Source organism: Pinus tabuliformis, chromosome Q, assembly GCF_031772625.1.
Source record: "Pinus tabuliformis cultivar Carrire ecotype Pingquan chromosome Q, CPIR1, whole genome shotgun sequence".
Lineage (NCBI taxonomy): Eukaryota > Viridiplantae > Streptophyta > Pinopsida > Pinales > Pinaceae > Pinus > Pinus tabuliformis.
The window spans coordinates 758,056,754-758,128,842 of record NC_142296.1 but is presented as its reverse complement, the minus strand read 5'-3'; the positions used below and the strand labels follow the sequence as shown (position 1 = coordinate 758,128,842).

Sequence of the window (72,089 nt, the reverse complement as noted above, 5' to 3'; positions counted from 1 at the left end):
TTACCAGCTTACATGCACATCTACTCAGTCGTAAATGCAAACAGCTTGAGACTGTTTGAACCTTCATTAATTAAGGATCCTAAAGAGCAAAGTCAATTTCCTTCTATTGATGATCTGTTACCTGAATATCTTAATGAATTGCAGGAAGGCACAGCTCTGGATAGGAAGGTGAGAATGATGCACAGGGAATATGTTGAGTACCTCAGAGTTGGGCTTAAGGGTTCAAAGCCAAGCAGTCAAAATGGATAGAGATTGGACAAGTGATAAAATTGTATCTTCACTCAGTTGATGCTTGAAAACCAACTTTTGGTGGTCCAAAAGCTTTTTCAGTGGGAAGGCTGTGATCCGAATTGGATCCATGAAAAATTATCAGAGTTTGATGATTGTTTCAAATCATGACAGACTTCAAAAAACTTGTGAACAAGAGCTATTAGGAAGGACCTCTATGTTATTGGGAAAACTAGTGTCCATTCAGAGCTGCTAGTCCCACTAAGACGGGTAGCTATCTTAGAAACAAACAAACTAAAGTTACTTGTGTTTTCCTTTATGAGAGATAGATGAGAGAAAAGCAGAGAGTACCAACCTCAGTCTTTCACTAGTCTCCTTGCTTGTTTCCTCTCTCCCTTGATAGAGCTTTAGCCACTCCTTTCTCACTTGTCCCGCTTCAAAGAACACCTGTAGAGTCAAAGCAGAAAAATACCATCAAATCATAGAGATCTATAACCATAAACAATGTAGGATCAGATGTACATTAACCATACAAATGTATATACAAATACAAGATTTAGAGATACACAAGTATATGGAGGAAAACTCAAATAGCTTTATTGATAGAAGTAGTAGAAGAGAGGATTACAACCAAGCTGTCTGATCCAACGTCATCCTCCCAGCGTGAAAGCCCTCTTCACCTCATAAAAAGCAAGATCACCCAACAATACAATGTCTTCAAAGAGAAACCAACAACACTTCCTTACAAATTAGAAAATTCCAGCCCCCTGGATCTCTAGGATGAGGGATCCATATATAGATGTTTGCAGGAGAGTGAGTCAACTTCTGGGATTTTGATTAGTGTCATTTCATTGATAGTTCTTAGTGCCACTTGGAGATTTCATGATCTCTTACTCATCCCTAGGCGAATTCAAAGAGGCAAGTGTCATATGAGCAGTTTCTAAAAGCTTCTTTGAGTTTCCACCTAGAAAATTGCTTCTGTCATTTGTCTTCTCTCGCTCATCGCACCCTACAGAAGGGTTTTCAAGTATGCATCGCACACCCCATGTGTAACAGGTGAGATGCATCGCACCCTCAGCATGGAGCAGTCTGTATGGTAAAGTTTTGACCAGTTCTAAGCAGTTTTTCAGGGAGAACTTTTGGGAAATGATGTAATCAGCTGACCTTGATCCTTTAGGGTATGAAAAAAACTTTTAGGGGTTTGAGAGCCCTTGGTTTATGGACATATGTGATTGGGGTTGCAGTGCCCAAGTATGTCTATAACAGTTGCCCCCTAAAGCATGAGGTCGTAAATCTTCTGATGTCGGGTGAAATGCTTTATCATGAGGATCCGAGGTTTTTCAAACTGGAAGGTGACCTGTAAAAAGATACAATACAATACATTATCTTCATAATATTTTCGTGATCTAGCTAAGGCGAGCATTCCCATGCTCAGCTTTATAAATTCATTTTCATGTACATAGGACAGACAACCGTCTGTGTGGCAGAATGATGATTCTGGTAGAGCCATCATCCCTTAACTTGGATGATTATCTGTGAACCAATGATGTACATTTGATGTCTTTATTTTCCTGAATATATCGCAACCCGGATGGATGAAACTAGATTCGGGGTCTTCAAACTCGTTCAATCTTTGCCCAAAGTACAAGTCGATCCATGTGAAAAGATGTTCTGATGTCGAAAATGGAAATACATCACCTTATTACCAGCCAATGATGTAAGCTGTTAACAGGCGTGAGAGGAATCAACGATAATGATGATGACCCTCAAGGTACTACAATACAATTCACGTGGTGTGAATACATGAGTCGATGTCAAACACCACGCAAAATCTTTCAGTCGAAGGCCATTGATGTAAACCTGTTGCCGAAAGTGAGAAACTTGCCATTGAGACATGCAATATTCAAAGTGCTGAAAGGGTTGTTCCTAAGTCAACTTCTTGGATATTGAGCTGATGTCGACAAGAAGTGACCCATCGTAGGAGGGCTTTAATGAATCCCACATCTATGACACGGAACGGACCAAATGATTTTGTGGAGGTGAAAACAATCTGATGATACAAGGTTCAGGGTGGCGGTCATGAAAGAATGGAGCGTTAAGGTATTGCAGCGGATGAGGCGTTAGCTAGGTTGGTGAATTCTCTGAGCGACTTCTATTGAACATATCAGCGACACTGAAATGGATTGGTAGCGTTAACCCCAAGATGGATGGTATGGAGGACCAATGGTGATATGACCGGCGAATGGAATAACCCAACCCGACTCAATCATGGTGATGGAGTGAAAGTGTCATGTTCAAGAGTGACCTGCTACCAATGAAGTTATTCAAGTTTTCTTCCCCTTTTTCCCTAATCATTGCTGACCAGTACCTCTTTATTTTTGTCAAGCTTGAGGAGGATAACATATGCTTGTTCTATAATTTTCCCTTCGGGAAAACTTGTCGCTATGTTTTAATGAGCCTAGTGACAGTGAAACTCGTTCTTGTCTGCATGGACAAGTTTGTCGCTATTGTTCTAATGAGTTTAATGACAAAGATAACTTGGTCCTTTTCAATTTTAGAGAGTCTAAAAAGAGACGGAAAGGCAACTCCAGTAGTCCTTTTTTGTAATATAATTCCTTAAGCCCGAAAAAGTATAAAATAATATGAAAGGGATGACTTTTCGATAGTTTTAACGAGCCGAACAATACAAGCACTCGATCTTTTTGTGTAATGATCTCTCAAGTCCAAAAAGATTAAAATATAGAGGAGGGATGACACTTCCAATGAGTTTAATGAGCTAGAGAGGCCAATTTCTCGGCAATCTTTTCATATTTTACAAGTCAAATGAAAAGAGCTTAAAGGAGACTCGTTTTTGAGGAATGAATGATGTTTTTAGATAGAAGCTAGTTTCAGGTAAGGTTTGGAACTTTAGCAATCATGGCAGTGTAAGGAAAGTGGCTAATAGAATCACTCGTCGCAGTTGTTCCTCAAAAGGGGTAAAAAATCAAATGGAGGCATATGATCTGCTAAAAAAGAGTGGAGGTGATGGTAAGAACACGACCAAGGTTCAAAAGCTGATAATTATGCGATTGCAATGGTTATTTACCAAAGGTGGGTTCATTTTTTAATGAGCTTAAACTCTGGGGGAACATGTGCTCATTGTTAGGTTTATTTTTTAATGAGCTTGAACTTCGCGTAAACCTGCTTATGATAATAGTCAGAGATGTTGATTTCACCATTAACACTATGCTCTTTTGATGGTCGTATTGCCTGTTCAATTACTCCATCAAATTGATTAGAAATGTAAATGCATGCTTGAAAAATGAGTTAAACACCAACATTTTACTTGAATTACATGAACAGTAACATAAAAGTAGTGTTTACCTATCATTTTTACCATTTCATTCAAATTTGGGATTTTTGGAGCTCTAGAGGTGTTTCCCCCCTCGATTTTCATAAGTTGATTTCAGGAGATTCTATGGAATATTTTCGGTGATGTCTGGACCAGGTAGGAGCTAACCTTGAGCTCTTCACTTGCATTCTTTCCTTTTCTGATTCTGAGCATGTTTCATGTTTTTCTGAGCCTCTGGGGTTTGAATAATTCGTTCTCTCCCCATCGCACCTAGTATACATCGAAAGGTGTGATGCATACTGAGCTGGCCATTGGCCAGTCAGTATGCATCCCTCCTATTACACAACTGGGGTGCGATGGGCGCAAAGAGGAAAGCCTATGCACTATTTTTTCATGGAAATTTTCCCTGTTTTTGCCTGAATCAGGATCCTAATCCTTCTCTTGTTTTTTTTACAGAGATTCATCAGATCAAGATGGTCATTACATGGTGTGAACGCGAGCATGAAGAAGAGGATATAGTTTCGTTACATGATCCAGGTACGGTGACTCCATTGCGGAACTTTGGCTTGCTCAAATTCTTTCGCATAAACAACATGAGGCAACAAATCAATTTGTTGAAATATTTTCTTGATTCATGGGATCCTACCAACCAAGTGTTCCAGATTCAATGTAAATCCATCCCTTTGACAGTTGAGGATATCTAATTCTTGACTGGTTTATCGAGGCGTGGTGCACCTCTCTCACTATCAGAATCCGCCCGTGGGGGTGAATCCGTGAGGGATTATATTCGACGACTCTATAGAGATGGATCTCAGCCGAGCAGGGATGGCAGGATCAATATTCGAGATGTCACTGACCGGTCCTTGAGGACTATCTTATTCACCTTTGCTAGATTGGCTGGTAGTGCGGCTCTTCATTTGGCCAACATGTCTTATATGCAGTATGCTCTGGAATGCCTTGAACTAAAGGTATTCAACTGGTGTGATGCAGTACTTCCAGTTATAAAAGAACAACTTACCAAGGTGAAGAATGGAAGATCCAAGAACTTTGGTTATGGTTCTATTCTGACCGCTTTCACCTTGGAGAAAATCCCATTGATGCAGCCACAATACATTTCACTTGGAGTGCCAGCGCTGACAGAACCACGGATGCAGAGATGGGTTGATCTTATGGCCAGACATGCTGGTCAGTCGCAGATTTCATTCTCTGATGCCTTCTTTGAGTGGTTCGACCATCAGGAGATGTTCTTTGCTGAGTATCCATATGTTGGGATGGATTTCCGAGGTGACATATATTTGGTGCTGCCGGCTGGCGAGCAGTGGGGTGTTATAGGTAAAAGATCTGACCATATCTCTATTTATTGTTTTTATAATGTTCTTGTGTTTTTTTAAATGTTATCAAGACTAATCGAACCCACATGTTTGTGCAGATATTGGACCATTGCGGCCAGCAGTGCGCCCGAGGGTAGCAGCTGCCGTTCCGGCAGGAGAGGCTGTAGGGAGGGCTGTCCTTCGCGATCTAGATGTAGCCGAGACCCTTGCATTATTGCAGGATCAGATCGAGGGTCTCACCCTTGGTATCCAATATGTGAGGACCGACGAGTTACCTCTGAGATTACAGCGCCATACTACTGGTGTGCCGAGTCGATGGACTAGGCTCTTACGTATGATTGCACAGGCGGTGACTTGTTATCACTAGCACCATTAATCTAGGGTGTTTTTCCTGAATTTTTGTGTTTTTGGGTCATGTGACCGATTTTGTCTTGGACATAGAACATTTTGACAAACTATTAACAGTTATATATATTTTTGATTTTCAGATCTTTATTTTGGTTAAGTTATATGATCTTGATGAAAATGTTGATTGAAATGCTTTCTTTTATAAATGCTGTAAATGGCTATCTAACACATAATTTGCTAATGAAACAGTTAATGTGTTTAAGTTTCTGGAAATGTGTTGATATTGAATAGAATCAAACTGCCTGTCCAAAATCCTGACCCTTAGGAACATATGATAGATAGCTGGATTCCGAACGGAATATATGCCAATGAGCTTTAGGATGAAAAGTTGTGAGTCTAGCCTGACAATAAGTCGGTGTATGCCACATGCAATGGCATCAGAGAGAAGTTCTATCAATGTGCTATACTTAGTGATGTTTTTCGTTGACTGACCTATACATACCCCTCTAAAACTCACTAATTCACCGCTTGGATGAAAAATGGCCCAGGCTGTAGAAGATAGGTTCTGTGTACTACGACTAGCTCTGTTGGCATATCCAACAAATGATTCCAATAGGTTTTACATCTACAACAAATGCAAAGGTGGATTACTTAACCAAAACGATCACTCTTGATGAAAACAAAAACGTAACAAAAGCATATAAAGAGATTACTACACTTAGTCAAGCATAGTAACGCTTAAGGTACAACTCGTTTCAGGGTTGCGCCAGTGGAATCCCATCGTAATCTACTAGCTCGTAGGCTCCTTTTTATAACACTCATTTAACAATGTAGGGACCCATCCACAAATATTGGAACATTCCTGCTCCCAATTTATTGGATTCCTGATCGTAAAGTAAGACCAGGTCACCTTCTGAGAAGACACGGGGTTTGACATTTTTGTCAAATTGCGCCTTTACTCATTTCTTATGAGTTTCATTAGCCAAGGCGGCGTCATGACAGGTTTCATCCAATTGGATTAGTTCCAAGAAATGAGCCTCTTCTTCTGAAGTTCCAGGGAGAAGGTCAACTGCGAGCTTGAGAGATAAAATCTCACACTAAATTTGTAATACAACTTCCAGACCATACACCAGCTGAAAGGGTGTAAATCCGGTCACATTTCTTACTGAGGTTTTGTATGCCCATAGAGCTGAGTATAGGATTAAATGCCAATCCCGTTTGTGGGCTCCAATCATTCTCTGCAACATACGCTTGAGGACTTTGTTGATCGCTTCAAATTTTCCATTAGCCTGCAGATAATATGGAGTAGAACTATCGTGGGAAAGTCCTAATTTGGCAGTTAATTCAACCATCATGTGATTGTGAAAATGCGATCCATGATCTGTGACTATAGCCTGTGGAACACCGAGCCTAGAGACTACATGATTAAAAAATAAAAGAGCAGCCGTTTCGCCGCTGTTGTTTAATGTAGGCATCGCCTCGGCCCATTTTGTAAAATGGTGAACTGCGACTATGACATACCCATGCCCCCCGGCCGAGGTGGGGTTATATGTCATGAAATCTATGCCCCATTTGGCGAATGGCCCAATAAAAACTACTGGATGCAGAGGTGCGGGTGGTATTCTGGTTTTGCAGTCAAAGATTTGACAAGCATGGCAACTTTTGATTGCGGTTATGCAATCTTTGAATATTGTTGGCCAGAAGTAACCTGCTCATAAAATCTTTTATGTCGTAGCGTAACCAAATTGATGCCCCCCACACGCACCTGAATGACAATCATTTAGTACTTTTTCGGCCTCCTCATGGGTGAGGCACCTTTGCAGAGAGGTATTAGGCCTGTATGTTTAGGTTTGGAGATAGATGATTATATCTCCGTACCATGGATCGCTTGACGATATCAGAAACAAAGATTCATCCACAATTGATGCTTTGGATGTTGAATCGTTGGACGACGATGGGAAGTCACATAGTAACTCCGCGAAAACTAGAGATTTCTTTGATTTTGATTTTATGAATTCCAGATCAAACTCTTGCAAAATAGCTATCCATTTCAAATATTTGCCCCCAAGTAATTGAGGTGACATAATGTAAGTCATAGGGTTGCAATCTGACAAAATGGTAGTTTTGCGAAAGAGGATATAGTGTCGAAATCTCTGTACTGCTTGAATAACTGCAAGAGCCAACTTTTCAACATAGGAGTACTTGCTTTCTGTATCATTTAGGTTTCAACTTAAATAATAGACATGATGTTCGATTCCATTGTCTTCTTGAACTAAAACCATTGCGATGGTTGTATCTACTGCAGCTAGATATAGGTTAAAGTCTTTTTGATAGTCAGGAGAGTAGATTAATGATGCTTTTATTAGGGATTCCTTTAGAGCATCAAAGGAAGCTTGCACGACCTAATCCTAATTGAAGGGAACTTTTTTTTTCAAAAGACGTGTATAACCTTTAGCAAGTTCAGCGTAATTTGGAATGAACCTCCTCAGAAAGTTTGCTTTCCCTTGGAGTTTCTGAATTTGAAGCAAATTTGAAGGTGGATGCATATCGATGATTTCCTGAACCTTACATGGGTCGAGTTGAATTCTGTCCTTAGAAACCATGAAGCCAAGTAAACGACCAGAATTGACACAAAACACACACTTGTGTGGATTGAGTCGTATTTCGTAGTGTCGGCAACATAGAAATATAGCTCTCAAATGCTGCGGATGATCAGTCCACTTTCGTGAATGACCCGGTAGATCGTCGAGATATGGTTGAATGATGTTCTTAATGTCATGGAAGGCATAATTCATAACCCTCTGAAAAGTTTCCCCTACATTCTTTAAACCGAAAGGTAGCTTGCGGTACATGAATGTGCCCCATGGACATAAAAATGTAGTCTTCGACTGGTCTTGTGGGCAAATATTTATTTGATTATACCTAGAAAATCCATCGATAAATGAAAAGATTTCGCATCTGGCGTATTCATCAATTATTTGATCGATGAAGGGTGTATGGTAGTTTTCCTTTGGACAAGCTTGATTTACATCCCTGTAATCAATGCACACTCTAATAATTCCTTGATTTTCATCACAAGAACAATATTCGATACCCAATCAGTTAGAGGAACCGGGAATATGAGACTAACATGTAAAAATTTTTCAACTTCTGCCTTAATGGCAGCGGCTTTCTTCGGGTGCACCTACTGAAGCTGTTGTCGTAACAGTTTGACATCTGGATACATCTTGATTTCGTGTTCAACTATGCTCGAGTCAATGCCTGGAATTTCTTAATATGACCATGCAAAGACATCTCTGAATTCGCGAAAGAGAGCGCAATATATTTCTAGTTCTAAAGAAGAACAAGATTTTCTGACATGAATATTCTCTACGACATCAGGATTGTTTGAGATATTTATGGCGAAAGTTTCTTCAATATTGGACAGATTTCACTCACAATCCACCGTATTTATAGTATTTGATAGAAAATAAAAAACTAAAGGATGATCAAGGTCGCTGGAATAATCTTCGTTGTAATCCGGAAGATGGGAATGATGGTGGTCATCTTCCCATGGTGCCTCTCCTATCATCATCGACTGAATAATTCCTTCATCTGTAGAATGTACATGTGACCAAGGATCTAAAGAGGTGCCATATTCCTTTGACCTATCTATCCAAACACTCTATGAGTGTTGATTTGGGTTTGCCACCCAAGCCAAAAAAATTGATTACTACAAAATTTCTATTGGGCTTGGAGGCAATACCAGTTGATGATCCATGCTAACAAAATGTTCGGAGATCTTCTGAATGGAAGATATCATATTACAGGTTCCTACTATGGCCACTTCCGCCAGATTACTCGGAGGCGGTAGGGCAAAAGTACCCATTAAGGCAGGGTCTTTTAGTAGGCCTACTCCAACATTTTGAAGTGATTGAGAGCTTCCATGGATCATTGGAATGCTTCATGTAACTTGTGAACTGTTGGGGAGAAAAGCTTGTTGATCAACGATTGTAATTCCTCCTTGAAAGGGAAATACAATAATTCTAAAGAAAGTTGATACAACATCAGCCATAACATAAATCCAGGGCCTTCCCAATAGGATATTGTAATCGAGGTTTCCATTGATAACTTCGACGTCAATTTCTATTGTCTTGCCCCCAGTTCAACTTGTAAGTTACTTAAAATCCCGTACAGGGTGTATGTTCATCCATTGAATGCTTTTAATGTCGTTGATGATTTTGACAAGGGTGGTGAGCCTAAAGTTTTCCAGCGACTCATTGACATAATGCAAGTAGATGCCCCCTCTTCAATAATTGTTCGATGAACAGTTTGTTGAGGGATTTCACTTGGATGAGGAAAGCGAGTTGTGTTGGTAACTGAGGTTCTTATCCTTTATGATTAAAGGCCACAAGATTGGAATTTGTTGGGTCAATCCCACCTATTGCTGATAATAAAGCCTACTTTTGGGAGGGGCAATTTTGCAGTACTTCAAGCGTCGACATAGCGGATGGTGATTGGGCCAGATCCTCTACTGTATTATAATTCTCTGCTGCTCGGGCACAAGGATTAAATGTCGATTTGTGTACTACTCCCTTTGGCGGCTTTATTGTTAGCTCAGGAGTGATGGGTGGCACAACTTCGGTTGAAGTTGTTGTTGAACTACTAGGTTGGTCTGCAGCCTTGTTGTTGGACAGCTGTGGATTCCCATAATCTTTATTCCTTGTCGATATCAAAGCATCATTTTGTTGCTTCAAAATGGACAATATAAGCACTTGGGAAGGGGAAGCATTGTCGCTAGCAACCAGGTTGGTTTCTGGGTTTGGAAACGGATCGGTCAATACTACTAAGGTTTTTGAACTCTTAAAGGATTTCTTAATCTCATCTTTATATGGACAATCCCTCATCCAATGGTCTTCATCACTTATGTGACATGACGAAGGAGGTTTCTTTTGCCCAGAAGGGTTTGTAGAAGATTTTTCAGGAGATGAATCATCCTGTTTCTTCTTTTTGCTTTTCCCTTTCTTCTTGTCCCTTGGTTGCTTCGATTCTTTGCCTTTGTCGGTCGACATGGCATTAACCTACGAGGCAAGAAGTTCTTCATTTTCATTTTGACTAGAAACTGTACGGGCTTTCTTAGATGTAGCCTTTGCAGTTTTTGTGCTTGTCGTACCTATCACGCCATCATCGGCATGAGAGTCTTTGTTTGATATAGGAGGAGGAGGAACGGAAAACTCTGGTCTAGGAGCATCAGGAATTTTGTCATAGAGCGTGCCAGACTGTGTATAGATCAAGTCTAGATACTGCGCACGAGCAATGACTTGCTCTTCAGTGATAACGCCCCCCTTAGCCACATCTTCTGTAATAGAAGGTAACAATGACTTAATAAACCATTTGGCTAGTAGTTGATCATGAACATACGTTTTTACCATTCGATGATGACGTTGCCACTCATGAATATGATCAGATATGTGAGTGGTTGTCGTCTACTTAAAATTGGTAAGAAGCTCCGTTCCTGTTTCGTACCTTATTGGTAACTAAAAATGGGTTAAAAAGGTGGTGGCAAGGGCACTGAATTTATCGAATGAAGCTCTAGGCAATTCGATGTACCACTTCGTTGCCGAACCAGTTAGAATTCACTGAAAAAGGCGAAGCCTAATCGAATCATCATTGAGAGTGTTGGACGAACACCACAGATGAAAGGTCATCACATGATTCGACTGATCTTCACCCAGATTTCCATTTAATTTAGGAATATCTGATGGAAGTTTATGAGGAATCGCCAGCCACCAAGGGGCATAAGCAATTGGATCATTTGTTAGTCAATTTAGATCTGGTAATTCCAACATTGCGATGAAAGGCAACTGTTGATTCAGGTTTGGTGAAGCATACCCAGGATAAGATTGGATCACTTGAGAAGTGGGTCTTTGCATACTAGCATGATGTATTTGATGTTGATAACTTTGATAAGGTTGATGGGTGTAACAATTATGATATGATTGATGGTAACCGTTTTGAATATACAGTTTCCCATTACCCGCAAATTTTTGTTGTTCAGGTCCTTGGTAAGCTTGATGGAATTTCGGTTGTTGATATTGCACTAGCCATGGTTGTGAAGCCATTTTCTTTTGTCCAATACTGGATGTTTGACCAAGATGAGGGGTGATAGTACCCATTTGAGCCTGAGTCACTTCAGTTAAGGAGCCACTAATCGGCGATTGTGGTTGAGTCACAGAGAGAAGAGGCTGTTGTATTATGACCTGAGAGACTTGAGGTTGACATACAACAAGCAGCACTTGTACTTGCAACACCATCACAATAGCTGGTGTAGTGGGAATATTCGACATAGGTTGATTTGGTTGTATTGAATATACAACTCTTGGCTATTGAGGTAGTATTGGCTCCCAACTACAGGATGCAATTCCAGCTTGACCTGAATTCTGTTGTGAACTCTCATATGGTTGTTCTCCCGGAGGGAACAATGAAAAGGCATACTGCCCTCCATATGGCAGAAATTCAGTGTTCAACGAGAAAATTGGTCTTTGTAGACTGGACTGCCCAAATTGATACTGTTGTGAAGGATCAATTTGCTGAGACTCAACATAAGAAATTCCAAATAATATTCCGGACGAACAAACAGGAACAGGCCATACTGTCAAAACAGTCCCTGGGTGGACTTCATCTAGCAGTTGAGAGCTAGTTGGCACAGATGGTATCCCAGCGAACATTGTTGGAGCAGTGGTAGGAGGTTCCGTTGTTGCTGTATTAGAGGACATAGTCCTAGACGTCGATGGTTGTTCAGACATATTGAGTCTATCCAAAAGACTTCCTAGCGATTCTACAGGAACTTGCGATGAAGGGTGGCTAACTTCTAAATTAGAAGGATATAGGTGGATCCCAGTTCCATAATGCAATGGGGTACTGGATGGAAGATCCTCCACAATCTCTTCTATAGCAATCAATCCAGGTGGAAGAGGTAGACCGTCAGGTTCGTAAAATATTTTTGGTGCCGAAGAAGGTACACACTCTTTAGATGTTGGAGGGGTGACACCTTCCGAATCAGTCCTAAATGGAGCTGGTTCAGGAATAGATGTGTTTACCACTACACTAGGATAAGTTCTAATGTCCTCTTGTAACTTGAAACTTCTTCTGTAGAGGCAGGGATACCAAAAATAGTTGGAGTAATTGGAGTCTCTGAGGATGTTGAAACACAAGTTTCAAATAAACCAGGAGACTTTGACCCAGTTAAACGAGATCTCTTGGCCTGGAATGGTTTCGTTTCCAGAGTTAAAGACGGTTGACTCATTAGTCTCCATGAACGACAGGGTTTTGATTGACTTTCTTCCACGATTGCGAATTATTGATCAACTTGAAAATAAAAAGGGGAAAAAATTATTCCGAATTAAATGAATTTTATGACGCTTTGACACAACTTTCTTTTTCAATTTTTAAGAGTCGAGAAAAAGCTAAAGATGACTCTAGTCGCCTTCGATTTTTAATGAGCCTGAAGTGACAAGTGCTCAGATGGACCTTTTCTTTTAAGGAGTCTAAAAAGGAACGAAAGTGACTTCTCTGGAAATCTAGACAGAGGGATTACCAAACCAATCGAAAAACTGCAGAATACTTGTTACGGTATTACAGTCAATCTTCCCAAATGCTGTGTTGAGTGCATCGCAATCGATAGGGTAGCAGACATGGCTTCCTAAGGATAAAGGATATAGCCTATTGCGGTCTCCCAATATATACTCGACGGTACGTGGAAGCACAAGTCTGTATTGGCACTTGTTGTATCAAAGAGGAGGAATCACCTGGAACCTACAATGAAAACGATAGTTACCTGGCTTTACGACGCTGGTATACGTCTCTAGCCTAGACTTCTAGATGTTGTGCGTTAGGTTCCAAAGCGTTTTTATGTTCATTGAGGTTTATTTTACAGTTGATCTTTCTTAAGAAGTTTGCCTTTAAGGTTCACCGCGTGATGTAGATATACAATTCCTAAATGTGCAATCTAAGATGATAAACAATTGTTTACTTTCTTTTAGCAATGAAAATCCTAGCAACTAGGGAAAGAGAAATGAAATTCTTTCAACATAGAGCATAGAGCACACACTAGATGCACTTTTCCTAAATCAATTTCAGCATGCAGTCTAAATGCAAATGCACATGCATGGATTTGTTTTTTAGTTTCCTTAATGTGAGAATGACAAAAAGAAAACTAAGTACGGATCTGAACTATCTTCTTTCAAAGTGACAGTACTAACAATTTTCTCTTCAAAAAACAAAAGGAAGGCTAAGATGACACTTTTTGATTTTGAATTAAAAACTGCTTTCGACACTTGAAATACTAACAATTTCAAATCAAGTACAATGGAAAAAGTGTAATCGACTATCTAAAAGAGGAAGACTTTACGACACTCTTTTTGTTGACCGAAAACGATAGTTGTTACACTATAAAATCAAAAGACGACAGTTCGATTAAGCTACTTTTTGCAAAGGAGAACTGTAAATGGTGAAAAATACAAAGGAAGATGGTTTCAACAGTGATATACTGATCATAGCTAGCAAAACTACTGAATAAAGCTCAAGATAATGAAGAAAAAACCAAAATTTGGAGGCAGAAACAGTCTCACTCAATCATCACACCTGTAACATAGGGAAACAGGGATGTATCTCACCTGCAACACACGGGAGGTGTGATGCATCCAAGTTGCTAATGAGAGACAGTGCGATGGACCAGGGACGAGACTGAGCTTGTTTTTCACTCACAGTTTGCAGCTAAGTTCAGGGATTTAGGCTGAGCTAATGATTGTCAGTAAATTCAAAGTATAGGGGCTAATCTAATGAGGTTATTTGAGCTACCACCAAGCCACTTAGGATGTTTGCAAGTCAGATGTTCAGTTCATAAACTAACCTGGAGATTGACTGAAGCAACGTTGATCTACTTTGCAGTTGCATAGAAAAAGCAGTTCGAAGGCTAGCTGGCTTAACTTCAAGCTTCGTCTGTAGTTTATAAAGCAAACAACAGTAACAAACAAACAAACTATTCGATCCCCAGTGGAGTCTCCATTTTGTTATCGGGAAAACTAGTGTCCATTCAGAGCTACTAGTCCCACTAAGACGGGTAGCTATCTTAGAAACAAACAAACTAAAGTTACTTGTGTTTTCCTTTATGAGAGATGGATGAGAGAGAAGCAGAGAGTACCAACCTCAGTCTTTCACTAGTCTCCTTGCTTGTTTCCTCTCTCCCTTGATAGAGCTTTAGCCACTCCTTTCTCACTTGTCCCACTTCAAAGAACACTTGTAGAGTCAAAGAAGCAAAATACCATCAAAGCATAGAGATCTATAACCATAAACAATGTAGGATCAGATGTACATTAACCATACAAATGCCTATACAAATACAAGATTTAGAGATACACAAGTATATGGATGAAAACTCAAATAGCTTTATTGGTAGAAGTAGTAGAAGAGAGGATTACAACCAAGCTGTTTGATCCAACGTCATCCTCCCAGCATGAAAGCCCTCTTCACCTCATAAAAAGCAAGGTCACCCAACAATACAATGTCTTCAAAGAGAAACCAACAACATTTCCTTACAAATTACAAAATTCTAGCCCCCTGGATCTCTAGGATGAGGGATCCATATATAGATGTTTGTAGGAGAGTGAGTCAGCTTCTGGGATTTTGATTAGTGTCATTTCATTGATATTTCTTGGTTCCACTTGGAGATTTCATGATCTCTTACTCATCCCTGGGCAAATTCAAAGAGGCAAGTGTCATATGAGCAGTTTCTAGAAGATTCTTTGAGTTTCCACCTAGCAAACTGCTTCTGCCATTTATCTGCTCTCGCTCATCACACCCTATAGAAGGGCTTTCTAGTATGCATCGCACCCGCCATGTCTAACAGGTGAGATGCATCGCACCCTCAACATGGAGCAGTCTGTATGGTCCAGTTTTGACCAGTTCTTAGCAGTGTTTCAGGGAGAACTTATGGGAAATGATGTAATCAGCTGACCTTAATCCTTTAGGGTATGAAACAACACTTTTAGGGGTTTGAAAGCTCTTGGTTTATGGACATATTTGATTGGGGTTGCAGTGCCCAAATATGTCTATAACACTCTGGACAATGGCAGTTTGTAGCCAACACGAAACAATGAGGACCTCAGTCAAAGCGTGCTGGTCGAGGCCCATGGAGACCGCGCAGTGGTGCAAACTGGCAATTGGGAAATCCAGATTAGAAAATGGAGGTGATTTCTGATGCAAAACCCCTCAAAATGAATTAGCCCAGAGCACTCGATCACAAAGGAAACCTGAAAAACCATGGGAAAAGCACTACACTGAAAGGCGAGTCCCGCGCTCCAAAACCGATGCTCGAAATCCGGCAGAATATCAGAGGCATTATGGGCGGCAAGTGGGTTTGTCAGGAGACCCAATGATTCCATATGTCAATTGATGCGTGTCTGGAGGATGGGAGAGATAACTGATCTCATCGCGGGCTAAAATCCAAGCAAGTCAACTGCGCAATAAGAGCGATAACTGTAGGATCTGGAGGCCCCAAATCTAATGGTGGAGATTGCGCCTGATGCGAAATGGGATTCAGAGGGAGAAAATAAGCTACAACACATAAGGTTTGAAGTCCGATTTGATCGTTGAGTTTGCGGATGAATCATTTCACAATGTAACCGAAATAATGAACCGTCGAGGAAGAGCTAGTGCTTAGTTCGTGAAGGGACAAGTGGCCAACTCCCTATGAGACATTACATAGTGGCGATGACGCAGAGGCAGGGAATTCCAAGTGGACAACAGTAGACAATCCGAAGAGGTGGAAGAGGAAGCGAACAATCATGATACAGATTGGCTTTAAGCCATGAATAGACGGAGAACGAAAGACGAGTGAAGTGAGAAGACAATGAAAAAAAGAAGACAATCGAGAAGGAGACAGAGAAAACAGAGAGACAGAAGCAGAGAACAGAGAGCCGAGCTAACCTGCAGAGTTAGGGCAGCATCAAGCAGACAGAACCAGGCTTGAGAGGTTCAAGCAATCCCGGAGAGGATATCTGTCAAAAACTGAGTACCACATTAGGCTCATCCCACTAAGACCAGTTGAGGTCGAGACTTAGTAAGGGGGAGTCTGTGCACTCTAGTGGCTTGGGGAATCCAAGAACCACCCTACTAAGCATCATCTGTTCCAAGAGACTCAATTCTAACTCCTCACTGTAAAAACTCTATTCAAAGACACAATAAAAGAAGGCCACCATTGAAAGTTGGACCGAAGATGTAGCCCAGGAGGATTGGGTGAACTCCTTATTAAATTTTGTTGTGTTCTGATTTTATTGTTGTGTTTCTCTTACTTTTTTCCCGTGTCTGTGTATTGCAATCTTATCGATCCGTTGCCTAAGATAACATAGACAAACACTAGCACATGAGTCTGTAATACCTTCATTCATTAATTTAATTAACTGATATCACTCACGAGTGATTTTCAGATCATTTCTGCTCTTGCAAGAGGACCTTTTTGTAAATAATAAAAGAATTCATATATTCACATGCAATTAATGTTGTGAGTAGATACATGGAAATATCTAGGTAGAGAGTATTTGAAAATAATGAAATGGGTGCTTAAGTTTTGTTTAATAGAGGCACAAATGATTATTGTGCAGCCTATAATGGTTGTGGTGATTTAGTCTTTGGTTATGTTGATTTTGATTTTATAAGTGATTTGGACAAAAGGATATTTACTTCAGGTTATGTCTTTGCTATTGTAAGAGGACCTGTTTTCTGGATGTCAAAGCTTCAAGAAATAGTGACTTTATAGACAATTGAGGAAGAATATATGACTATCTCACATGCATAAAAGTAGGAAAAATTATTTAATGGTTTCTTGAGTGAGTTTCGAAGAGTGCACAATAAGGTAAATATATTTTTTGATAGCCAAAGTGCAATCCATTTGACTACCAATCCAACCTATCTTACTAAGACTATGCATATTGACATTAAATACCATTTTGTAATATAGATTATTAATGGAGGTGAAGTAGCTCTTAAGAAAGTGCATACTCAAGAAAATTATGTAGATTATTAATGGAGGTGAAGTAGCTCTTAAGAAAGTACATAGTCAAGAAAAGTATGTAGAAATATTTACAAAATTAGTATTGTTAGAGAAACTACGAAGGTGTTTGGATTCTCTTCGCTTGTAGAAAAGGTGATGAATGAGCTTGGGAAAGGTATGACATAAATTGCTGACAAGGTGGAGATTGTTGGAATTGTGAGAGTAGTTAAAAGAAGAGAAAATTCTATGGTAAATTCCAAATTTAATTTAAGTAAAAATTTGATGATTCATGTAATAGTGGTCATTCACATATTTGTGCTGATGATGTTGAAGAGAATTATATATTTATGTAGCATCAAGAGTGATATGATGTTTTCATAAGGGAGTTTCACGAAGATTGTAATCTTTAGCTATACGAAATAGGAATGCCATTACTTTGCCCCGTGGATGTTTCGTTGAAATATTCTCAAAGTTTTATCATGTAAATATGTTTCTCATTTCTCATTTTATATTTTTTAGTTTATTTTTGTATTATTTATGTGACTGACTTTCTACAAAGTTATAAAATTCTCTAGGCTCATGTATTTAAAAAAATATTTAATAAGAATTCGTTGATCTTCTTCTTCTTCTTTTCTGGGCATATCTAACCTTCTTTTATTTCTTCATATGTACACACTTGTTCCCATTTTTTTCTTCATGTACATTTGTATTGAGTACTATTATTCTAGATGCATTTCTTTTATTTTGCAAAATTGATCAACCTAGTGTAACCCCATTACAACCACCTCCTCTCTATTTAGTATGTTCTCTTCTATACTAGAACACTTCTTCTATATTCTATCATTTCTTTGATAGTGATTACATCCCTTCCACCTTGGATTCAATGTTTTTCTTATTCAGTTGTTTCCCACATATAACTCTAAGTGAGTTTTCTAGAATAAAAAGAGTCTCCTCTTCTTCTTCTCTTCTATACACTACCTATAATGTTCCTCTTCTCGCCTCTTTACTTTATTCAATTTAATTTATTCAATTAGCCATATGTCATTGTTAAACCTATACTAAAGAATAGTTTATTCATTAATTCCCCACCTCATAGGTCTCATTGATTTTATAAACCCTCCACTTTAACTTCATCTTATAATCCCATGGCCACATACCCCTTCTCCCAATTTCTAATTAGTAAGTGAAATGAATGACTTAAGCTCAAGTGACCTCAACATCTCCTTCTTTGACTCTTAAATTAATCAAATATATATGATATAATAGTTTATGCATATTTAACAAGGCCTCATAGCTAGTGTTCCCTGTCGCTTGCTTTGATTATTAGATTTTAAAGTTAACAAATTAGATTTCTTTTAATGTATAAGATAAATAAAACAAATTTTATTAATCCCGGGTAACAAAATCTTTCCAAAAAAAATTCACTAACTCTGGATCTGCATCATAGGACACATGAAGAATCATGTATATTGGATACAAATGGCAATATGGTTGGCTAGGGCCAAGATGTGATTTACCTCAGTAGCAAGTGGAGCCCACTTAACACACGTTGCACACCAAAATATGTTAAGAATGATGGACAAAACCATATATACGCTTAAATACTATGTTCAATTAAGGCAAAACCGTAAGTGTATTTATATACTATGTACAATTAAGGAAAATACACATTTTGTCACCGCGTAAACCTATCTACCCATTCACATGCATTTAACATAAAATATAACAAGGATGTTAAGTTTTTTTAATAAGGAAAATTGACTTTAGCATAAGTATGTCTCAATGGGATGAACGTAGAATTTACAATTGCTTCACTCCACATGAGAATGAAAAGCTCTCCTATGTGATGTGGGGGAGGATAAACGGTTAGGTAAAAAGTTAAGAGTGTTATATATATGTGTATTAATTATTTAATTCATTTATATATACCTAAAAAATTTAAAATTCGGTGATTTGTTTTATCAATTTTAAATTTTGAATTAAGGTAAAAGTTTATTTATATAAAAAATAATGTTTGCATTTTATATAATTTATTTCACTGATTGTGTGATGATTATTAAAAAGTAAAACTTGGTGGAAAAAAAAATTGAACTATTAAAGCACACACGAGCCAATTAAACTTATAAAAAATAAAATAAATAAATCTAAGTATTTATTTAATAAAATTTAATTTTGTCTAACTATTGTTGCTAATGTTCGTTGAGTTTATTGTGCAGGCAGGGCATATTGGAGATTGTTCATGATTTGTACATGCTTACATTAGTCATCCAAGAAGAGTTTGTTGGAGCATTGTAAATCAATTTAATGAAACAATAAATGTTTTCTGGGAAAAGAAATCATCAAGAAGAATTTGTTGGAGCGTTGTAAGTCCATTTAATGAAACAATAAATGTTTTTTGAAAAAAGAAATCTCAAATCGAACAGATCGCATCATGTCGGACTTGGCCAGAAGATTATGAGTAAAGAAAAATTTGACAGACAAATGCTATCTTATATTGTACTTCAACCTCATTAAAATTTTCAAATTTTTTTATTCTCTAATCCATGTTTCATTGTACTTCAATTCCATTAAATATTTCAAATTCCAATGTTATCTGGGAAAACTAATTTGAATGATAGATTAAAATAGACACAAAATGAATATAATCCATCCATGATTTGTCTCTATTCACAAAATCTAAAGCCAGATCTGAGTTCACTTCAGCAGTAATGGTAATATGAATTCACTTCATGCCTCAATCTTTTTTAATAAATAATGAATACTTACACCTTTTGAACAATAATATGCACGATATCGGGAATTGACAATTGAGCATCGAGATATAAGCACGTCCCTTCGCATAAATTCACTTCTTGTCACAAATTTAATTGAAGTAAATAAGGTGTTAAACACGTTTGGAATTCACTACTCGTATCTATTTTTTAATGTGTATTTACACTTTTTGGAATGAATTCAATGCTCTTCTCATTTTATTTTTCAAATGAAACATGTAGGTGGCTTCCATATTAAATTTACTGGTAGTCTCAAATATCAATTAGTCTCGATGCAAATCACATAGTTTATGTCGGTCGATGTAACGTTATGGAAGAGTCAATCTCGTAGACGAATGTTTGCATGTAACCTTAAGCTTGATGTAACAAGTTGTTGCGTGCCAAATAAAAAATAAAAAATTAAACATAATCCCTCATCTCGAGCAACCTAACACTCTATGAAATTACTGCAAAAGATAAATATACAGAGTGTGAGCCGGACAACCTCCTGTCAGCCGTACAATTTTATGATGATTACTCAATAAACAGGCGAATCCAATAACCAATAAAATGCACAGAAATTAAAATAATTTATTTAATTTGACAAATATGTTTTAATTTTTAGTTCAAATGAAACTAATTGATAGTCAAAAAGATTTTGAACACATACTACATGCCGTGCGGCAAGGATAATAATTAATCAAATTATATAGGATACAAAGTTGATGCATGTTTAATCTATAATAGTTAATATGATATGATAGCTAATAAAGTTCGAGAATTCTTACTTCTACTTTTAAAAACTTTTATTTCTCTCTCCTCCATGCATTAATCTTGTAAGATTTGTCCACAAGGAGAATGACCTCATGTTCAAGATGCATCTTGATATCAATTTTTTCCTTTTTGAAGACTATTCCGAGTCTGGACTATTGAGAGGGATCTATGCTCTAAGAATTAAGTACTTGAAATTTTGGATACTAATTCTCACTGCGGAATTATCTTATTTTTCTAGCTTACATGTATGATACGCTCCCTTTAGGGATTCATATCTAGATTTCGTGTATATTATTTTTACATGTTGTTTAGATGTGTGTGCTTATCTTATTCATTCACAATTTAAGGTAGAGTCACTAGTAACGATAAAGAAAATAAATTATTTACATCTTTGTACTAGAGTCATGCATTGTTATTAGTGAGGGTTTTTGGGAAGATCAAATTTAAATGTATAATGAGTTACAATAAGGTAAATGCATAGGAAAAAAATCTAAATTGATGAATTCAATATGGACTTTATGAAAATAACTAAGTTGTTGTGTTTGTTGATTTTATTTCTTTTAAATTTATTTTCTTAATTTTTTTCCTGTATCTTTTCCCTTTTACTTAATTAATTATTTAGTATATTTGTTTTTAAAAATTATAAACAAAATAGTTAATCACTACATTATTTTTTTTAATTATTTAAACTTATTAATTACGATTATGATATAATCACATATTGTTACATCTAACTTCTTAATAATTTTTAATGATAAATACTCATTTAAAATTCTAACGTATCACTATTTCAATACATTTTAATAATAATACTTATTCCAAATTATAATATTTCACTATTTTCATATAATTGCTTGCTAGAAACCATTACCATAAATAATTGCATCTAAAATTAAATGAGATAAAATAAAATTCATAAAAAACTAAAATTAAATGAAATAAAATAAAATTCATAAAAAACAAACATGTAGCTATGTTATCTACCATATTCATAGTGTAAGTTTTCAAGTTAATGTATGTAATTCTTAAACACTGTTTTTACCCTTCGATATTTCAAACTTCAACTAACAAATATTTTATGATTTATTTCAAATTTATAATAATAGATATTAAAGAGTGTTGGTTAAGATAAAAAAAGGTGGCTGGGTTTCCCTTTTCCTTGCATAATGAATATATGCATTAAAAACGTGACGAAGAGATTGGAAGTCATCTTGGTTTACCTTGGTAACCCAATAGGGTGTTACTTATTTTGATAAATAAGATACGATAAAATATAAAACTAGCAATTGTCCCAAAAGGTACAAAGAGAGGCCGATAGGATTAGTGAAAGGAAGAAAGTTCTATAGATAGTCAAGCATATATAAAGGTAAGTAGTGACGAAGGCAATAACCACGTTGACCATCCTGTACCAGTACATTTTGATATTAGAAGAACAAAACCAAAACCAAACCATTCATATTAATATAGTAAGTGTAGAACGCGTTCATACTTAAAAGCTCAATAGGTTCAATAGATTATTGGCAGCACGGTTTTTTTCTAAATGAAAAGTAAATTACAACGTTGTACATGGTAAATGAAAAGTGGAGAAATTTGTGATTTGCAAATGTTAAAACAAATCACTTACATTACTGGTTGACAGTAGAACTAAAACATTAACATTATTAAAATTTTGAAACCGATTTTAAATTCATGTATTGTATTTTTCAAAGTATTTTGTTTTACATACTTAAGTCCTCAAATATAGTGGTTTTAGATTCCATTTTGGCAAACCCACCATTGAAAACAATATGTATTTCTCTGGCCCTCAAAGCAAGCTTTTACCACTTATTAATCTATGCTCTGTCCAAGATACAATTCAAACTTTCATTTTCAAGCATTTTAAGAGGCAAAACAGTGCAAATATTTTAAATGTTCTATTTACTTGTCTGAATTTCTACAAATAAAATATATATCTTACATCCCCACCCCACCTTTAAGGGGTTTAAAAAGAAGAAAGAGCGCTCTCAAAAAAATTAGAAACCTTTAATATAAGGTGAATTTTTAAAAATTTACATCAAGAATTTGATTCTGGAAATTTCTGCAATCCCTACACATCCTTCCTTTAAAGGGCATTTTACAATTTGGCTTTCGAAAAATGGAAATAGTCTCAACCAAAATTTTCAGTTATACTTTAATCTGTGTCTCCAGATAACAATTCCCCATGATCGCCAGTTCACACAGAACATTGGTCACACACCAATTGCCCCCACTTAACACTGCTTATGCATCACTCATTCGCAATAGGTTAACAGGTTCCTTTGATATCCAATTCTAACAATAGTTTTAGACCATCTTTGTGTTTTGCTTCCTCACATAATCTGTGTCTCCAGATATTTTTCCTTCTACACTCCCATACTCCCATACACTCGTTTCCTTCTACTCAGACCAATCATCTTCAACTTTGATTTCAAACCAAGAAAGGGGTTCAAGGTTTCTACAATTTCAAATTCAATTAAAATGATTTCAGTTTCTTGGAATTTTCTCTGGAGCAATCTTTGCTGCCCCAAAACTGTTTATACCCTTTTCCATAAGTAGGATACATACGCAGCGACATTTTTCACTCAAACCCTGAAAAAGAACAAGCCTTCAGGGAATTTCGTCTGGATCTTTTATCATTAATGTAAACAAAGAAACACAATTTATAAATTCCCACTGTTTTCTTGAAAAAGGAATCAGAAGAATTTACATTTTAAATGGCAAATATGAATACTTTCGAAATTGTGATGAGTTTCTTCTTCCGTATCTATCACATAAGTAGTTTTAGTGCCACCCCATTGTTGGCCACTCTTCGCTGCTACATCTGTAACCTGGACACTTTGCCTACTTCAATCGCCCTGCACAGTTCAGATCTCTCTTGCTACAGGATCTACGCATCAATTCTGCACTCAATGGCTCCACAATTATAGCCCCAAGCATAATTTGTCAGGGATTACCCTAGATTTGTCACGGTAACAATCTAGAAAGCAAATACTCAAAACTAATTGATTGAATATATATATATATATAACAATAGTGTGGAGATATTTTTTCAGCCCATCGAAATAACTCATGATGTGGAATACAGTTCTTGCTTTCAGACCTTTATGGACCAACTGAACATATCCATTCATTACCAATAATGGATTCTATGATACATTATGTAATCCATTTGTGGCCTTCTTATCCTAAGAATTGAACATTTAGGAATTATCATACAAGCCTCATTCATCATCCAGGGGCCAGGAAAAACTCTCGTTCAGGAAGTAGTAGTAGTTTACAATTAGGGTTTTCATTCAGGGAGTAGTAGATCTGCATCTTGCAACAATTGCACAACTTCTTTCATAGAAGGCCGCAACGCTGGCAGTTTGTGTGTACAGGATATTGCAATTCTCAAAGTCTGAAGCATTTCTTCCTTAAATGAATTGGAAATCTTCGAGTCAAGAACCACAAGTGCATCTTCCTTCTCATATATTTTTTATGAAGTCCAATAAAGAATATCCTTGTTCTCCCAAACTCTTGTTCAATGGCTCATTTGCCAGTTATGACCTCCAGCAAAACCACAACAAAACCGTAAACATCGTTTTTTTCTTGCGACCTTCAAGGAGTATGCATGTTCTACCAGAAAAATAGATAAACAAGGTGCAATTCAGGGTTCATCCATTTGCAGAACCTTGTGTGGGAAACATCAAGGAAAAAAATGGAACACATAGGCTAGGCAAAAGGGATGGTAAATTTACTAGGAGCAATGTAACCGTGAGTGCCTACAAAAATTGTTGAATCCCCTCCTCTGTTACAAGCTTGAAGAACTTTTGCAACACCAAAATCAGTAATCTTGGCCTCATAAAATTGATCCACCAAGATATTGGTAGACTTGACATCTCTATGAATAATTGCAGGGGAGCAATCGTGGTGAAGATAAGATAATCCATGAGCTGTCCTTAATGCAATCTTATGTCATGTTGGCCAATCCGAATTATTATTGCTATGCAAATCTTGAAACAGGTTCCCATTAGGCATGTATTCATAGACCAACACATTAGACTGCCTGTTGGACATATAACAATAGAGCTTCACTATGTTTCTGTGGCGAATGGTTCCCAATGTTTCAACTTCTTCCTTGGACAATCGATGGTCATACTCTCACAGTAAATGCTTCCCACTTCGTTATTCTTCTTCTTATGTTTGTCCGTACTGAAATCATCTATATCCATTTTGGAGGTCGTCCAGAGGTGCTTCACTGCCACTGTTTCATTGTTGTGTATGTCAGCGCGATAAACCTTGCTGGATGCCCCACTTCCAATTACATTTGCTTTGTCTTTCAATAATAAAACCCTAGAAATCTCTTCTGCATTGAAGCTCAAGTTATGAAAATTTGTGATTTTCAATGTTGAGTTTTCTGTTTTCTCCAGCCTATCTGCTTGGTGACGAACATACCTCCGGAAAAATACAAGTCCAATGACGAATATTAATGCTGTTGTTATCGCTCAGAAATTGTCCTGGTTGTGGAAGGAGATCTCTGAGATAACCTTTTCAACCAATCTTTGGGTTGGAAACTGACCTTTCCAACCGAGGGGCTCCCTCTCTGAATCAACTACCCAATGTCACTTAGGCAGCTGCTCATGTAATTAAGCAATGGCCAGATCTTTGGTAAGTGAGATATTCAAAAGAAATTTGGTTGGGCAGGAGAGGGTATCCATTGGGCGATGGAGTCACAGGCTCTGGAAGATAACCAAAGGTTTGCTGGATGTTTGGTCGAATGAGCAAAGGCTTGACAGAGGCAAGGTAGAAAAATGTTTTCTTAGACATAAAATTTAAGATCAGTTAACAGATGAAAAGAGAAACACAATCCACTACAAAGGAGCACCTAACAGAGGGCGAATTCCAATGAAGTAGCTTTAGAAGGAAAAGCTTGCACGTATTGATTACTATATTTCAGAGCATCTAACTTGGACGAAATCTGAAATATTTTCCCTTAATAAGATACTGAAGAAAGATAATATGAATGGAAAACAATCACATGAAAGAACACAGACTAGAAAGCACTTTTCATATGAATCTCTATGGCCAAAGCTCTGGTACTTCTGATCCAGAGAATTTGATTAAAGTTCAGAAACACTGTTACAAAAATTGGCCCATGAAATTCCTCAGGACCCAACCCCTGACTATTACAAATCATCCCTTCAATAAACAAAATAATAACCATATGTTACTGGTTTACTGGAAATAAAATCAATTAAAATCATAACAAATAAGCTAAAAATAAAAGTTGTTGCAATGGATTCGAATTGCTGTAGCTGCTGATGGATTTATCCTATGCCTGAAGATTTGGAACTTTTATTGCCACTTGTGTTTTCACTGCCAACTATGTCCTGCAAATCTGGAATTGCTGATTTGGTGCCAATCAATCATCAGTCCACAAAATTTGGAGTAAATTTTGACCTGCTAATTTCTCCTGGAATGCTTTGTCTTCGATGGATTTGAATGCTCATTTTGTGGCCTAGAATCTGCAGCAAGTTCTTATTTTATGTTCCTCAAAATCTAGAAACAATTTAAGTCTGATTTTATGCCTGGAAATGCTCAAATAATCTCTTTTTAGATGTACTGCCACTTGAGCCTGCCATTTGTTGCTGACAGTCTTTATCCATTTTAATGTGCTCTCGATTGTGCATGCCAAAACAGTCCCTTTAAAGTTAAAAACGAAATATGACAAGAGAATAATCCTCTGCTTATTTCCAGCTAATTACCAAAGTCAATATTAGTTCGAAGGAATAAGAGTTAGCATAAAAATTTGGAGGAACTGATATCTTCAACAAAATTACTGTCACAATCTCCTCAATCATAGACATACATACTGCAAAGTGTGCAACAGAACAAACTGGTTGCATATAATGACCCCATTTTTGCTGTCCATATCCTCCCTGTTGGATTAACATTCGATTGCAAATTTTTGTACTCCACTGAGTCAATCTTGCAAAACTATGGTCATATATTGGTCTAATTCAGCATGCACATGATTGGGCTTATCTTTTGGTCACAAAATCTATTGAAGCTAACACTAAAGAAATTGGTTCCTTTGCTAGGAACTTTATCTCACCCTATATCTGAGTGAAGTGAAGAATGAAAAGTTCACAAAACAAGTCTCAAAAGGATCGAGAAGCATTCAAAACCCTTCCTCTTGAAGCTACAATTCTCAAAGTCCTCATAGAAAGCCGGATTCAAAATAGCTTCCAATTGATACATTCCAATTCTTGAAATCCTTTAAGTAATGTCAACTTCACAGGGTTGCAAAAGCGAGTTTGAACTTCTCCATTCCTTTATTATCACATTGTTTTTATAACAAGATAACAAGAAACTTGCATAATTGTCTCACTGCAACACTCGATTCTGCTACAAACTGGAGGAAGGATTGAACCATTGCCTCGAATGTTATAACTTTATGGCGATTATGACCCCATAGTTATTCAAACCAGACCTCTAGGAATTTGTAATACCACCATGAATTGTCTTCAAAACTTGTTAGTAAAAGTAAAAGTGCAATGCGCCCACCAATCAACTTTATTTGGCTATTATATCATCCTGTGAGCATGCTTGTATGATGTCTGCATTTAAACTCCTCAGAGAGCTCTATATTCCTGGTTTGGAACAAACAATCCTCAATAGCAAACACAACATATGTCAACAGGGGGTTTCACATGGGCTTTTCGCTTCAAAAGCATTCTGAAGTTTGTGACCAAAGTAGGAAGAACACTTGCAAACTAGGCGTTTTCCTTCATCTCTTCATCTGTCATAAATGCCCCTTAACTCAAATGACATCGAGTGCGTTTCTGACACAATTTCTTCCTGATGTAGAACCATCTCATATGAGAGAACATTTGTGGGACGATCTCTGTAGATATCACTGCAAAGGTCACAATAATTGGGCATTTGATATTTGTTTACAAACCCTGGGCATTGCAGTAAAATCTAGACTCCTTTAGAAAGATGCATACATGTCATTTGGCATTCAAATGCACTAATGGCGTTCCATATTGCTTGTAAACTGGCACATAGGGTTTTGAAAATTATCCTTCGCGGTCCATATATTAACACGAACCTTGCAACGCTTACTATGAAATCTGGATAGAAACCCTGTCCAGCTATTGTGGATCATGAGGCATTACTTTAAGAGACAATTACGAGATCAGTTTCAAAGCAGAGCTGTAGGAGATGGATCACACAACAGAGTAGAACTTTATGCTTTTTGGTAGATTCTGAAAATAGCAATAGAGAAAGGTTTAAATTGTCTACAGGTGATAAGAGATTCCAAACACATTGCAGAGAGGTCAAATGGAAATTTCAATCAGGAAAATTTGCAGCTGGCCCATCATTGGACGGAATCAGAGAAGCAAGGAAAGATTCCATGTCATTATCTTTTCAGCATGTCTGCAAGGGATAAATATGAAGGCTGATATATTGTTCAAGTAAGCACTGAGGATGCAGAACAGATGGATGGAGATGATTGAATACAAAGGCATAATAAAATAAATAGCAGGCATTTGTGAAGGAAGCAAAATAGACTGTGAAGAGGAAACAAAATATACTGTGAAGCTTTAGTTGAGGCTAGCTAGTACCCAGAGGCGATATGCCGTTGCTTTAACGTATTCCGAAAAGAGAACAGTGGGGTGCTGCAACAGTTGTGTATTTGAAAGCCATGGAGGTCATCCATCCATGAAGCTGCAGCTGTCAAACGAAGCGCAAGAGCCACCTGGAAACTATAGCTTTCTTCGGCCTGTGAAGCCCAATTCTGAGCGGCTGGAGGCTTGATCTGCTGTCTGCGTGCGTCCAACCAGTCTCTCATAGACCGCATTGGAGACGGCAGAATGGCTGCCAGTGGAAAATGTCGGTGGAACCAGCTATTATTTCTCTGTAATCCGCCCGTTGATTGCGAAAACCCTAATCCTGGCCCAACCCTTCTACGTTTGTAGCCATTGCTCCCATCGAATCCCCGCTGGCGAGCCCTGTTATCGGCAAATTCTTGTCTGTAAAATGACTTTGGTGCTGTATCTCTATGTAATTTTTGCCCAAATTTTGGTCCGGGGAGGGTTTCCATAAATGGGGCCGTCTGCGGGAAGGAAACCAGTCGGCATCGTTTCTGCAGTGGGAGGAGGAAAAGAAAACCCTGTTGAGAGCTGTATATTTGAAGCTGCGTAATGGTATTCCATGGTATCTACTGTGCCCTACCATGATTGTAAATTTTAAACCAATCTAACCAAGAATTTGAAGAATAACGACCCTAACCGGCAACCCCGCCCGCATTATTATGCACAGATTAACTAACAGGCGTTGCTGCTGCAAGAGAAACACGGAATAGCCATGGCGTGCGCGCGAATAAACAGAAATCACGACAGATACGGACGGAAACCCGGAAGTTTCGGCCCTGAGAATAAACAGAAGCCCGCCGAATATGCATGCCAGGTGTCAACCTGAGATTGAAAAGGACGACGAAACTCTGTTTCAATAGGAAGGCCTATCGGCCTAAACATACCGAGCCAAGGTATTTTAAATCTGTTTTGGTATATATTATGTGTGAGAGAGAATCAATTTTGTTTTTCACTCATAGATTGAAAGAAAGTGAGAAAAATAGAAACATCCGTTTGCATTTAGTATTCAAAGCTATTTCTAAGACACCGAATTCGTGTAATTATAGGAAGAAAATGAAAAAACTCTAAATAAATGAAATTTGTCTCCATTCGATTTAGAGATTTAAGAGTCTTAGTTAAGATTAAATGAATTTTGTCTCCATTCAATCTAGAGATTTAAGAGTCTTAGTTAACATTAAAAAGGCAGCTAGTGTTTCACTTTTTTCTGGCTTTTTTTTGCACTAATTATGTTGATAGGCGTTATCTATTGCGGGGTTCTTCTTAGTGACATTGTAGAGATTCACCATCCTCCACTATAAAGATTTGGATGATGTCTTGCCCTATAGAGATTTTATTTGGATGACATCTTACTCCACGTCATGGCTTGGAGTGGACATGACATCTTTCTCCAAGTCATGGTTTATAGTGGACTTCGTAGGCAAAACAGGGGGAGTGGTTCGAATGTTCGAAATCTATTCCTGTCTCCAGTATCAATGACAGATTCCTATTTCTCAAAGGAAGGCCATATCTTCTTCTTATTCTTCTACTAGCCAATCCTTTGAAATAGGTGCTCTCAGTGACTGTGATCTACGACCAACCTTCTTGTCAACATTCTTTGTTTCTATGATTTCTGTTCTTTCAACGTAGATACTTCAAATGAGAAGTTGCTTGAATCCCCTGGCCCGAATGTCGCATTCCTGGGCTCAACTCATATCCCATTTCCTACTCCACTGAAATGGATCATGTCTTCTTGTCCTTTGTCTTGATCCTATTCATAACCCATTCCTATTTCTTGGAACCCTGGTTTCCTGCTGAAATTTTGTAGTGTCACATCAAGGGTTTTGTTAATATAGCATACGAAATGGGCCACACAGTCCATTCCTTCTTCCCACAATTCCACATGTAATATACATTCCATAGGTAACATCAATGTAGCATGCAAAAGGTAAGGAGTTAGTTCCTTCTTCTCACAATTCCCCAAGTAACATTGGCTACTCACTTTTCCTCTGCAATTGGCTAGACTAACTAAAACCATGGTTCATTCTGGATATTTCTCAAGCGGTTGGAATGTGTGTGATTGTTCACTTTTCCTCTGCCAATGGTTGGACTAACTGAAACCATGGTTCATTCTAGATATCGCTTGATTGGTAAAGAATGCAAGCGGTTGGAATGTGTTTGAGAGTTCAATAGAGATGTCAGGTGGGCCTCATGCAAGGACCTCCCTTGCATGAGGTCCACATGCATATCGTTTTATTTTCTTTTATTTTTTAAATTACGATTTTAGCATTTTACCAGTTGAATATTTTTGTTTCCAGGTTTGTTGACATCTGTGATCTGTGCTCCTATCTTCCCCCTTACAAACTTTTTATAGGGAGGCTCCTCGAGCTAGACCAGGAAATGGTTCGAAAATTCCACTAGTTCATTGTACAAACTGACATTTATTACAATATACTTTGGGATTACTTCAATAATAGTGCATAGTGAAAATACCTCTAACCTTTGCAGCATTCTTCTGGAAAACATCGAGCAAGCTAGGGCGAATTATTACTACAACATCGAAACTGTTCTAGAAACAATGTAAATTTCATAAAATTTCATAGAAGATCAACATAATTTTATAATTCAATAGTTTCTTATCTTTTTCAAACTTGAAAACTCATTTTCTGGTCCTTTTGCACAACATTTCCAGAACATTCGAGATTAATACGGAAAATTGCAGAGCCAACTTGAAATTCATCAAGAAAAGGTTGGTAAAAAATTTAAATTTCCTAAACAGAATCTTCTATGAAAACGTTGTAAAATCGTTTAAATATTGTTAAGATATGCTCAAAGTTGTAAAATGATTTATGTAGTACCAAGTCTTTGCTTTTTCCTTGTACCTACAAATTCACACCTTGATGCAACAACTAAGGAAATGTATATACTTAACAGAGATCTGGCCACCATGAGTCATGATTTTAAATTTTGAATTTTGAAATGAATTTTTGATTAAAGCCAGTAAAAGGATTTCTATAGTACTAAGGCTTTTCTTTTTTCTTGTACCTTCAAATTCATAGCTTGATGCAACAACTAAGGAAACATATATACTTTAACGGAGATCTGGACACCATGAGTCATGCTTTTATATTTTGAATTTTGAAATGAACTTCTGAGTAAAGCAAGGTTTTTCTGTTTCTTCACTTTGCATAGAAACCCTTCTAGGCATCTAGATGATCAAAAGAAATTGGGGTATGAATTACCAAAGTTATTCAAAGATGAAATTGTAACAAAGACCTTAAATTTCTCTGCAACGAATGTGCTGTTGGTAATCGAATATACCATTTTTCCTTCATATAAAACCATTATTCATAACCCAAATTCTGACACTTTTACATTCATTTCAGACCATAAATCCATCACCTATCGACAATTCATATCCTACACTTCGTGGTCTATTATCATTATTTTTTTTAGCTTTTCTATGATTAGTAATTATTTATTCATGATTTACTAATGATAGTTTTTGCTAAGTTCATTTGCTGCAGGGTTCCACTGCCAAAATTCTTCATAAGCCTATAGGTGCAAATATCCAATTTGGAGTTTCGACATCTTAGCATGCTTCTTGGGAAAACCGAGGAAGGTTAATGTCGAAAATGATGTTATAACACCTTCCCATGAGTTGGATTGCACTCAGGTCACACATGTGGGTCTCTATAAGAAAATCAACACATCTACTCAAAATCTGCACAATTTTCAAACTACCAATTTTGACCTCGATTTGTGTGCAATTGGAGGTGAATTTGGAAAATGTGAGAGAATGGGTTTTCTAAAAATATAAAAAATTATCTATAACCAAAACATTTTCTCAATATTCACTTTGGTTGAAAATTTACACGTAGGTCTTTAAGGTAGTTTCGTACAAAAACATTGTTTTCCAGAACTCTAGAATCTTGCAAAAAGAGCCAAACAACCAAATTAGGGCACGCATTGAGAGGATATGGAGTTGAATGAGACAACTATAAGAGAGTTTTTCTTTAAAATATGACAAGTGAGGTTGCCCCCAAACCATTTTCCAAAATTTTCCATGGTTAGGAAGATATGCAAATATCTTTGGGGCCAATTTGTTAAAAATATGCAATTTTCTAGGATTAAGGAAAATGACAAATTCGCCTTGTAAATTTTATAAATGGCTTAGCCATGTAATGTGTGAAGGGGGGGAAGGATAGAATAAAAGAAATGTAATATGTTTTTGGCTTTGCCTCAAAAGGACTAGCAAGGCTATATGCATATGAATTTCTACTTTGAACTTTAATACAATTTTTATTCTGCACTCAATTTGTTGTAAGTGTTAATGTGTTTTGTATTTTTAAAAGAGTATTGCGTTAATTTAAACTTTCTCTTGGAGTAGAAAGAGCTCACCACCGCTTTGAAGCAAGTTTTGTAAACATCACAGGATAGAGGTAGCATGTTTGATTTAAATCTAGGTGTAGGGATTTTATTTTGAAAACATTTGTTAATTAGATATCATAATTTTGATTATGTACTTAAGACTATAATTTGTTTTTCATGAAATTAAATAGACACATCATCTTAAAATCGTTGCAAACTAATGAATTGTTATGATCAATGATTGTATTGCATAAATAATCCCTTTGTTACAGGTTTACGATTCGAATACTCAAAGTGCTTCTTAATTGGATAAACAAGAGATCGAGAACTCTATTTTTTTAATATGAATTGAAATTGATTTTCTACCTTATCGATTCAATATAATTTCTTGTAACATTGTGTTTCGGCAATCAAGTATTTGAAAGCAATGCAAAGAGACCATTAAATCATTGTTTGGAGTTGTAGTTTACTTTTAAAATTCATTATAATTGTAATTAGTTATTGATAGAATTGTTAGTTAATGTGCTTATGTTTGAATGATTTATTGATTTTAATTAATGTAATCTAAGGATAAAATAGTTTCTTATTTTGTAGTCTTTTAGATCTAAAGACTAAAAGCATGTCAATTAGAATCTGGGTTTACTTGGTTTCCTTTGAAACAACTGTAGAGTGATGAAAGAGGTTAGTTTGAATGCTTATTGATTTGTGTGATCCTCGGAATTAGATCAGTTGCAATATTGTTTGAATTATTTCCTTCGTTTAACATCGTTTGAGAGAATATGAATTCTGTTGGATTGAGATTTAGCATAAGTTTGATGTTGTTTTCAGTTAGTTTCGACTGATTTAAGATTCTTGCATTTAGATTAAATAGATATTAGTGTTTAATTTAAGATTTCCATTACGTAGATTAAGATTGAAATCATTTGAATGATAATTAGTTTTGTTTGATTTCAGATTTCTAAAGTTTATTGTTTGAATTGGAGTTAAGTTTTACTTGCATTGAGATTAAGTTTGATTGATTTACTTTACTTATATTGAGGTTTAAATTGTTTATTTGCATTTTGTACTTAATTCAATATGAATTTAATGTTAATTTAAGTTAGATGCTCTGATCTTGAGCTTGCACCTCTAAGTCTTACGATTCGGGATTGATAGTTTAATGTTGGAACTATAACACATATAATTTCCCCAACATTTTTGGTGTCATTTACGGGGAGGTACTAAAAGGATTAGAGCATAGTTTCTTTCACAAGTTTTAAGTGTGATCGTATTTGCAAGGAAACTAGAGGGCAGAGATGACGGTAAGATGTGAGTGAAGAGCCATGCAACCGCTTTGAATTGGGGTCACTCCAAATTCTGGTTGTCCAAGTAAGCGAGCATTTCAAGTTTCGTAAGTTTTATTGCAATTAGTAATTTTTGATTCATTTAGATTAAAATTTCAAGCTCTTTAAAGACAAAATATTATTGGGGTGTTGTAAGAACCCCTTTGTACTAATTCATGTTGCGAGACAGGGATCATCAACCAGTAGGATAAATTCAAGAATGATTGAGAGCTTGAAGAATGTCCCTCGAAGTACTTTCTCAAATTCTAGTAATAGCTGGGATATCTGCCTCTTAGGAAGAGTTCATCCTGACCACATTCAAGAAATTATCTATCTCTCCACAACCAAAAAAGGATTTTGAAGTCTCCCTTGATTCCTCTTGCCTATTTACCAAGGAGATCGAGAAATCATGTACCAAATATAATGGGGAGCATGCAACTGATCTTGAGATCGAAGAGCTTTCACCATGCCCATCAACAAGACTTATATGCATTCCGGAGACTAATTATCCAAGTTTGTCTGACATGACCAAGGAGGACTTTTAGAGTGGTCCAAATGAAGAAATGGGCCAATACCACCAAAATTGCATCGAGCATTGGTTCCATATCACAATCCAGTCAAAGTACCACTTTCATCTTCAAGTACTCTTTGTATCATGCTCATGCTCATGTATATTCTAAATTTTATATGTTAAATGTGAGCATGAATATATCTTTGTACCTGATCCACACATGGCTTCATTGGAAGTTCTCTTTCACTTGAAGGAACACATATTTTCTCCAGTATAGTAGGAAAGTTAGTATTGTAAATAAATAAATGAAAATAGTAAAGAGAAAAATAAGTCCTTTTGTGAAAACCAGCTTGTCTGGCACAACTGGGTAGAGACTTTGCTTGAAAACCAGGTAACTAGCGGGCAAGGTTCTCAATAAATCTTCTAAATTTATATGAATTCTTCAAATCATGTATCTTTCAAGTCATTATGTTTGTACTCGTGTTAGTTTATGTGGGATCCCTTAAGGCCCACCTACTAACAAGCCTTGTCCCATCGACATCAAAAAATTATTTGGGACCAAGGTTAGGGTTAGGTAAGGTACCTAGGAGCCTGCATGCCTTAATGGCAGGTATCCTTGTCATCTACTAAGGAAATACTTAAATGTTTTTTTGGTGGATGAGTTCTACAATCCATTTGACTTTGACAAATACATTCATGGCTAGTAGAATGTACCTAGTGCTTTGATTCCCATTGACATCAAAGGCGGGATATCTTGCATTGGTTAATGACATCCTCAATGGTCGGTAATCCAGTGATTCTTACTTATGTTTGACATTGACACAATTTATTCACATATGCAAGATTGCACACGGGTGTGTAGCAGTTGAAAACTATATGGTTTTGAGATCTCAACATAGGTTTGTAACAGTTCATATTTTTGTATCAGCATTCCCATTGTCATTTGCAGCAGTAGTCACCTTTCCTCAGTTGTTTGGGGACATACAACTCCTCAGTCATGGGGGAGAAGGGGACATTTAGTTCATCCTCCAGAACTTCAGTTTATCCTTCATCTTTCAACCTTCTTTAGAACATCAGATTAGCAATCACATCAGCTCTAGCCATTCCATCCTCCACTTCATCTTGCAGCACCAGGCACATCAATGACAAAGGTAAAAATTGAGGTAAATTTGGCTTATGATTATCTAATTCATTAGAAGGTTAAAGAAGCTTAATGATTCACCACTTCTCATTCCACACATTTCATATTTCATAAACCATTATCCTTCTATTTCCTTCCATTCATTACGCATATACTCTGATTACAAGACCATGTTAAAAGCAAAAGCCTTATGGTGCATTAATAAAGTCATTCTCTATAGTGTCTTCTCCAAGCAGTTTATTCACAGGATGAAGTAATTATTGCCATGAAATTATAAAGGAAACCACGTATATACATTGGTCTTACGAAGACAGAGTATGAAAGCATCCATTCCCCATCTCCATCATCAACTCATTTTCATCCATCATCTCTTCCTCATCCATTCATTTCTTGTCCTCAATTTGTATTGCTTAGTAAATTAGTGTGACATATTAAATGTGAAGAGCTTTGCTCCACAAGAACCAACACCTCCAAGTATTCAAGTAGTGTTGCTCCACGAGAGCCAACACTTCCAAATATTCAAGCAATGTTGTCCCACAAGAACCGACATCTACAAAACAATGTTAAGAATTTGTCAATGAGCAAGATATTTGTTTGCATGAGGACATACGAACCCTGAGTCATGGGGGGATGTTGGGCCTAGAATATTCCCATTTTTACATCATACAAAACCATTATTCATAACCTAAATTCTGACACATTTACAGTCATTTCACACCATAATTCCATCGCTTATTTCCAATTCATATACTACACTTCGAGGTTGATTATTATTAGTTTAATTAGATTTTCTATGATTAGAGATGATTTATTTATGATTTACTAATGACGGTTTTTTCTAAGATCATTTGCTGTAATGTCCTACTTAATCTTATCATGCAAATTTTATTAGCGTTTAAATTACCTGAAAATATGGACTTATAATTATCAAGAAATATTGGTACATACCTACATTTGTGAAACTATAAATTTATTTACTGCTATAAATTTTATTATTGTAATTATTCAATTCCCAACTTGTCTTCTCAAATTTAATATTGGAAAGGATATGGTCTCCTTCCATCTATTCCAATTTAAATATCCATATCCCAAGGTGTCTTCTCAAAATCTACTTGGGAGAAGATATGGTCTTCTCTAATTAATTTCCAAATTAAATATCCATAGCTTATCCCCAAAATGTCTTCTCAAAATCTACTTAGGAGAAGATATGGTATTCTCTAATTAATTTCCAAATTAAATATCCATATCTTATCCCCAAAAAAACATAGTTACCGATCAAACGGGAACTATTATCTCAAAATGGGTACTTGAACCCAAAAATCCAAAAAAAAACATGAAAAAACACCTTGAAATCGAAAAGTGTTGATGCTGGAATAAGATTTTTTCTTTTCAGGTACATTTTCAATACTTTTTAGTAATGACGTTAAAAACAAAATATCGTGACTCTGAAAAACTTTCAATTTCCAATGATTTCAAGCGTGGCATTAACGATAAAATATCACGTCTTTGAAAACAAGCATGACATTAAATTTAAAATGTCACTTCTTTGAAAAACCTTAAAATTCAAACAATTTTCAAGCATGGTGCTAAAAAAAAATAATTATAATTGTTTTTAGCCATAACATTAAAGATAAAATATCACGACTTAGAAAAACATTAAAAATCTTGACAATTTTTCAAACCATGGAATTAAAACCAAAGATTATGACTACAAATATTTTAAGCATGACATTATAGAAAAAATTTATGACTAAAAAAACTTAAAAAATGAACACCTCAATGAAATAGTTATCATACCAAGAGTAATTTTTTTTAAATGCTAAATGCATAGTGATTTTGAAATCTTAGCCTAAGACAACTTGATACATTGCGAACAAACTTTAAAAATCAACTATCAAATTGCACATAATGGAATCGGGTTGCTAGACAAGCATCAGCACATACCCTATATATATATATATATATATATAAGAAAACAAAAATTCAAATATTGGGAAAAAAAAAAAGAAAAAAAAATGAAAAACATGACAAAAAATCAAATACAAAAAATATATAGTAATGACAAAAAACAAAAAACTATAAAATGTAAAAAACATTAACCATAGCATGTAAAATAAAAAATAAAATAAAAAATAAAATAATAATTACAAAAATAAAATACAACATTAAAAAAATTTAAAAAACTTAAAAAAAAACCCTGGTGTCCTCGAGGTCCAACTGGATAAGGGTGGCAAGGGGATAACTCATGACAAAAATAAATTAAATTTCATAAAATATATAAAAATAAATAAAAAATCGAAATTAACTTAAAAGAAATGAAAAATTTAATTAAAAATAAATAAATAAAACAAAAAAATATATTAAAAAAAGTTTATATATATATATAAAAGAAAAAATAAATAAATATTAAGAAAAACCATTTTTTAAGTTATATATATATATATATATATATATATATATATATATATATATATATATATAATGTTAAACAATTATGAAAAAATAAAATTAAATTCAAATTAAAAATAAAAATAAAAAATTCAAAAGAATTAAAAAAAAAATCATATATATATATATATATATATATATATATATTATTTTTAAATTTAAATTATAAAAAAAAAAATTTTAAATTTAAAAACTAAAAAAAAAAAAAAAAAAAAAACTAAAAACAAAATAAAAAAAAACACTTAAATTAAAATTAAAAAAAATTAGAGACATAAAAAAATTAAAAAATAAACAATTAGAAAAAATAAAAAATTAAACAATTAAACAATTTAAAAAAAAAATTAAAAATAAAAAACAATTTAAAAAAATAAACAATTTTAAAATAAATAATTAAAAAAAATAAAAATAAAAAAACAATATAAAAAAAAACAATTTAAAAAATAAAACAATTAAAAAGAAAAATAAAAACAATTAAATAATAAAAAAACAATTAAAAAATAAAAATAATTAAATAATTAAATAGTACCACAACACTCGACCCGCCCTCCCCCTGCCTCCGCTCCCCTCTCCCCTCCATCACCCACCTCCCCTCCCCACTGTCAACCCTCCCCTTGCACCCCCCTTACTTCCCCTTTCCCTCACCCACCTCCCGTCACTGCCCTCTGCCTCCCTACCCTCCTCTCTCCTTTCCCCCATCCGACCCCCACTGCACCACCCTCCCTCACCCTCCTCCCCTCCCCAGCATCGACCCTCCCCCTACACCCCCCTCTCCCCCCCCACTTGGGCCCCCAGCCAGGGGGAGGGCCGAGGGTGGGAAGCAGAGGGGGGTGAGGTTGGGGAGTGCGGTAGGGGTCGGGTGGGGGAGGTGAGATGGGAGGGGAGGGAGAGGGAGAGGGAAAGCTGAGGGTGGGAAGAGAAGGTGGGTGAGGTAGGGGAGAGGTGAGGGGGAGAGAGGGGAGGGCCGAGGGGGGTGAGGGAAGGCAAGAGAGGGGACGGGGGTGAGGGAAGGAATAGGGGAGGCGGGGGAGGGGGGTGAAGGTGGGCGGGGGAGGGGGGTTTGTTTTGGATTGTGTGTGTGTGTGTGTGTTTTTTTAAACCTTTTTTTTTAATTTTTATTATTTATTTATTTTTTTAATAGTTTATTCTTAGTTGTTTTTTTCTTAATTGTTTATTTTTTAAATTGTTTTTATTTTTTAATTGTTTTGAATTTTGTTTTTTCATTTTTATAATATATATATATATATATATATATATATATATATATATATATATAATTTTAAAAAAATAATTCTTAAATTTTTATTTTATTTTATTTTTTACTTTTTATTTTTGTTCATTTAAATTATTCAATTTAAATATTTTTTATTTTAATTGTTTTTTTTAAATAATTATTATTTTTTTGGTAATTGTTTTAAGTTTTTTTTTTTTAGTAATAGGTTTTTTTAATTTTTTTTTTGACTTAAAGAAATGTTTTTAGATTTTTTGTTTTTTGTGGATCAATTTGTTTTTCTTTAAATTATATATATATTTTTGGAAAAGAAAATCATTTTTATTTATTTTTTGATATTTTTTTATTTATTGTTTTCTTTTTTCATTAGTTTTTTATTCAAATTTTTTGTTTTTATGAGTTAATTTTGGTTTTTTTTTACATTTTTATAGGTTTTGGTTTTTTTTTTCCTTCTTTTTTTTTATATATATTTTTTTTATTTGATTTTTTTTGTTATGTTTTTATTTTTATTTTTATTTTTATGTTTTATTACTAACATGTGTTATGATTTTTGTTTTTTTTGTTTGTATTTTTATTTTTGTTATTTTTGTTTTTTTTTATTTTTATTTTTTTAATACACATTTTTATGTTTTATTACTAACATGTTTTTATTATTTTTATTTTTGTTATGCTTTATGTTTTACGTTTTATTTTTACATTTTTAGAGATTTTTGTTTTCTTTTTGTTTTTTTAATATATATTTTTGTATTTGATTTTTTTTGTCATGTTTTTATTATTTATTTTTTATGTTTTATTATTAACATGAAAATCACCAACATTTAAAAAACATTATCCACACTTAATTCATTAGAAAATTTAAAATGTAAAAACTAAGTCCTCTAAACAAAAAGGGTTAATGCTAATCAACACTTTTCAAAATCAAGATGAAAATCACTAACAAAAAAAAATAAAAAATGTTCACACTTGATACATAAAAAATTTTATAAGTGTTAAAAATAAGCCCTCTAAAAAAATGTGTTGAAGTTGTATCAACACTTTTCAAAATCAGCAAGAAAATCACTAACATTTAAAAAAATGTGTTGATGCTGTATCGACGCTTTTCAAAATCATCATGAAAATCATTAACATCGAAAAAAAAATGTTCATACTGGATACATAAGAAAATTTAAAGTGCCAAAAATATGCTAAAAAAAGTGTATTCTCACATCACCCCTTTTCAAAATTGGGTGATTTTTTGCTACCTTAAAAAATGGGTACCGGTTCACTTTCTTGTTTGATCGGTAACTATGTTAAATGTCTTCTCAAATCTACTTGGGAGAAGATATGTTAAGAAAATTCAAGGATACTAAATGAACGGATGAGGGGGTAGTCATGACATTAATGATAGGTGGTTGAGGTGGATGGGAGGAAGAGGCATAAAAGGGAAAAGATGATGAAAGGAGAGGGGCGATCCTTGGTCTTGATTTTGTTTTAGAGGATTTTGTTTTGGGGAAGGAATGTGTAGAAAGAGAAGGGAGAGAAAAAAACTTGGATCTGGAGAGTGTTTGATAAACCTGGACACACTGTATTTGGTTGGACTTGGGTTTGGAGGGCTAGGGAACCTAGGGAGGTTCCCTGGGCTAGGAATTACTTCCTTGTTGGTTAGGAGGCAAATCTAGTCGGGTGGTCAAGAGGAGCATCCCAACAGAGTGAGGAGCTTAGGAGCATCTCAACTAAGCTATTGGAACATGTATTCCTCCATTTATTGATTACTTATTTAAATGGTTGCAATGAAACTCTTACTTATTTAATTTGTGGTAAATAAATTTTAATGGTATATTATCATCAAATAAATGTTTAGATATAAATAAGTTATTTCCTATATTATTGTGTTTAGAATTAGAGAAATTTAGTTTTTTGGTTAGAGTACCTTAGGAGGGAGCCTCACATGTGGTATCAGAGCCTAGGTTCAAAATCTAGACCTTGAAGCCTACCTACTAGAAGAAGAAAAAAAATATTGCAAAGAAATTTAATTATATTAGAAACCAAAATAAATTGAATTATTAAATGACATTGAACATAAATGTAAATGAAAAAAAAATTACTACTAAAATGATTTGAGAACTTTTATGTCAAATAGAAATAAAACTGGGATCCATTAAAATATCACATACTAGAAGGATAAAAGAGATTGTGCCGCCTAGACTTGAATAGCAATGGCACTGCCTGAACTTGAACCAGAGACCTCACTCCAAGAAGCCTCTGGTGCAAAGGTCGTTCAACAATGTGAAGGAACATTGGAAGCCTATCAATTAAGCTCATAGCACCACGCAAACCTCCCCAAAGCAAAGCAGCTTTACCAACTAGCCGTAATACATCGCCTTTTTGCCCCAAATCTACCAATACGACAACCAACCTTTCATGGTCCAATTCACCATCCTTTTGGTAGGAACTATAGGGGCAGCAACAAACATTGCTTTCTCTACAATACTGCTTACTATATTTGACTTCATCTTTTCATTTCCAGTTTCATTAGTGTCAATAGTAGTGTCAACACTCCTATTAGTGTCATCTAGTTGGCCTCCATTTTTGTAGTCAAGACTAGAGTCAATAGTAGCTTGAACATGCTCAATCCCTTTAAGCAAGACATTTTGCTTCATCTTGTGGCTTGCATGTGTTGTTGTTGTACCAAACATAGTGGTCATTGCTCCCACCATTACTTGACCATTAATTCCTTGTTTTTCTCAATACTTCTGGCATGTTTATTTTGGTGCTTTTTATCATGCATTGGTTCCTGTTGTTTATAAGTCTCTCTCGGATCATCAAACTTGTATCCAATCTCCTTTCTACTCAAAAATCCTTTTGCTTTGCCTATTTTATATTCAGAACGAGGCACTGACTGGTCCACATCATTTCCAGCATCGAAAAAATCCTTCTCCCGAGTGACCATAAAGAAAACTGGCCGCAAAGTTGTTAAAGTGGTACCAACAACAACTCCAATTGGGATAAGTTTACCCAATATAGAAATGTATCTTAAAATAGAGGAGATAGCACTCACAACATGCTCTCCATGCAGAATAGTAAACTTACTTCTTTCATTCTCTGCACAATTTTTCAGGTCTTTGAGATTTTCTGTTTCATGTGGCCTTACTTTACCATACCTCTGAATATCTTGCTTTACTGCTAATGCAACTGCATCAACCACTTTTGACAAGTCTTCCTCCAGATTAAGCCACAATGCCTTGATATGGGATATCCCCAATTTTCTACTGACTTCTAGCTTAAGTGCATTGACAATCAGTTCTTTGATCAAATTCGATAAATCCTCTACTTGTTCTATCTCTTGTTCAACTTCCTGAAGAAGACTCTTCTACAAACTACTTTCTTTTATCAATTCATCAGAAGCAATTTGTGTATCTAAGATTATATATGAGGGCTCAATATACATTTCCATATCCTTTCGAGAATGTCTATGCTGCTTTAGACCATTTACTTTCATTGAATCATGTTGTGACAAAACCTTTGTAGAATTTGGAATACTTCCAGTTTGATCCAAAAGCTTCCACTGGCCTTCCTCTGGAACATATTCAAGAAAATATCATTTGTAGATTCATCATTTGTATAGTCAAGTTTAGAATTGGTCAGAGGATAGTATTTTACAGAGGGGCATAAGAATGTCTCCAAGTCATTGACATTTGCTTGCCATGGAAAATTGTCCCTGTGCTTGATTGTGTTAGGACTTACTGAAATCATCTGTGAGTCCTTACCATCTTGTCTTACAGCATTAGCACTTTGGTTTTCCATACCTTGTATAACACCATCTCTCATCTTAGATGGATTATAATTTTCCTTGTGAGAAACTTGAGTTCCATCTATTTGCTGCTGCACTTGATTTAAGCTGAAAGAATGCTTCTTCTTTTTTTCCGGTGTCACCTAATTTCTTAGCAACATCAATAAATTTCGTTGTGTTAACTGAAATAACAAATGAATTTGAAGAAATAGTTGGAACTTGTTCCTTCTTTCCTAATCCATTTCCTTTATCACTCTCAGGAGATCCCTCTTGAGGTGGTGAATGGTCTTGATCTTGGTTTTGATTTATAATGGGTTTCTTGTCTTCTGGCTTATGTTGATTTTCTTTCTCTGAGTGTTCAATCATATTTTCTATTACCCCAAACACATTTGTTACCACCATTTGAGTTGAATCATCCAACCCAGTTAATGCTTCAAAATATTCTTTAACAATAATTGTAGGAGGCTGAACAGAATATGGACCACTTTGGGGTGTTGAGTCATCATTTTTAGTGTCAGAACTTTTCTTATTATGATCTCCTTGACAATTCATGCTCTTTTCATCATTTTTTTTATCAGAAATCCCTTATCTTTTGACGTCTTGTCAACTGCAGATTTTGCATCTAGTTCTGTGTTTTATTTCCCTTTATTCTGCTCATATTAACCTGTACCAACTTGATGAGATAGGTCATCAAGTTTGGCTTCAGAGTTTTTCTTACCTTGATCTCCAGGACTGCTCATGCTCTTGTCATCATTCTTTGAATCGGGAGTTGACTATCTTTTTAGATGCTGTTCAGAAGCATATTTTCCATCCATTTCCACAGTGTCTTCCTTCCCTTTGTCATGTTCATCTGCATGCACTCCACTTCCATATGAACTTTCGTTCTTTTGTTGCTTATATTGATCATCAATGCCTTCATTGTCTTCACTTTATTTCTCTTGCACTCCATTTCTGAAAGGATTCTCTTGCATGTCTTGTATCTTCTTACCCAGTGTGGAATTCCCACCAACTTGCTCAATATTAGAATCCACTTTACGGGTCTCTAATTCTATCATAGGCTCTAACTTAACTCCTGTTTGAGGATCAACACCATAAGATTCTAAATGAGAACTATTTTCTTCAGTCTTTGTCTTCGTGTGTGCATTTTGAAGCACTTCTTCATTTTGATGCACACTGAAACCTTCAGTGTTAGACTTGCTATCGACCATTTCTTGTTGCCTTGTAGTGTCAGCATCTGTCACATTTTCTCCTTCAGAAACTTTACCTTCAAGACCAGGGAAATTGTCCATGTCATTGCCTTCTACTTTTGCATTATATTCCACAGACTTTTCCTGGATATTTGACTTCATATCCTTTGGTAAACTTGAAATTGGAAAACCAAGCCCAGTTAGATTCATATTTATTCCCTTAGCCTGGACTGCTCTAGAAATAGCAGTGGTTAGCTTTCCAAAGAATTCTCCAGGCACTGCAGCTTGCAATGCTATAACAAGTGTCTCTCCTCATCCCACAACATTTAATACATTTTTTCTATTTTCATCATCTACAGTACCAGGCATGGTTACATCAAGCATCCTCATGATAATTTCTGTTTTTTGTAGAACTTGACCTCTTTCGAATTCTTCTTGGGCACTCTGTGATTCTTCAATTGTATCTGTTGTCCCTGTTGAGTGTCCTTTTTCAGACAAGCCTGTGAACTTTCTCTTTTCAAGTTCTGTATTTGTGATCTCTTCCTGTTCTTTTTGCCGAATCATATTTAGACTAGTTGATTTCTTTTTCACTTGAGATTTATGGGCTCCATCTTTACCATTGACATACATTTCATTGAAAACATCAAATGCCTCCCTGTCATTAGAATCCAGAAATTTGTCTAAACTGGAGGCAAGTGTTGAATCAATAACATGGTTTTGTGCCCCATGCACATTTTTTCTTTTAGCTTCTGGTAAGTGCCTTTTAATGATTGAACCATTTGTAGGCTTGATGGTAATGTCAATATCTTTCAAAAGAGGGTGTCATCCCTTCAAAAGAGCAAGCTCTACTGCCACAAGCCACTCTATCACAAGATTCTCACACCACTGTATTGTAGCATTCTTCCCACTTGCATTGGCATATTTAGTTTGAATTGAAGAATATATTAGAAGAATTGTGAATGGATTCTCTTCTATTGTATTCTGTGGAATAGAAAAATTTGGTGCCATGACACCATCATTCTTCTTTATTATTTCCCTAGAACTTGATTTGGCGTAGAAGTTCTCTATTGTATCACAACCATGGGCAATTCTTGATATTTCCATTTCAAACTCTCTAACAGATGTTGCTGACAATGCTCTTGAAATATTAAATCCTTTCTTCCTCCCTTGAAATATAACCTTATTACGCCGAAGAATATCTTTCATTCCCTCTACAAGTTTCCTGTCAAGAACTGAATAATGAGACAATGATCTGGTGGCCTCATCCAGGTCAAATGGATTCCCTATAGATATCAGAGCCGTTAGAGGAGTTGTCTCAGATGCTTCTCCAAGATACTTGGTTAGCATATTCGCTCCATATCCCCAACCAACACCCATCAATGTAGACCATAGTCGTAACCTTTAAATGAAGTGTATAGTAATGCAGATATCATCACTATCAGCTGGTATAAGTAACCTCAGTGTCGTCAAAGGTGAGCTTGCACATCCACGGGGATTCATAACAACAGGAATATAACCATGTTGAATCACTTTTTGCATGAAATCCTAGACAACTTCATCATTGCTTCCCTCTGGTTTCTCGGAACAAGCAAGAGTGTGCTATTGAGCCCCTGCTCCCTCGCCAAGTCCAAACTCACAGGCCAGTCTAGAATGATCACACCCCCATCCTCCGCACTAAGACACATTCTTTGATACATAAATTCACATCCCTCTTCATTATTATCCCTAAATTCTCGCCCATCTGTATTCGGTATCCTTCCTTTACACGAATATCCCGATAAGTTAACAAAATGCTTACTGTCTTTCGTTAATTTCTCGTTAACGTTCTCCAAGCCGTCTTCGAACACAATCGACGGATAACACAGCACCACGAACCTGTTAAAGGGCGTAGGGTTTGCGAACAAAAACCAGTCACCTGCAATTGCTCCTCTGGGTTCGGCCAATTGTGGCCTTTGAGAGCAGGAAACGTGAACTACCAATCCTGCTAGAAAACCTAAAGATGTTGCAAATATATCAAAAGAATATATCAATTGAGCTAGCCCCTTCAATGTTAGAACATATAAATCTTATTAAAAACAAAAAACTTCATATAAAAAGATATAAAGCTTTGTGAATGAAATTCATCTCCCTAGCCTTTTGATATCATGTTATTACATTAGTTGCTTTATTAGTCTAACCCATATCATTTTTTTACAATATTGAATAAAGAGTTATTCCTTTTTAAATCAAGGTTGAGTGCTAGAGGGTTTTTGTTAACCCTATCTAAGCATGTTGCACATGGAGTATTGTTTTTTTTTCATATCTTGTTACCAAATTCACTTATATAAGTGACTATCAATTAACATATTCTATATACTAAGCTTGCAATTGTAGGATTATTTGATGGAGCTTAATGCTTTTATTGAGGGAAGTCATGGTTTGTTCTTACATTTTCCTTGACACTTCCCCATGACATTGTTGATCACCTCTGGTGAGTGCTGAGGTGTTGTAATGAAAGTTGTTCTTATGCACACTTACCTAGTGTCGTTTTCCTCGAAATCACATAATCACAACATTTGTTACTATGATTTATTATTGATATCCCATGTTAGGTAATGCACATTATGTCCTTGGTTGGCATCATCATTTCTTGTTTGGAGGCTTGCATCTAGCACATATGGTGTTTTAAATGTGGTTGAGGGCCTTGCATAACATTGCTAAAACATTTGATTTACCCTTAGCATATTTATGATGAGGGATATCCATCAACTAAGAGTTTCCTTAAGTATTGTTGGTTAATTATTGCTCCTTGACATAGTTAATTAGTTGTTGGGCATGTTTTCATGTGTTCATATGGTTTCACTTGGATTATTGTTTCATGATTTTGATTGGTGAACCTTGAAGTAGTACACCCACCCTTTGTTTCATAATTGATGTCCCTTTTGGTGGATGTCTTGATGACATGGAAAAGTGGTTGTGGTTTGTTAGGAGAATGCCAATGGATATTTATAGTTTGGCTATGATGTGTCAGGTTGTGAGTAGTTATTTTCTTGATAGAGGAAATCATTCCCCTTATTTGGCATCTTCTCATGCATTTGGAGGCATTTAGACCTTGCTTGGGTTGTCTTCTACATTGACACCCATGGTTTTGGTCACTTGGTATGTTATTTTCACATTGTATCATATTTTTTCTCTTGGTTTGGGAAGATCCTTTATTACTGTATTAGAGAGTGTCCTAGCCTCATTACAAAATCTCTTAGGGTGAACTATTTATCATATTCCTTATAGGAGAGGTGTTGGTGCATGTGCATTTAAACACTTTGGCACATTGATTGAGGACGCCCCACTTCTTTGAGGAGGTTATAACAACTTTATGGACAATTGTGGCACATGTTTCTATGGGATTACTATTTATGGCCAATTTGGTTGATCCTGGGAGATAATTCCCTAACATATTTATACTATTTCCATTTGGGGGAGCTACATTGTTTGTCTACAAGACTCTAATTACCTTGGTATATTCTTTGAAGTCACTCCACTTGTAAAGGTGGTAATGATCATTATTTGAAAATATCTATCTTTTTTTATGGATTACTCTTGAAGGATGAGTTTCTCTCTTCTTGGAGAAACAACCTTAACATATTCTATTTTGGCCATGTATTTGGTATCTCTAGGTGGCTAACTACCTTGTCTAAGATATTGCTCCCATTTTGGCTTAAGTATCTATAGGTGAAGTTATCTAGCTACATGGGTTACCCACAAAGATCATTTTGATAGGAACTCTCACTTTACATATACATTTTGGACAAGTTTGCAGTTAATGTTGGGGACTTAGTTAAACCTTAGCATTACATATCGTCTATAAATAGATGGAAAGACTGAAGGAGTAAATTGGGTTATAGAATATATGCCTATAATGTATGTCATGGATAATTAGACTCGGTGCGAAAGGTACTTACCATTGGTAGAGTTTTCCTATAATAATAATTACCACAATTTAATTACGATGCTTACTTATCAAGCTCTATATGGGAGGCCATGCAAGACACCATTGACTCGATGAAAGGATGGAAGACACAGTAATAGTCATGATAGGATTGTTCCAAAAAATGGAGGAATAGGTAAGATAGATTCAACGAAATTTAAAGGAAGCACAAGATAGGAAAAAGAGTTATGTTGATGCACATAGTACCGATTGAAGTGTTAAAGTGGGGGACCAAGTTATTATTTTTATTTTTTAGTTATTCCTAACACTATTCAGTTTGAGAAAGGTATGAAGTTACCACATTGATTTATAGGACCTTTTAGAATAAAAGAGAAAATTGGACCAGTGCCCTATTGTCTTGTACTACCACCCCACTTGCATAAAACTTGTGATGTTTTTATGTATTTGTCCTATAAAATTATGTTTCTGATGAATCCCACAAACTTGATTGGAGGGAATTATAGGTCTCAGATGGGGGAACTATAATGATCAAACCAATATGCATATTATACCATACGGTTCGATAGCTCAAGCATCACTTTGTGGACCAAGTTAAGATACAATGGGACAAGTATAACCCAATATCTGCTACTCGGGATGATGCAAAGACTATATGTCGCAATTACTCCTCACTTTTGACCATTTATGATGTCCATTTTGACTTAGATAGCTACCTATGCTAAGGCTCTATTTGTAGTTCCATGTTATTTATTTATGAACGCTATGTAATATTGATGCATTTAGTTGGACAGGTGCAACTACTTATATAAATCATTAGATGGATTAGGTATTGATGATTGAAATGTTTGATATATGACCTACTTGGTTATGATTTATCTAGTGCATGACTTATCAAAGTTGTTGTTGTTTCATGTATGGCTTAAGTGGATATGATTTATCAAATGAATGACTTAGTGAGATTATGATTTATCTAATGTAAGATTTATTTCCAGTATGAACTACAAAATTGACACGTGGATACTAGACTTAATAATATGATGTTTAATATCACATATCTATATCTAGTTTGTTGTTATATATATGCATGAATGAGAACTAACCTGCAGATTGGAAAGAACTATATGATAACCAAGATCTACTCTTCCATTGGGGAAGGTCGAGACATCCAATGAGGAATGGTATGATGTACATTGTCCTATTACATTTGGTATCTACTTGATATGCACTCTTATGACATGGGTAAAATGTAAATGGCAAGTGGAAAGACTACCTGACTAGATTATTCAATGACAAGTATCCAACCAGCGCTGAAGTGTGGTCCATATTAGGGTGTTGACCCTAGTTGTAAGGAGGGGTGGAGGTATTTCCCACCGTGTAACCTCCAAACATGGAATCGTGGGAGGGCAGTGATGGCCATGCTTCCCTAGACATGTGATGACGATTGCGAGTTGCCTGTTTGGGAAGTTAGGTCGATATAGTCGACGCTTCTGTCATATTGGCTTTATCAGTGGTTAGATTGGTATAGCAGATGCCATAGGATATAACAACAGAGGATGGATAGGGTGGGAATGGAAGTAGGTTAGGAAGGATAGGAGGATATAGAATAGTTGGAGACTCTTGATGGGAAGTGGTATCATTGCCTGACTGACTAAATTTCACTACTATAAATCTCTCTCTATATTGTTATGCCTTATTGTCAAACTACTTTCGAACTCCTTGTATCTTTTTCACTCTAACTTTAGGATGAATTTTTCCGAAGGAGGGGTGTATGTAATTCCCTACTTAATCTTATCATGCAAATTTTATTAGTGTTTAAATTCCATGAAAATATTGACTTATAATTATCAAGAAATATTGGTACATACCTACATTTGTGAAATTGTAAATTTATTTCCTGATATAAATTTTATTATTTTTATTATTCAATTCCCAGCTTATCTTCTCAAATTTAATTTTGGACAAGATATGGTCTCCTTCCATTTATTCCAATTTAAATATCCATATCCCAAGGTGTCTTCTCAAAATCTACTTGGGAGAAGATATGGTCTTCTCCAATTAATTTCCAAATTAAATATCCATATCTTATCCCCAAAATGTCTTCTCAAAATCTACTTAGGAGAAGATATGGTCTTCTTGAATTAATTTCCAAATTAAATATCAATATCTTATCCCCAGAATGTCTTCTCAAATCTACTTGGGAGAATATATGGTAAGAAAAGTCAAGGATACTAAATTAAAGGATGAGGGGGTAGTCATGACATTAACGATAGGTGGTTGAGGTGGATGGGAGGAAGAGGCATAAAAGGGAAAGGATGATGAAAGGAGAGGGGAGATCCTTGGTCTTGATTTTGTTTTGGAGGATTGTGTTTTGGGGAAAGAATGTGGAGAAAGGGAAGGGAGAGAACAAACTTGGATCGAGAGAGTGTTTGGTAAACTTGGACACACTACATTTGGTTGGACTTGCGCTCGGAGGGCTAGGGAACTTGTAGAGGTTCCCTGGGCTAGGAATTGCTTCCTAGTTGGCTGGGAGGCAAATCTAGTTGGGTAGTCAAGAGGAGCATCCCAACAAAGTCAGAAGCTCAGGAGCATCTCAACTAAGCTATTGGAATAGGTATTCCTCCATTTATTGATTACTTATCTAAATGGTTGCAATGAAACTCTTACTTATTTAATTTTCTTTGATAAGTTCAACCTTAAATGTTAAGGAGCTACCTTGCTCAAGGCTTGAGGTTATTTGAATTAAAAGCCTTATTTCTTGTTTAGGGAAGAAAGGCGAAAGAAATATTTTTCTAATGGGAACAAAGCTCATGGACATAATTTGAAAAGGGCATGGTTGATATTGGTTGAACTTATACTAATGATATAAAAAAGAACCATAAAAAAGCTATATGTGATCTTTTTACTTGATAAATTTGAAAGTTGAATATTAAAATAGCTTCTTTGTCTGTTCTTGATACAAATTTATTGTGTTATTGATCTGAATAACAAAATATGTGTTCTTATTTTCTTTTTGGCTTTTGCTAGTTGAGGACAAAATTTACATCATTATTAAATGAGAATAATGAATAGTATATAGTTTGCTAGGAGTAGTGGGTATAATTTTACTGGGGAACAAAATGAAAAGAAATAAAGTGTAATTTCAGAATGTGTAGTGTGTGTTAGAGTAAGAAAGCGGACATAAACAATGCTTATTTTTGATTTGGCTTGATAATGGAAGGTCAATTTGCCTTCGCAAGCATCGGGATAGGAGGACTCAATAAATGGATAATGCAGCGTGATCTTTATGACCTGCTCCGGTTTGGATAAGGCAATGTAAGTACAATTCAACCACCAAAAAAATTAGAAAAGTTGGGAGAGAATAAGAGTTGTTTATGTTTAGAAAAAATTTTAAATGTGTGGAAATTAAGGATTCCACATTAAGCTGAAAAAGGACAAAATTTGATTAGTTTTGTAGTAAGCGATAAATAGGAATGTTGTTAAGATATATATATATATATATATATATATATATATATATATATATATATATATATATATTTATTTATTTATTTATTTATTTGCAATGGAATATCCAGGGGGGTTAGAAACAAAGAAAATTGTATGTGTTTGATTATGAAGGGATTTTATAAGAAATTTGTTTTTGGGCATATATCATAGTATAATAGATTTTTAGAATTCAAAAGTACAATTGGGACAAAATATTTCTGAAAGTATTCAATTCAAAATATGAAAAAAAAGGTTTTTGATAAAGAAGAAAGTAGGTATCCTGCAACCTTTTGTAACTTTAGTACTTGAGCCAAAGGTATTTATGCCCCTGTATTGAAGGCCAATGATTCATGCTTTAGAGTGAAATTCCAATATTAAATCCTAGGGATAAAACTAAAATTAAATTTACTTTTAATACTTATTTTCCTTGAAAATAAAGTCAATTCACTCTTTCTCGATTGCAGATATGCCTTTTTGATTGCAATATATTCTACACTCCTGACAAGATACACAAATGGATAGTCTTAGACTTGATGTGTTAGTAATATGATGAAGATATAGCAATTTTACTACAATATAGTGTATTTGCATGACACTATACACATATGGTTAGTCGTGGACTTATTCATGATAAATATGACGATGAATATACATACACCTGTTAGAACTCAGGATATGGCAGGAAAGAAGTGGAAGTACCTTGGTGTGAAAACTTATGATTTTTTATGTGAACTCAAATATTTTTGTTATTATGCTTGAACAAATTGTGTGCAAAGCCTTTAGTTATATAAATATTACTTTGGTTATCTGTTTTACAGGGTGAGGGATGGAGCTAGCAAAGGCTATCCATTGCTTATGTTATCTTTGATGCAGAGTTTAAGTGGTAGAGATCAAATTTGAGAAGGTTAAATATTAAATCTTGTCTTCATTTGCATGATGATTGACCTTCCTCTCACTCTTCAAGTTGGTAGACAATTATCCTCCAAAATTCTTATTAAGTAATGCATTATCGTTTAAAATTCTCAAGATGAATCTACAAAGAGAAATTTTAAAAATGGAATGGGTGAGTGTGTTGGAAAATTTGGTATCTATAGATAAATACTAATTCCCTAGATAAGTAGCCATATCTAGAACAACAATTTAAAGCACTTTAGCCTTTTCCTATATGCAATAGATAAGACAAAGAAGATGAGAAGACCTACTTGTAGTTTCACTTTCCTCTTGTCTCCTTTGTATCGATCCTGTCACTCCTTCCCGTACTTAACACATTTGAGAAGTACCTGTAAACATCAATAGAAGACAAAGAACTGATCAAAGAAAAAGATCTATTGAATGCAAGTAAATGGAATTAGATACATTCACACATATAAGCATCATATAACAAGATAAGCATATGGGAAAAAGGTTCAAATACTTTATTGAATAGAAGAAGGAACTACAACCATCAAGTCTGATTCGAAGTCACTCCTCCAGCTTTGATCCCATCCACATCACATCAAAGGCATGACAAACTTGTAGCATAACAATACTTGTCTCAAAGTCAAATCTCATAGCAACATTATCTCCTTACAATTCAACATAGTCTAGCCCTTGATCACTTACATGAGTGCTCAATTTATAAGAATATGGAGGAGGTTATGTCATAAATGGGGATACTGAATGGCCTTCCATACTTAGAATTAGTTCCATGGAGGAAGGGATGAGAGGATAGGATGCATATTAACTCATTCCTCATCCATTTTCGAGCTCATAGGAGTTTATAAGTGAGGGAAACTTCTAGAAGACTCTAAGAGATAAGAATATTCCCTAAACTCTATGTGAATTTTGCTCAATCTCAGAAAGCATAGGTGAAAGAGGGCCTAAGTGCTCTATAGAGCACCCTGGCATGGACTCAACTGCTCTACAGTGCACCCTTACATGGCCCTACATGTGCTGGTCCCTTTAGAGATCATTTCAGGATATCTTTAAGTCATGAAACTCTCTGGGAAGGAGGCATTCAAAAGGGTGAATTGTTTAGGGCATGTAGCAACTAAAATTGGGGTTTGATGAGCCCTAAAACATTGATCTATATGATGGGATTGATGCGCCGAAATGGATCTGTAACAACTGCCCCCTAAAGCATGAAGTTGAAAAATGTAAATGTCGAATGAAATGCTTTACGATGTGATGAGGAGGTTTCTAAGTGGAAGGTGATCTGCATCAATTACAATACATATATCATGATATTTTGATTTTTTTCATGAATTGTTGAGGGAAGGCATACCCATGCTCAGCATATAAACTTTTAGTGCATGTACATAGCCAATCGTCTACAGATATAGACCCATGAATGGATGACCATCAGTGTAAGGACATTGTAGATATGATTTAGTACTTGTGAAATCGCAGCCCAGATGGATGAAACTAGATCCGGGGTTTGCTATCTCATTCAATCGTTCGCTCAAGTATGATTCTAACCATGTGAATATGTGATCTAAAGTCGAACATGGGAATACACTGTCTGATTACCAGCTAATGATGTAAGTTGCTAACAGATGCGAGAGAAATCACCGATAATGATAATGATCCTCAAGGTACTGCAGTACATTTTGCATGATGTGAATGGATGATTTGATGTCAAACACCACACAAAGTCTTTCAGTCAAAGGCTAGTGATGTCAACCTATCACTGAAAGCAAGAAACCTGCCATTGATGTATCCAAGCCTCAAGGCACTGAAAGGGTGTTTCTAATTCAACTTCTTGGATAATATGCTGATGTCGACAAGAAACAACTCATCACAAGAGGGCCTTGATGTATCCCACATCAACGACATGAAATGAGTGTAATGATTTTGGAGACGGAATTTGACTTCCGACAAGGTTCAGGAATGGCGGTCATGAAAATGAAGGTTTATGCTATTGTAAAGGATGAAATTTAACTAGATGAATTCTCTTGAACATGTCGGAGACAATGAAATGAATTGGTAGCATTGACCCAAAAAAAAGTGATGGATGGTATGATAACCATCAAGCTAATAACCCAACCTAAGTAGTCACAGTGATGAAGTGAAAGTGTCATGTTCAAGAGTGACCTGCTACCATAAAGTGGTTTTACCCTTTTTCCCATTTTCCTGAGCCATTGCTGACCAGTACCTCTTTATTTTTATCATTCTTGAGGAGGATAACATATTCTTGTTGTATAATTCCACCCTTAGGGTGAATCCATCGCTATGTGATGTTTTAATGAGTCTATCGAAGGTGAAACTCAGTCTTGTCTATATGAACAAGTTTGTCGCTATTTGATGTTTTAATGAGTTTAACGACAAAGATAACTCAGTCTTTTTCATGTTTAGAGAGTTTGAAAAGGGACGAAAAGAAAACTCCACAAGTTCTTTTTCGTATATTTGTCTCTCAAGCCCAAAAAAGTGTAAAACAATATGAGAGAGAACCTACTGACCATGTTTGGTTAACATATTCCTTTTTCGTAAATAATCTATCTCAGCCCAAAAAAGGGTTAAATTTATACTGAAAGATGTCGTTTCCAACCCATTAACGAGTTGAAAAGGACAAGCACTCTGCAATATTTTCATATTTAGAGAGTCTGAAAAGATCTTAAAGAGGACTCCACTTTGAGGAATGAGTGGTGTCTAGGATAGCAGCCGGTTCCGATGATGTTGGAACTTCTCAAAAAATGTTGATTTATGTGAAGAGGCTGGCTAATAAGACCACTCATTGCAATTTTGCCTCAAAAAGGGTAAAACAACCAAGTGAAAGCGTATGATCGACCAAGCAGATAGTGATGATGGAAGGAGAAAAACCAAGGCTCATTTGACAGAAAAGGCTGATAGAATGGCAATCATGAGGGTTAAAATGGAGATGGGTTCATTTTTACACAAGCTTGAACCATAGGGAACTATGCTTGGATTCAGTTTCATATTTACACAAGCTTGAAACGACAAACTATGCTTGGATTCAGTTTCATTTTTACACAAGCTTAAAACAAAAAACTATGTTTGGATTCAGTTTCATTTTTACACAAGCTTGAAATGAAGAACTATGCTTGAGATTGGTTTACATGTCCCCAATATGATGAAAGGGAGAGTCTCCTGTAACCAGATGGAAGTCGTTGCGGTGAAGTAGGACGGTTATCCAACACCTTCCTGGTTTCATCCAGATAGGGACAAAGCTAAATGGGGTGATTCCCTTCACATAACCTACATGGAAACTTAACTTTACCACTAGGTGCATGCCCCCCAAGCTTCATTACATTCACCTAAGTAGACTACTCGTGGCTATCAAGTGGATGGAATGAAGGTTCTTTTACGAGATCAAGTGAAAGACTTGATTGGGATTTTATCAGATCTAATCAAAGACTCAACTTGGAACTTTGCTCCAGGGGACCTTGTTTCATTTTTTAATGAGCTTGACACAAGACAAGGAACTCTACTCAAATTCCTTATTTCATTTTTTAACAAGATTGACACAAGACAAGGAACTATGCTCATACTCCTTGTTTCATTTTTTAACGAGGTTGACACAAGACCAAGAACTATCCTCATATCCTTGGTTTCATTTTTTAACGAGGTTGACACAATACCAGGAACTATCCTCATATCCTTGGTTTCATTTTTTAACGAGGTTGACACAAGACAAGGAACTATCCTCATGGGAGTTGTTCATTTTTTAATGAGGTTGACATAGTAAAAGAACTATCCACATATCCCTTGTTCATGACTCATAAGATGTCATGACTTCCAAGAGGTTCTCATTAGATGGGAGAACAATGCTCTGGAAGCAATCCGTAGCAAGGAATCACTTATCTAGTTGCAATGCCCCCCGTACATAATGTACAACATCACTAAATTGATCGTCAGTTGATGTAGCCATATAACGAGTTGCCACATAATTAACCCGTGGCAGGCATGATACCATCGGTACAAAAATACCATTTAGGGAAGATGGTTGACTGGAAGCCATATTTGGATCAGGAAATGAAAGTTGGTCAATGGTGGTAATTATGCCTTCATGCAGGAAACGCATCACTCAAAAGAGTGTTGAAACAATAGCTCCCATGTCATAAACATAGACGCGCCCAAGAAGTAAATTGTAATCTAAAGGGCCTAGGAATACCATCACATTGAGATAAACAACTTTTCCTCCCAAAGTAATAGGTAACTGAGGAAGGATCCCTAATGGTTCACTGGTTCCTCTGTTAAAAGCCAACAGATTCTGGGTAATAGGCACAAGTGTCGATGAACCAAGCACTTGCCAAGTAGTGGAGGAAAGGTACTCACAGATGCACCTTCATCTATAATAGTGCCAGGTACAATCATATTACAAACCTGTACTATGATCTGGAAAGGCACATAAGAAGGAAGATGACATCCTGCCAGTCGATTCCAATCAAAGGAAGTGACTAGACTACTTGGAGGGGGTACCATATGAATGGGAGAATTATCCCCTTGGGTTACAAGAACAGGAATATTTTCCTCCTCTCTTGATGGAACATGAGGGTTTCCCCCAAGCTCATTGGAATCTAAAGAAACAAAAAGAACCTGAGTGGTATCATATTCACTCTCTTCGGGAAATGTACGATTAACTGAAGGTGAAATCGAGTCAACTGTTTCCTCGACCTATGATTGGTCAAGTATAGACTCATGGGATTAACATTCAAAGAGAGTGGGTTTGATCGACGGTTGATTTTGGTCAGTCAATTCATCAACTAATGAAGGATTAAGGAAGAGTCCCCTGTAACCATATGGAAGTTGTTGCGGTGAAGTAGGATGGTTATCCAACACATTTTGGGCTTCATCCAGATAGGGACAAAAGTGAATGGTGTGATTCCCTTCACATAACCTACAAGGAAACTTAAATTTACCCTTCTTTACATGAACTTTACTACCACTAGTTGATGGTGTGTCACCAGCATGATCTCCAGAAGTTGATGGCACAGGATGATGTGAACGAGAAGACCATTCTTCTAATATTTGAGGAATATCAGGAAAATTTCAAAGAAGATGGTCTCCTGCACAAAGTTTTCATGGATATCGAACTTTGTGAGGCTTGATGGACAGTTTCTCATCAGATGTTGCATTCAAAGCAATGGTTGCTTGGTTTCCCCTCTACTGGATTTGCTTCTTCTTCTTATTCTTCCCTTTCTTCTTCTTCTTAGCCACCTGGTTACTAGTACCAATACTTTCACGAGGCGAAGAGGAAGAAGGGAAGGAAGAAACAATCGAGGAAGAAGGCAAAGTGTCAACTTTAGGATCAACTGGAGGTTGATTTTGTCCAATTGGAGGAGTACTAGATTGCAGAGAAATCACGTCATTTTGAACCAAGGAGGTTGAAAACAACCATAATGACAAGCCAATGGTAAATCTTGGAAGGGACAATGTAGCCATATAAGGAGCACCAATATTTTCAAAAGGAGGAAAAGGATTAGTATTCCTATCAAAAGGAATTCCTTGATCCGTGGACTCTGGAGTTGTTGCCATATGTCTCAACTTAAGATCAACTAAGGAGCGAGCGTGGAGGATTTTATCTGTGGAAAATTAATCAAAATAACTTAACAAAACAAAAGAGGGATAATCTAGGCAAAAGGATTACCAAGTAACTGTGAACTGCAGAATACCTCCGAGTGAACCGATAAGTACGGGCATGCAATCTCCTCGAATTCTGTGTTCAGTGCATCACAATGTACAAGGCCGTTGACTCGGTTACCTAAGGATGGATAGAAACCTAGTGTTGTCCTCTCATATATACCTAAAAGTACGTGGAGGCCCAATCCATATTAGTGTTGTCTAATGCAAAACCGCACAGTGAGAGCATTCCCATATACTTTACATATTGTAACACTGCCCTATATACCTGAAAGTACATGGACGAGCTATGATATAATCACGTATGTGGAATGAGATATCGCACTTGGGATGTATTACAGACAAGCTAGTGACAAAATGCTATGTTTTATGACGCCGAAACATGTCTCTAGCCTAGAACCTCTAAATGTTATTCGTTAGGTGACAATGCTTCATTAGGTAAATTGATGTTACTTTTAAGTTGATCTTGCTTAGAATTTTCCTTTCAAGTTTCACCATTTGATGTATGTTTGTAATTCCTAAAATGCAACTAATATTATAAGCATTCTTCTCATTCAATTTGAACAATCAAAACCTTAGCTAGAAAGGGATAGAGCAATCAGATCTTTAACAAAGAGCAAAGAGCACATCTAATGCAATTTCCTTAACTATTCCTATCAAGCACACACAAACTCTTTCAATGCATAATGCAATATTTTCTTTTCGATTCCCTTAATGTTATGATGAACAAAAAATAAACTAATGCACATATGATCAATCAATCTTTCTGTAAGAACAAGGACTTTACAACAGTTCCATTTTGAAAGAAAAGAAGACTTTTATGACACTTTCTTTTGAGAAAAGATTAATTGACTATAATCTAACTTTGACAACGAATCGATAATGACAAAGAAATCATTTAAGAAACATTAATCAATAAAATCCAAACTATGGCTAGCAAAGGAAATACAACGTTGATTTCAGAGACATAACAATCATTGATCTTTCAGCAAACCACTTTAGAAGAAAATTTGGAAAAAATCAAGCCAAAGGTAGAATTTTTGGCTTAAGGAGGATCAACGCAGCCCTGAATGGGAGATAGTGCATTGTAGAGCACTGTCTCTAAGCCAAGGGTGCTTTGCAGAGCACTGTCCCCTGACCAAGGGTGCTCTGGTTACAACACATTCCTAGAATAGGAATTTTAGTGAAAATTTTGACCAAAAACACTTCAAAAAGGATGAAACAAGATCAATAAAGGCAAGTAAGTCTGCTAGAGTGTCCTAGGATGTGTATAAGCTACTTGGAATGATGATCGTTCCCTAGTGGAGTCGCCAATTTGTTTTGGAGAATTTGGTATCTACGGATAAATACTAATTCCCTATATAAGTAGCCATATCTATAACAACAATTTAAAGCACTTTAGCCTTTTCCTATAAGCAATAGATAAGACAAAGAAGATGAGAAGACCTACTTGTAGTTTTGCTTTCCTCTTGTCTCCTTTGTATCAATCATGTCGCTCCTTCCTGTATGTAACACAATTGATAAGTACCTGTAAGCATCAACAAAAGACAAAGAATCGATCAAAGAAAAAGATCTATTGAATACACGTAAATGGAATCAGATACATTCACACATATAAGCATCATATAACAAGATAAGCATATGGGAAAAAGGTTTAAATACTTTATTGAATAGAAGAAGGAATTACAACCATAAAGTATGATTCGAAGTCACTCCTCCAGCTTTGATACCATCCACATCACATCAAAAGCATGGCAAACTTGTAGCATAACAATACTTGTCTCAAAGTCAAATCTCATAGCAACATTATCTCCTTACAATTCAACATAGTCTAGCCCTTGATCACTTAGATGAGTGCTCAATTTATAGGAAGATGGATGAGGTTATGTCATAAATGGGGGTATTGAATGGCCTTCCATACTTAGAATTAGTTCCATGGAGGAAGGGATGAGAGGATAGGATGCATCTTAACTCGTTCCTCATCCATTTTCGAACTCATAGGAGTTGATAAGTGAGGGAAAATTCTAGAAGACTCCAATAGATAAGAATATTCCCCAAACCCTATGTGAATTTCACTCAATCTTGCCCAATGCAGGTGAAATAGGGCCTAAGTGCTCTATAGAGCACCCTGGCATGGACTCAACTTCTCTGTAGTGAACCCTTACATGGGCCTACCTGCGCTGCTCCCTTTAGAGATCATTTTAGGATATCTTTAAGTCATGAAACTGTTTGGGAAGGAGGCATTCAAAAGGGTGACTAGTTTAGGGCATGTAGCAACTGAAATTAGGGTTTGATGAGCCCTAAAACACTGATCTGGATGATGGGAGTGATGTGCCCAAATGGATCTGTAATAGTGAGTGGAATAACTCTACCTCGATATTATTTACAACGAACCTTTGCTACACATTGCCTGGAATGTTTTAGATTCTGATCATGCATTAACTCTGTTGCAATTTTTTTTTATGCAAGATTGTTGCTTATTCTTGTTGGTCTCTTCATTTCAACACAGAAATAAATTTGGTTTATGCATTTTAAGAAGATATGTTTCATTTGTTAGATTAGGTAATCTCTTGTGGGATTATATGCTTCTAATGAAAGTGTACGTAGTAGGTCTCGACACAATCATGAGAAAGAGAATTTTGTCTTTACAAATAAGAGAGTACAAGAAGTAAAATTCATTAGGATATATCTAAATTTATTACTTATAACATGTGCATATGACAAGAAAGGTCATAGGAAGAACTATTACATGTTGCAGTATTGTTATGGAGTCACATGAAAGTAATAATGGAAATGAACGTTATGATTATGGACTCAAATGAAAGTGATAATGGAATTAGAAATGAGCAACATTTAGATTGGTATTGTTATTAATATTATTATTAATTTTTTTGGCCAAAAATTTCTTCAATATCTCTTTTTATTAAGAAGCATAATGATATAGAGGAGATGTTTGAGGGTATCCTTGGTTCCTTGTTTTTTTTCCAAATGTTTTCACAGGATTGAATATGATGCATGTGTATGATTTATCTTGTGAAAGATAGGAAACAATTATAGTGTCGAAATTGATATAGAACACAACATCGTGCCCAACAATCTTCTTATTCAGCCATTCTAATATGAATGAATGTCTAGTGAACCTCTTTTGTTGTACATTTGACCTTAAATGGTAACTCAAAGGGTTGTGTACACGTGTGTACTCTTTCTTGAAAATATATTGTTGCATGGATATGCTACAAAGATTACTGTAAGTAATTAATTGAGTAGTCTTTGATGGCAATTTAACTACCAAAATATTGTTTTGTGATTTTGTTAGTATATATGGAATTTATTTGAAAACAACAGTTTTATAAGACAATAGGAACAATCTAGGAGTAGGTGGTTACCTTTTTATAAATTCATCAAGTTAGTCGATATTTTCAGCCATACACATAGAAGGTTAATTTACCAGTTATGTTTTTTGTTATATGAATATGTAAATCCTGTAACTTTTCCAAGATTGAACTAGGGTTGTGCTAGCTTGGGTCAGATTTAAGGAATATGAAGGTAGCGAGGTTGTGTATAAAAGTTATAGTAAATATCACATGTAACACACATAATAGTACGTGAATGAAACTTCTCATCTGTGGTAGGATATTATTGTGATTATGTATTTTCATGATCATTTTTTATTTAGCAAGTTCAAATGTGCCATTTTGATAATAACTATTATGGAGTGTAAAAACATCATCAATAATTGTGTTGCGTTTTACAATTCATTTGTTTATCAACTTAAATCTAAATTTATTTTCCATAGATATCAGTGATATGATTACAAAGTTATTGCATGTATTTGTCTTGTGCATGCATTCAATATTTGTGTATTTACTATGTATATGATTGATTTTTGGGAATATTTTGGGTTGGAGCATATTCATATCCATTCTTTTGGGTGAATGTCTTGTAGTTATTCCCTTTGATCGTTTGATATTTAGATAACATGGAACCTTGTTGTCATTTCAAGAGAATTTTTTCCTCATTTTTTATTATAGCTCCTTCAGAGGAAGATGAATTTTTCCTTGGATCATGAGAAAGGTTTTTTAATGAGAGGATGCATTCTTTATAATGTATATATGAAGCTTTGGAATATGTTAGGTTGTTATTAGTTTGTGTATTTCTCATACCAACTTGTTCTAGGTTGAAACATGTTGGCTTTATATTACAATAGTTTTTTATATAGAGTTTGGTGGTAGCATATATGGATTATATATTTGTTAATGGTTAAGAGGACCAAGAAGAAAAATTTTCCTATGTTGGAAGGTACAATGACTTGTTAGAAATACATAATTGTTTATGTTTCCACCTGGGGTGATTAACATCTACCTGTTTCTAACTAGGGTGATTAACATCTATCTGTTTCTAACTAGGGGGATTAACATCTACCTGTTTCTACTCATGGTGATTAACACTTGTGGAAAACACTCCTTTTACAAGGTTGACTGACCATTTTGTGTTAGGTAGCCATATGCCTATATGTGGAAAGAGGGAGATTTCCATTGGTATAGAAACCTCACATCTTTTAAATCTTAGGGAATTTTTGTGATTTTGTATTCGATTTTTAGCTTACGTTAAGTATTATTCATATGTATAATTAATAATCTATCTACCTATGTGTGGGAGGAGGGAGCTTTCCATTGGTATAGAAACCTCACATCTTTTAAAGCTTAAGGAATTTTTGTAATGATCCATTCAATTTTCAACTTACATTTAGTATTATTCATACTTATAATAAATTTTAGAAGACTAGAGTATTGTTATTCCTATCATTGAGTGTGATTAAAAATACCATATTGCATCTTATTCATGATATCTTGTGAAACTACAATCCTACTAGCCTACTAGGTAAGAGTTGGCTAATCAAATATTGTCTTAAAAAGAATGGTAAATCAAGTAATGTAAGCTTCTATGAGTAAATCAATGGCACGTTAGTCATAATTATGTGTCATTGAAACACTAAAATGTATCCTAAGGACTTGTTCAAAGGTAAATTGTCTAATTTATATACTTGCACAAATTCAACATTAAGTGGGTTATGGAATCAGACATATTCACGTATTCATTGATTAACAAATGGTTGCGCTAATAGGTGCTCTACAACCTAGCATGGGGGTTATGTTATAGTGTTGTTGCAAACATTTACATGTTCTCAAAATTAAAAAATAATAAAATGTTAAAACCTAAAATTAATATAGAACCTAGTATGGAGAAGATGCTGCAATGTCTGTAAATGAGGGTAAACATTTAATGTTGTATCAATTAATAATTAAAAGTTAAAAATATTAAATTTCAATTTGTTATATTGTAACTTTTTTTTATTAATAAAATTACTTTTAAGTATTCTTTAGATAAAATAAATTCATAATATACATACCACATATAATTTATGGCATATGGGACTTTGGAGTAATATTTGTAGTATAAGTTGTATTTAAAAATATGATGAAACTTAAGGTAATGAATCCTGAATATAGAAACTTTTGTAAGGGAAAATAAATATTGCAATAGGTTGTAGCTATGTTAGAAAGAAAAAGCCAAAATGCAATTTTATGGTCAAGTTTGAATCCTAGGACTTATACTTCGAATCACTATCGGCGTGCCCTTTCCACCCTCTAGTGCAAATGCTAGTGAATATGTCTATTAGAAAGATGACAAAGATATTTCTACACATAATAAATGTTTTAAAAGGTATTCATCTCACAAAATATCACACGCATTGATTTCATTTAGTTAAACATTATAGATCCCTTGGTTTATCATTTCGATATTTTCGAAGACATTATTAACCCTATTATCTTAGTGCTTGGGTTACCGAGTTACGTATTTTGATAAATAGGATATGTTGAAATCTAAAAACATACGAAGAAGAAAATGTTAGAAATAGAGATATAGAGCAGAGAAAGATTGTGCACACAAGAAAAAACTACACTTCATTTCTTTATTGATTTTATTGATCACATTAGTTACATATATAGGATATGGATCACAAACTTCAATGAATCTAGATCCTAAGAATGTGGATCTAGATAGCTAATACAACTCACAAATAGGAAAACAAATTCTTCTAAACTCACACCTTGAGACCACAATGACACATGGAAGCATTATTTTCAATACCCTCCCTGATGCTTACATGTAACTAATATTGAAACACATATTACAATAGTAAATAACCTTTGTCATATTTTTCTGATACGGTCATCACTAACATTCATATCCACTCTGAAATCTTGGGGTTTCCTCTATTTTCCTTACCACATTTTCGAGCTTCCCACTTGATCCATTTAATACAACCGCTTCAGGGCATCGTTGACGTACTTTGCAGAATTGACACTTCTCAACCTCCCTGAGCACAACGGGTAAGTCTCGATACTAAAACATCTTATGGAACTTCACCATCTGTTGAATATATGGCCTTCTGCTATATTCACCAATTATCTAAGATAACATTATGGGTACATAATGTCTTTAGTAGACAATTCTACAACTTGACCTTTTATAAAATAATATGGATGGATGCTCCTGAAACACGACAGGTTACACCATCCTAACCTTACTAATAACTATCTATGACTAATGCTCCCTTAGCACGATGGATCACATTAGTATATTCAATAGTTGGCCTATTCTTTGTGTTTATGCATCAAACCTCTTTTTTCCCACCAAAATAATTTTACATATATAACAACCACTCTAACCAATATAATTTATCTCCTTATTTTTTAATACCAAAATAATTTTATAAATAACAACCAAACGCCAAAATGCACCAAAACAAATTGAGACAAAACCCAAAATGGACTGAGGAAAATCTAATGCTTTCGATCTATGCAGATCAAAGTAGAACTAGCTATAAAAATTCCATCAGTAGCATCATATTATTCATGATAGCTCTTGCTACCACCTTCATAACTAATCTCGACAACCTTAATGAAAAATACCACATGTCCTCAACAATGTATATGTAATTGTGGAATTTGACAATGTATCTCATGGTATTTGATTACACACATGCTATATTGGATTTTTTTCAACAAAACATGAAATCAACCTCTTTTCCTATGGTAGCATAGACACCCTACACTCTCTGCCAAACAATTTGGAAGTGGGATCTAGTTCTTTCAACAAGTACTAGTTCATCACCACAGCCAATCAATTAGGGACCTTTGAAGCGCTACCAATATAGCTCATGGAATTCACATGCAGAAACACATAGCTAGATCCAACTATGCAACTCATATCCTTGTTCATGTGAAACATCTCCTTAGTGATCTCATCTTGGAGCTGATCGCCTTCAATCTATTGACATCAAGAGGCATGCCTTGATCCTTCAAGTTAGATTCTTGTTGTGATTAACAGAGCAACCTAGCAATGAATTTAGAGGTGATACCCTGGGTATCTCCAGCTTGTAAATGATAGACGAGTTGAAAATGGGGAGGTATTTATGCCTCTCCAACTGCAAATTGGAATCACCACAATATGAACCACGGACGACTCCACAAACTTACTTAAGCATGATACTGAATGGTATACAAAATCTCTAAACTAAAATGGATCTTCTCGTTACTACAACCGATTGACGCATATATTTATTTGGCTAGGGTTGTTGCACAAAATATTGTCACCATGACATTCTACAATCTGTGTGAGTCTATCACCACTCATACTTTCCTTCTTTGCAAGTCTTAAACCTCAGTTCTTCATGTCAAGCCTTGGAAAATGAGAGAAAGCCCTTAAAAATCTCTAAAACTCTGGTTCCGCACTTTCTCTTAGCATTACCTGTGGTCCTGCACCTATTGGTCATGTCCCCTGCGTACCTAACCGCTCTGTCTCTGTGTAATGGGTACAGACCCCTGTAAAAGTCAAAAGGCGCAAGTACATTCTTAAAAACTCACTTTGGGTTATTTCTGGAAGCTTCTAGAGGGAATCTTGAGGTGGAAAGTTCGCTCTTTTAAGGTTCATGCATCCCATACCTTAAGGCGCTAACCCCTTGATGTGAGAAGTTTATCCCTTTGAAGGAGGACACTATCCCTTCATAGGTGGACCTGTAACCTCCTTCCTTTGCACTATAAAATGAGGCATTGGGCTGGTTACTGAGGAGGTTGAAAGCTAAATATTTTTGAGGTGAAATGTTGTTGGAATTTAGTCTTCCTAATTGAGCTTGAGAGGAGAGATTACATACCTTTTTTGATCTCATTGGGAAGAATGTGAGGCTTGTCAAAGTAGAGGAGATTCCTTCTTGGACCCTGGGAGGAGCTTGTACAACATCAAGGCACCAAAGGTTGTAAAGTTCTTCTATTTTCAAAGTTAATACAATCAAGTTTATTTTTCTCAATAAGTTGTGTTTTATGGTTTATTTCATGGATTCCTTGATCACCATGATGAATATGATTTATTATATTAGCTATGTAGGTGTTATTTGATGTGTGCTTGTTTATGATTGCAGGTTCTTAAAAGGAAACTCTTTCGGACGATCGAACCATGGCTACCACAAACTAGCGTTGGACTTAAGGTAGGGTCTAAAACACCTCTTGGTTTTTATTAATACATCACATATATTTAGAGAAAGGTAGATTTGCTTGTTCTGCTTGTCACTAGATATTTGTTGATACTAGGGAGATCGTTCTTGTCCACAAGAATGATTTATCCGGCCGACAAATTAGCGACTCCGCTGGGGACTTCAATTTTGGTTTTTTCCTTTCCTTTTTCTTTGACTTGAGAAACTTTTTCTTGTTTCTGGTTTTTGCTTGATGTGTGTGGGATTGGGTAGTTTTTTAGGATCTGGAGTATATATATATATATTTTATTTTTATTTTTATTTATTTTTTCTAAAATTTTGAAGAGGACCACATGTTCTGTTTGTAACACAGTGCAGACATCCCTGCACTGTTACTTTACTACACAGAGCGGTACCGCATCTGGTTATACCGGAAGCCTGTGGACCCTGTCAAACTTTTTGAAAAACCTAAATTGTTTTCGCCCAGTTAAGCTTAGGATTTATTTACGCTTTTTAGTCTCTCCCTAGATCTGCATGTGTCCTGTCAAAAATTTCTTGTAAGTGAGTTCCATTGGTATTTTGGTTTTAGGTGATTTTCTAGAAGTTTTGCGTGCCTGGTTTGATTTTCGCTTGGTCTTTATAGTAACTCAGAGATTAGAAGCCTAAGAAACCTCAGATTACTCTGGTCTTTTTGGTCTTCTTGATGAGTCTGACAAATTTGTGAAATCTGCCCTTGGTGAGAAATAGATCTCGTTTTCTCTTTACAAAGCTTTGAACGAACTTGTTTGAAAGTTTTTAATTTCATTTTAAAAAAAAGAAAACATATCTGGGTGTTTTTTTTATTAATTTATTTTTCTGAACGAATTAGTCCTTAGTTTATTGAATAACTAAGTAAAACGTCCTCAAAAAGAAATTTTTTAAGCTTTTACTTCAATTAGGTTTTTAGAAATTTTTAGATCTCAAGCTTAGTTTTTTATAGTCTTGAGTGTTTTCTAGAAATTGTAGAATCTCTTTTGAAAGAAATTGTTTTTTGTAGTTTTTGAGCGTTGAAAAAGAAAAGGGAATTTTTCGTGAGCATAATTAGTAGTCCCATTTTGAGTTTATTGAAAAAGACAAAAAAGGTTTTCTTTTCATTTATATGTTGAAAGAAAGATTTGTTTTTCAAATAATTTCATTCTCAACTCTTTCTTTAGCTAGAAATTCATTGAAGAAAAAGAATTGTTTATCATCTTAGGTGCATTTTTAGTGTTTTGGAGTCGAGTCTTCACACCATAAAGTTTCATCTCTATTCCTATTGGCTTAAGAAACAACCTATAAAAATAACGCTTAAAGTAAAATTGATCTAGTAATCTTTTTATTCCTAGGGCTCTTATCACCAACATAGCTTAGGCTAGTATCTTGGAGTAGGGAGTAGTTGACTCTCCAAGATAGTTAAAACAAACAAGTAGCTACATCTTGCGGTAGGAAATAAATTCCAATTATTACATGTATGCTCTGGGAAGCTCCTCTTAGCTGAGTCAAGCACGAGATCATATCTGAAACAGTGAGGTAATCAATCCTTCCTCATTGGGAACGATAGTAGATATACACGTATTGAAAACGGTAAACCTCGGATTGACCATTGTCGAGGAGCCTGGGGTCACTTGTTGGTAAACCTTGGATTATGTCAAGGAGCCTTCAAGGGGATTGGGCTTTGTTACTTTGCCCTTGCATGTGTATCGGATCGTAGACTGTTCCCCTAGGTATATTTGTTTCTGTTGGTAACCTTAGTGGCCATAATCTATAGGATTCGTTCCTAAGGTGACGGTGGAGGGAAGATCCCACTGTACCTAGAGTAGACGTCGACTAGACTCACTTGGACTCTCTGGGGGGTTCTCTTCACTCGAGATGGTTTTGTGAAGAAACTTGTGCTAGTCTGTTTCATTAAGCAAGTTGTCGGGGTAACTGTTCCAACCGCCCTTTATGTATTGAATTCTGTGACATTGGATTTCATCACCAACTAGTGTTTTTGGTACGGAAAGTCACTGTTTGTGTGTGGTTTGAACTTTTAGATTTTTTAGGCATGTGATTCAATTGTTTGTTTCTTTAGAGACTTTAGGTGGTTTTATTGAGATTTTCTTTGTTTTCGTGTGAAGTAATTAAAATATTTAATCGTGGCTGAATTACCGAGACAATCCTGTAGACTTCGGGGGCAACCTCCCGAGTATTCACCAAGCCAGCTTGAAGGGATACGAGCTCTTGTAACTCCCAGTGACAGTAGAGTTGGGTCACCAGAAGATAGAGAATCTTCTTTAATTGTTCATCCTGATTATCAAGTTCAAGAAACAGAGTATATTTCTGAACCAATTTCATATTCCAAAGTTACTGCTAGTATTCCTTCTACAAGTGAATTAGCTGAAGAACTTGAAATTTCTGAGCGTGAAACTGAACCTGCTGCTACTCCTTCCTCATGATTTGCTTCTCCAACTTCTAGTGGTCCTGGTTCACCCAGGGTAGGAAGGATCATTACCCAAAATCTCCCTTCGGGACTCATTTCTATTGAAGAACTTGTTAGTCCAAAAGAAGATATAAGTCTCCCTGAAAATAAACCAACTTTAGAACTTAGGGAGCGTGAATCAATTTTCTACAGTCCACCTAGGAGAGACGCTTGGTACGTCTCATTGACCAAATTTTTAGAAAATTTGGGTCTTATTTTTTCACCACCTCGAATTCCTTTTCATCCAACACCTAGAGGTTATTATCCTCCTTTGAATATGTTGAGATAGTCATCCATGTTTTCCCAATCACCGGAAGCATTTTTATATGGCGGTCCTTCCGTTCCTTCTGGGTATTAGTCACTCACTAGTACTTTTTCAGGGGCATCTCCTCAACCCATTGAACATGGGATATCAACTAGTAATAACAGAACTCAACCGTTGAGCGTAGAAGAAATTCTTATGATGTCTGGTACTATTCCAAATCTGCAACCTCAAGGTAGTAAGTTACTGCCTGGGGGGAAACCTCAAGGTACTCAATTACAGCCTGGGGGGCAACCTCAAGGTAGTCAGTTACCGCCTTGGGTCAACCTCAAGGACAGTACATACCTTCGGGACAGTACATACCTCAAGGTCAACTCCAGACTCAGTACATACCTCAAGGTCAACCCCAATATCAATATATACCTCAAGGTCAACCCCAGTTTCAGTACGTGCCTCAAGGTTATCAACCTCAAGGTCAGTACCCAACCCAAGGTTTCCAACCACCTTCTGGTCAATCATTTGTACAAGGAGCTGGAAATGTACCTTTGAATTATCAGCCCTATGCTCAACCCAGTTATGGTCCTCAATATGCTCGACCTTCTATGGGTCCATACCTCGGAATGAATATGGTGTGGGATCCATCTCAATCTCAACAGATCTTGCAACCTAATGTGCATTTGTCATCTCAATCTGGACAACCTTTGGTTTTTGGTTCAACTCAGCAACTTGTCCAGCCTACTATTCAAACCTCTGCACCTGGTGTAGCTCATCAGTCTAGGCCTAGTTCGCCTCGAACTCTGCCTCAAATGACTATTGCAACTACTGCAGCTTCTGTTCAATCTACCCCATCTACTTCTGGAGTATCGACAGCTCCGGTTTCTATTGTTCCTACATCAACTCCTCAAGCATCGTTACCTTAGTCGGGACTCACAATTCAGACTTCAATTTAGATGCATGTAGGACAATCTGGTCCAAGTACGATTGTCACAAGTCAACCACAGTTCACTTATCAACCATACCAGGGACAGTACCAATTCAGTCTTGCTGTTCAAAGCCGAGTTTACCAGTGTCAACCGTACCCTGGATATACTTATCAACAACCTCAACAACCCTAGTTTGGTCCGGTTAGTCCTGGTTTTTTGGGAGGATATAATATTCCAAACGCTATTCCAATTCCAAGTTATCTTGGATATCCTCCTCTTGGGGCTAGTCTTATGACCCAGGGTTTTCGTGACCCTAACCGTTAGTTACCATTTATTGAAACTTTGGACTTGCCTGATTTCTCGCGCCTTACGAATGATATGATTAATTATCTTCCATTTTGGCTGCGAATGCTGAATAAGTTGCCTAGTGATATCCCAAAGTTTGAAGGTAAATCAGGAGAGGATCCATTAAACCATGTGATGACTTATCACCTCTGGTGCGCGTCTAATTCCATTATAGATGATTCAATTTGCTTACGTCTTTTTCAACGCACTCTGATTGGTCTTGCGGCCAAGTGGTACATTGAGTTACCACGAGCATCTTTTTATAATTTTAGTCAGTTAGCCACGTCATTCTTAACTCATTTTTAGTTGCTTGTCAGATATGACAATGGCACGGAATTATTAATTTCATTAAAATAGTCAACGTCCACATATATTTCAGATCATATCCATGAATGGCGATGTCGACGATGTTTAGTGAAAGTTTTTATTCCGGATCAAATTTTAGCAGAATGGTTTGTTAAATCATTATTACCTAAAATCACTGAGGATGTAGCCAAGGCAGGAGTTGTTACTGAAGAGAATGTAATTGATCAAGCTCAATACCTACACCTCATTTATACGCAGTTGGGTACTTTACACGAAAAAATCCTCGACCTTTTGAAACAAAATCAAATAACTGCAGCTCCTCCAGGGTCTCATGCTGCTAATGGTATGATTGGTTCAATTACCACCAAAAGCAAGAAGAAATCTTCAAAGAATTCTTCTCCTCTTATTACTTTACCAGATTCCCCGACAGGAGACTCTTCCACTGAAATTCCTGCCGATATTCATGTCGTAGAATCATCTATGGCCAAATCAAAATTCGGCGGTAAAAAGAAAGGGAAGAAGAAAAATAAACAAAACTCAAAAGAGAAATCAGATAAAATTGAATCTACTGACGAAAAACGTAAACCTTGCTATCCTTGTCTCATTTGTGATGAGGAGAATTTTACAAGAGACTACCCACATCGCGCTGAGGTTGCGAAAATCGTCAAAGGTTCTCAAATTCCTGCTATCTTGAAGGATCCTTTCCCTAGTCAAGATAGTAAGATGATTGGTTCTTCCTCAAATGCCTCAAAAGAACCCATAATGATGATGTCTCATGTCAGGATTACGACGCGATCGCAAGATTATGGTAGTAAAAGTCCTGTTGGTGGTAAGGAAGCAGAATCTTCTAATT

At 35.9% G+C, this 72,089-nt stretch overlaps 1 protein-coding gene across 1 annotated transcript; it reads right to left on the bottom strand.

Annotated features, from left to right (window-relative positions):
* Window positions 1-45,223: 45,223 nt before the first annotated feature.
* Window positions 45,224-45,778, bottom strand: LOC149221716 (embryogenesis-associated protein EMB8-like). Its single transcript, XM_089387455.1, has one exon. The coding sequence runs from the start codon at window positions 45,776-45,778 to the stop codon at window positions 45,224-45,226; it is 555 nt and encodes a 184-aa protein (XP_089243581.1).
* Window positions 45,779-72,089: the final 26,311 nt, after the last annotated feature.

Coding starts and splice junctions, on each gene's coding strand:
- LOC149221716 (XM_089387455.1), bottom strand. CDS start 45,778: ATGGGTGTTGGTTGGGGATATGGAGCGAATATGCTAACCAAGTATCTT.